The 72,089-nt window shown below is 37.6% G+C and overlaps 4 protein-coding genes across 5 annotated transcripts; 2 read left to right on the top strand and 2 right to left on the bottom strand.

Annotated features, from left to right (window-relative positions):
* Positions 1–17,973: 17,973 nt before the first annotated feature.
* Positions 17,974–19,296, top strand: LOC145128533 (CASP-like protein 5A1). Its single transcript, XM_079063326.1, has 3 exons — positions 17,974–18,691; positions 18,799–18,931; positions 19,012–19,296. Exons 1-3 carry the CDS (start codon positions 18,453–18,455, stop codon positions 19,201–19,203), a joined length of 564 nt encoding a protein of 187 aa, XP_078919452.1. The 5' UTR covers positions 17,974–18,452; the 3' UTR covers positions 19,204–19,296.
* Positions 19,297–21,815: 2,519 nt separating this feature from the next.
* LOC145130138 (uncharacterized) lies at positions 21,816–24,925 on the bottom strand. Its single transcript, XM_079064985.1, has 6 exons — positions 24,083–24,925; positions 23,709–24,006; positions 23,150–23,622; positions 22,502–23,068; positions 22,353–22,372; positions 21,816–21,822 (listed from the first exon to the last, which is right to left on the bottom strand). The coding sequence occupies exons 1-6, from the start codon at positions 24,923–24,925 to the stop codon at positions 21,816–21,818; spliced, it is 2,208 nt and encodes a 735-aa protein (XP_078921111.1).
* A 7,740-nt stretch (positions 24,926–32,665) lies between these two features.
* On the top strand, positions 32,666–35,163 carry LOC145133808 (FAD-binding protein). 2 transcript variants are annotated; one of them, XM_079068765.1, is made up of 9 exons: positions 32,666–32,924; positions 33,272–33,348; positions 33,418–33,485; positions 33,580–33,720; positions 33,813–33,854; positions 33,936–34,054; positions 34,138–34,239; positions 34,363–34,512; positions 34,741–35,163. In XM_079068765.1, the coding sequence occupies exons 2-8, from the start codon at positions 33,281–33,283 to the stop codon at positions 34,489–34,491; spliced, it is 669 nt and encodes a 222-aa protein (XP_078924891.1). In that variant the 5' UTR covers positions 32,666–32,924; positions 33,272–33,280; the 3' UTR covers positions 34,492–34,512; positions 34,741–35,163. The 2 variants fall into 2 exon arrangements, with proteins under 2 accessions (XP_078924891.1, XP_078924892.1); XM_079068766.1 differs by having other exon boundaries at positions 33,280–33,348.
* LOC145133807 (double-stranded RNA-binding protein 6-like) lies at positions 34,589–36,155 on the bottom strand. The gene is made up of 3 exons (XM_079068764.1): positions 35,597–36,155; positions 35,264–35,483; positions 34,589–35,172 (listed from the first exon to the last, which is right to left on the bottom strand). The coding sequence occupies exons 1-3, from the start codon at positions 35,840–35,842 to the stop codon at positions 34,691–34,693; spliced, it is 948 nt and encodes a 315-aa protein (XP_078924890.1). The 5' UTR covers positions 35,843–36,155; the 3' UTR covers positions 34,589–34,690.
* Positions 36,156–72,089: the final 35,934 nt, after the last annotated feature.

Below are 72,089 nucleotides of genomic sequence, written 5' to 3' on the forward strand. Positions count from 1 at the left end.
TGCCATATTTCATAATCATGAAATGCATCAATGGCTAACAGAACCCTAATAGACTTAATCTTGGCCACTGGTGAAAAGGTCTTATCATAATCAACTCCCGAAGTTTGAGAATAACCCTTTGCAACCAGTCGTGCATTATAAGTGTGTACATTACCATCCATGTCGGTCTTCTTCTTGAAGATCTATTTGCACCCAACTATCTTACGATCAGGTACATTGTCAACCAAGTTCCAAACTTGATTCTCATACATGGATTGTATCTCGCTATCTATAGCCTCTTTCCATTTAGCAGCCTCAGGGCCTGCCATGGCTTCCGTGTAGCTGTTAGGCTCATCCAGATTTACCAGTGTGTTATCACTGATAAGTGTCTCACCTTCTGCAGTAATATGAAAACCATAATAATGCTCAGGTGCATTCCTAACTCTAGTGGAACGCCTCAGAGGTATAGATTCTTCAGTCGGCTCAACAGGAGTTTCCTCCTCAGGTTGAGGGCTAGGGTTTGAGGTTCCTTCACCACTTGACTCTTGAATTTCCTCAAGGTCAATTTGCCTCCCACTGTCTCCTTGGCTCATGAATTCTCTCCCTCTCGAAAGAATCCTCTTCTTGCTACAAAGACCACATTATCATTGGGTCTGTAGAAGATGTAACCAAAGGATTTCTATGGGTAGCCGATGAAAATACACCTTTCGCTTCGGGGTTCGAGCTTATCGTGAGTCTCGCGTTTCACGAAAGCCTCGCAACCCCAAATCTTGATGTGGTCTAGATTGGGAACTTTTCCAGTCCACACCTCATGAGGTGTTTTGGCAACCTTCTTTGTAGGGACTAGATTAAGGATATGGGCGGCAGTCTCTAAGGCATACCCCCAAAATGAGATTGGTAGCGAAGCTCGACTCATCATGGAACGAACCATGTCCAACAAGGTCCGATTGCGCCTCTCAGCTACACCATTCAACCGTGGTGTCCTAGGAGGTGTCAATTATGAGACAATCTCACATTCCTTAAGATAGTCAAGGAACTCAGTACTAAGATACTCACCACCACGATCGGATCGAAGCATCTTAATGTTCCTGCCCAACTGATTCTCCACTTCTTGCTTAAACTCTTTGAATTTCTCAAAGGTTTCTGACTTATGCTTGATTAGGTAGACATATCCATATCTACTAAAATCATCAGTAAAAGTCACATAGAACCGATTAGCATCTCTTGTGGCGGTTCTGAAGGGTCCACACACATCCGTGTGTATGAGGTCCAACAAACCTTCACCCCTAGCACAAGTGCCAGTAAAAGGTGACTTTGTCATTTTACCAAGCAAACAAGATTCACAACTATAATCTGACTTTAGGTCAAATGACTCCAAGACTCCATCCTTTTGGAGTTGGCCTATGCGTTTCTTGCTTACATGTCCAAGACGACAATGCCATAAGGATGATTTATCTAAGTTAGTGGAAGAGTTAATACACAATACATTATTTCCTATATTATCTACAACAGATACAGTTTCATACACGCCATCACAAGGTAATGCTTTAAAATAAAGAACATTATTAAAGAAAGCATCAATACTACCATTATTATTATCAAAATAAAAGGTAAAACCTTGTTTATACAATGCATGAAAGGAAATAATATTTCTTGCCATTTCTGGCGAATAATAACATTTATTCAAATCTAATGTAAACCCATTATTTAGCACTAAGAATAAACTCTTATCTTGGTGACAGGTGAAGCTTTCCTGTTTCCCATGATCAAGTTTATCTTTCCTTGCTCCACATTCTCACTTCTTTTTAGTCCCTGCAAATCACAACATATGTGAATACCACAACCTGTATCAAGGACCCAAGACTTAGAATGAGGTGAGTTATTAGACAATATAGTGTATATACCTGCATGATTGGGTTTTACTTTCCCATCCTTCAAATCTTGCTGGTACTTTGGGCAGTTTCACTTCCAGTGCGACTTTTCATGGCAATAGAAGCATTCGGCCTCATTAGGGTTAGCAGAAGGAGTGACAAAACCTTTCTTGGTTTTGCTTGAAGAGGAGCCTTCAAGGGTCTTTCCCTTGGTACCCTTAGAAGGGTTCTTTCTCTTCTTCCCTTTGCCATGCCCGATTGCCAAGACATTGGCCGCAGTTGGAGTAGGAGTAGGAGTAGTAACAACCGACTTACCCTTTAGACCTCTTTCGGCGGTCTTCAAGAGTCCTTGAAGTTTGCTGAGGGTGACTTCTTCCTTGTTCATGTGATATGTCATGCGGAACTGATCATAACACGATGGCAAGGAGTGCAAAATGATGTCTATTGCTAACTCCTCAGGGAAGTTCACATTCAGCTTCAGTAAACGGTCCACATACCTTTGCATTTTCTGCATGTGGCCCGTGATGGGTTCACCATCCTTCATTCGGGTTGTTATCATGGAGGAGATTATTTCATATCGCTCTTGACGAACACTTTGATGGTAGCGGTCCATCAAGTCCTGGTGCATCTCAAAAGGATAATAGTCCTCATAGGACTTTTGGAGCTCGGCTGTCATGGTGGCCATCATGATGCATGCCACTTTTGTAGCATCTCTTTCATGTACCTCATATTCAACAAGCTCTTCAGGAGTAGCAGTTGGCTCGGGTACCTTCAGCTCCTTGTCGAGAACATATTCTTTGTTCTCATACGGAGTGACCATCCTGATGTTTCTGATCCAATCTGTAAAGTTGGACCCATCAAAGATGACTCTCCCACAAAGATTCATGAGAGAGAAGGATCTAGTAGGGTTTGAGCCATAAGCATTGTGTTGGAAGACATCTGAAAAAGAAGAGGGAATAGATTAGATTAGATATAGAGATAGTCCTTAACAAAACACCCAAATGTAATATTAAGGCTAGGACCCAACACAATATTTTATAACTTAGAAGTGGGATGCCGTAATCTAAGCTATAAGATATTTGAAGGTAGGTGAATGACGATTCACCAATTTCCACCATGAAAAACGAAATATTTAATTAGGTTTTAATTGGTTTAGAAACTCCTAGATTCTTTGAGATTCATTGAACTTTCTTCAATGACATGTTTCAATCTCGAGTGTGCCCTTCAAGTTTTGTGACTGGGATGCTGAGGATCACAAAACAAGGTGTGAAGTAACCATGCAAATTACTTGGTACCCTTAATGTATTACCCCTCAATCGATGTGTCGGTTAACCACACACGCTCCATCGATACTATGATAAACATTAAGTCACCCTTTACCTACCTTGTTAAGTTCAAGTTAGTGTGCCGGTTAACCACACACGCTCCACTAACGACTTAAACAAAGTGTAAAATGTAATTTCATGGATTAGCACCTTATTCACATTTTCCTAAAATAACTAAGATTGGGAATTCAATAAAGTTTAGTTACTTTAGTATTATCATTATACTTTTAATGAGAATTTATGAGTCATTGTCCTACCCGTTCGGCTAACGACCCTCCACCGATCAAGGAAGCGGTGGGTGAGAGTGGACACCCATTAAGTTGCCATTTTATAGGCAACAACCTTATACCCCCCTTATAGACCGGCTTCGTGAATGAGGCGTACTAGCGGTAAGACGACTTGATCTTATACATATATAAATATTATTAAACTTATAATATTATAAAGTATAAGGGTTGAATTTTAACTTTTAAAATTCTAGGGGTTGGAACTAAAGTTTTTAATATGACTTTACATGTTCCAAAACTTGAGGGAAAATTTTGTAAACTTTCAAAACTTTTCATTTCTCATAACTTATGAGTTAATGATTATTAAAAATGAAGACTCTTCATTTTTTGTAACCTATGTGTTCTTTTAATGGTTATTTATAAATGTGACTTTTGGTTATCCATAACTTAAGAACTAGTTATGGACTCCATTAAAACACATAAAGATCAAGAATTAATCTAATCAATTATTAGCACATAATTTCTATGATATTCTAAACTCATATGTTTATGAATGTTCATATCAAAAATTTCAAGAATCGTAAGTACATATACAAAACTTGAAATTTTGATACGAGCTTTTGAACAAAACTTCGATTTTCAAGTTTTTTTTTTTTTTTTTTTTTGCATCAAGTATCAAATAAACAAACCAGGCTCTGATACCACTGATGGGTTATTCAGCATTCTAACACTCCTATGGTGTACATGCAACCCTAGAAACCTTGGATCTATGTTTGACTAAGATACATGCAAATAATTATTTTTCCAAGGTTCTTATCCTAACTAGCATGGCATGGGGTACTTGAATCAAATAAAACTAGTAGAATTACTTACCTTGTAGTAGTAGTTGATTGCTTGGAGTTTGAGAGCCTAGCACCAATAATGTGGATGCCTCAAATGGAAGTCACAAATCACCACAAACTTGGAAACTTGAGAGAATAGTCACAAACTTCTTGAAATCGGCCCTCTTAGTTTACACACATCAACTAGTGCAATTTCAAGAACCAAAGCCTCATTTATATAGTGTGGTGGATTAGGGTTACATCCATGTAAACCCTAATACCCATGTCTTTTCATTTCCATGAGATCCATGGGTTAAAGCTCCATGGAGTATCCATGGACTTTCCATGCAAGCCTAGCCCATTCCAAATAAGCATTAACCCACACTATATAAATACTAAGAGCCCATATTTAATTAGTCATACTTTTGATCTCTAAATTAATTCTAAATTAATTATAGATCAACACTAATTAAATAATATGATTTTATATTAATATATTAGAACTTATAATATATTAATAAATCATAACTTAAATGGGCCAGTATCTTTTATGACCTTGTCACCCCTGAACCAAATGGTTCCGCTGTAGCTAGCAGCGAGGGTGTGGGATAGTCAGTCCCATATAGATCTATACACAATAGTCACGCTCTCCCTCCAAGAGATTCTGGTTATAAGTCGTAGTCCTCCACTCATGAATCCGGGGGAGTGTTACCGAGGACATGTCTCAAACTTAGCCTAACGAACTTACAAGTAAACATATTGAAAATCCTGTTTATGATTTGCGTGAATCCTTTATGAAATAATACTTATTATAATAAGGTTCACAAGTTCCTTGCTTTAGATTTGAAAACTGTTTCTACGAATTGATTTCTAAATCGAGTGGTAAAACGGTTTTCTGTGTTTGAAAGCATACTGAACATGTAATTATTTTAAACAAAATAATATATTTGAGCACAAGTTTCCTTGTACTTTTGCTTGTATTCCCCCCCTGAAAACATGAAAAACTCGGAAAAGTATAGGGGTATGAACTCACCGTTTATCGTAGGGTCCGAAAGCACAATTGGTTACGAGTGTTGAGTGTCAACCGATGTTTCGTACGCAAGTGGATCCTATTAACATGTGATAACATGTATGTGTGTTAGAATTAGGGTGTTTCATGACTAAACATGATGGGAAACCACCCTAAAGACTTGGAAATGCTTGTCGGGACCCTATATGATCAAATAAGGGAGGTGTACGGCCATTTGAGTGGGTGTGCGGCCAGGGTGTGCGGCCAGGCTGCGTGTGCGGTTGCACACAGGAGTGTGCAACCGTACAGAGGGTGTGTGCCGCCGTACATAGGAGTGTGTGGCCGTACACTCCTCGTTTGTGTCCGAAATGTCGATTTTGAGGTGTTTTCGAGGTGTTCTTGTGCTAATACCAAGTCCTATTAGTAAATGAAGGCCAAAACTCTTCACTTTGGAGAGTTTAGTGTGTGTGCGGCCACCTTATGAAGGTGTGCGGCCGTACACCTTCAAAGGATGAAGAACACGAAGAACACTATGAGTTTTAGGCTTAGATTCAGGTGTCTTACCACTATAACAAGCTGAATGATGGAGTAGTTCATGTTTTTGAGACCTTTTGAGTGTTCTTGGATGAAGTTTTTAGAGAGAGAAAGTAGTGAGAGAAAGTAGAGTGCAGCCAAAGGAAAGGAATGAGTGAAGGGGTCCCCTTATATATATATAAGGGTGTGTGCGGCTGGAGAGTGGGTGTGCGGCCGCACACCCATGTGTGCGGCCGTACACACCTCTTAGAAGGGTGTATGGCCCGGTTTTGCTTCTAAACGACGTGTTGACTCATTCCTAATCTCATTCCCAACTGTACTCAAGCTTAGAACACTTAAACGGACCCTTAAATAGCGTAAAATGGTGATAACAATCGAATTTAATTTGGATGTAAAGATCAATTGTACATGATAAAAGTTCCGGGTTGTCACATCATCCCCCCGTTAGAGGGAATTTCGTCCCAAAATTCGAATATAGAATACAAATCATGGATTAGAAAAGAGATGCGGATACTTCTGTTTCATCTGATCTTCGCGCTCCCAAGTGTATTCAGGTCCCCGCTTGGCATTCCAGCGAACCTTCACTATCGGGATGCGACTTTGTTTCGTCCGCTTGATCTCCCTATCCATGATTTCGATTGGTTCTTCCACAAAGTTTAGATTCTCGTTGATTTCAATCTCATCGAGAGGGATAGTAAGAGTCTCGTCGGATAAGCACTTCTTAAGGTTCGAGACATGGAAGACGGGATGAATGTTACTAAGTTCTTGAGGTAATCGGAGTTTGTAGGCTACAGGACCGATTCTGGCGAGGATCTCGAACGGTCCTATGTACCTCGGGTTTAGCTTTCCACGCTTTCCGAAGCGTATCATGCCTTTCCAGGGTGAGACTTTTAGCAGGACACGGTCTCCAACCTGGAATTCCAAGGGTTTTCGTCGTTTATCGGCGTAGCTCTTTTGTCTATCTCGAGAGGCCTTAAGTCGTTCTCGGATTTGTACGATCTTTTCTGTGGTTTCGCGGATGATTTCTGGACCAGTGAGAGTGCTGTCAGGGACTTGTCCCTTGGCTAGCTGCGTGTCGCCCACCTCAGCCCAGCACAGAGGGGATCTGCACTTGCGGCCATAGAGGGCTTCGAAAGGCGCAACCTTGATACTGGTATGGTAACTGTTGTTGTAGGAAAATTCAACCAAAGGAAGATGAATGTCCCATGACGCGCCGAAATCGATGACGCAGGCTCTCACCATGTCTTCCAAGGTTTGGATGGTTCTCTCACTCTGTCCATCTGTTTGAGGATGGTAAGTTGTGCTCATATCCAGCTTAGTTCCAAGAGCCTTCTGTAGTGACTGCCAGAACCTCGAAGTGAACCTGCTATCTCGATCGGAGATAATGGACACAGGTACACCGTGCAGTCAGACTATCTCTTGGATGTAGATTCGCGTGAGTTTCTCCATTTTGAAGTTTTCCCTGATCGGCAGGAAGTGAGCGGATTTAGTTAGTCGGTCAACTATTACCCAAATGGTGTTGTACCCACTCGGAGATTTGGGTAATTTGGTGATGAAATCCATAGTAATCCTCTCCCACTTCCATTCAGGTATTTCCGGTTGGTGGAGTAGACCTGAGGGCTTCTGATATTCGACCTTCACCTTGGCGCAAGTCAGACACTTGCCCACGAATGTAGTGATCTCCGCTTTCATGTTTGGCCACCAATATAACTTCTTGAGATCGAGGTACATCTTGTCCGAACCTGGGTGAACGGAGTATCTGGTCTTGTGAGCTTCGTTCATTACAACCTCTCTGTAACCACCGAACTTTGGGGTCCAGATCTGGTCCACGAAATAATAGACTCCGTCTCCCTTGATTTATAGGTTCTTTTCCATTCCCCTCAAGGCTTCACCCGACATGTTCTCTGGTTTTAAGGCTTCCAGCTGAGCCTCCTTGATTTGCGCGGATAAATGGGAATGGATAGTCATGGTCAGTACCTTCACTCTGCGACCTGAGTACTCTTTTCGGCTGAGGGCATCTGCCACCACATTGGCCTTGCCGGGATGGTAGCGGATTTCGCACTCGTAATCACTGAGTAGCTCGACCCAACGCCGTTGTCGCATGTTCAGCTCCTTCTGGTCGAAGATATGCTGCAGACTTTTATGGTCAGTGAAGATAGTGCACTTGGTTCCGTAGAGATAATGTCTCCATATCTTTAATACGAAGACCACTGCTCCCAACTCTAGGTCATGCGTTGTATAGTTAACTTCGTGTACTTTCAGCTGTCTTGAGGCATAAGCAATGACTTTTCCCCGTTGCATGAGCACACAGCCTAGGCCCTGATTGGATGCATCACAGTAGACAACGAAGTCCTCCGTCCCTTCGGGCAGGGACAAAATAGGTGCGCTGCATAGGGCCCGCTTCAACGTTTGGAACGCAGTGTCGTGCTTTTCACTCCAACAAAAGGGTACGCCTTTCTAAGTCAGAGTGGTTAAGGGTTTGGCAATTCTGGAGAAATTCTGGATAAATCTGCGATAGTAGCCAGCGAGACCCAAGAATTGGCGAATTTCTGTGGGTGTCTTCGGTGCTGACCAGTTCTCTATCGCTTTGATTTTGGAAGGGTCCACGTGAATGCCTTCCTCGCTTACCACGTGACCTAGGAAGGTTACTTTTTGAATCCAGAATTCGCACTTGGAGAACTTCGCGTAAAGCTTCTCCGTCCTTAGAGTTTCCAGCACCAATCTCAAGTGTTGTTTGTGATCTTCCCCGCTTCTGGAATAGACAAGTATATCGTCGATGAACACGATGACGAACTTGTCCAGGAAAGGACGGCACATCTGGTTCATCAGGTCCATGAACACTGCCGGTACGTTGGTTAGACCGAAGGGCATTACTACGAACTCGTAGTGACCATATCGAGTCCGAAATGCTGTCTTAGGAACATCACTCTCATGGACTCGCAGTTGATGGTACCCTGATCTTATATCTATTTTCAAGAAGTAGCTGGCTCCTTGAAGTTGGTCGAAGAGATCGTCGATTCGAGGAAGAGGGTAACGGTTTTTTACTGTGAGCTTGTTCAGCTCTCGATAGTCAATACACATTCGAAAGGATCCATCTTTCTTTTTCACAAATAAGATCGGGGCTCCCCAGGGTGAGGAACTCGGTCTGATGAATCCTTTGCTGAGCAGCTCATTGAGCTGGCTAGATAGCTCCTGCATTTCTGCGGGTGCTAGGCGATATGGAGATTTAGCTACGGGAGTAGTTCCGGGGACTAAGTCGATACGAAACTCGACTTGGCGTTCGGGAGGGATTCCCGGGAGATCTTCGGGAAAGACATCGGAAAAGTTGCAGACTTCGGGGATGCTCTCGAAGTCTTTAACTTCCTGCTTCTCGTTGATGACGTGGGCTAGGAATGCATAACACTCCTTTCGCAGGAGTTTCTGGGCTTTGATGCACGAAATGATGCGAAGGTTTGAACTAAGTTTATCGCCGTAGATTACAAGAGTTTCATCCGGGGAAAGGTTGAGACGGATAGATTTTTCGTAACAAAGAACATCAGCACGATTGGGGCTCAACCAATCCATGCCGATGATGACATCAAAGCTTTTAATAGAGACTGGCATAAGATCGATGGGAAATGAATGGTCGTTCAGAGTGAGGATACAACCCACGAATATGTCATTAGTGCTCTCTTTCTCACCGTTAGCCATTTCGACGGTAAATGTTTCGGTTAAAGGTCGGGATTTCTGTTTAAGAAAATGCTTGATTGCATGACTAACAAAACTCCTTTCAGTACCGGAATCGAAAAGAATGCATGCATAAGAGTTATCGAGGAGGAACGTACCCGTCACAACGGTAGGGTCAGCCACGGCTTCCTCTTGACCCATCGTTAGCACTCTCCCTGTGCCACCTGCTGTTGTTGCCTTGGGGCAGTTTCTCTTGAAATGCCCGACTTCCCTACAGCCATAACAGGCTTTACCGACACCTGCTCCAGGGGCCTGGTCGGTTGGTTGGACTGGTGTCTTGCAGCTTCGAGTCATGTGACCCTTCTTGCCACAGTTGTTGCAGAGCGTTTCACGGCATGGGCCGGGGATGCGGTGATGATAGTTGCATTTGCTGGACCAAGGGAGGGCACCAGTATGTCCACTGGTAGGTGCTTGAGTGGCAGGAGCAGCAGCAGGAGTAGTAGCAGCGTGGACTGCTACCGTGTGTTGCTTCTTTGAGGGTTCCTGCAAAGATTGGCCCTTTTTCTATCTCCAGAACTTTCTTTTCTCACCACTCCCTTTAGCCGGTTCGGGAGTGGCTGTCACTTCATCGAGATCGACTCCATGATCTATGAGGGTCTGTGCCAGACACTTAGCGCTGTCGAAGGTGTTTGGCCTAGCAGCCAGGACATTTCCTTTGGTCGGTTGGGTCAGCCCCCAAATGTATCTTTCAACCTTCTTGCTTTCCGGGGTGACCATTCCCGGGCAGAGAAAAGCTAGGTCTTCAAACCTAGATGTGTAGGCGGCAATGTCAGAACCCTTCATCTTTAGGTTCCAGAGTTCGTGCTCCAGTTTCTGGATTTCGCCCCGTGGGCAGTACTCAGCAAGCATGAGCTCTTTCAAGCTCTCCCAACCCATAGCATTTGCTATTGGCAGGGTTAGGGACTTGACCCGGCCATTCCACCAGGTCAATGCTTTGTTGGCGAAAGTGCAAGCGGCGAATTTCACCTTGTTAGCTTCGGAGCAAGAGCAGATTTCGAAGATGGACTCAATTTTCTCGATCCATTGAGTCAGGGCAATGACACCTCCAGTGTCGTCGAAGGATGTGGGTTTTGCGTTCATGAAGTCTTTATAGGAGCACTCCTTCTGGTGTCCCTGACCACCTTCATGATTTTGGGGATGAGTACCACCTCCCTGACCACCAGATCCGCCAGGATTCATCTGTGACATCGCGGCTGCCACAACAGCAGTAACAGCTGCTTGGAACATAACGGGATCAAACTGAGGGGGTGGTGGTGGCGGTGGAGTGTCGTCATTTCTTCTGATGGGTCTTCTTCGGGGAGGCATCTTGTTCTAAAAAGAATCAGGAAGAAGAGGGTGGTAAGTACTCTGAATCGAACCAAGAGATATGAAGCAAGAATATATATCTCATTACGATGGTTGGAGTGTTCTACTAAGCGATAAGCAAGGGAAAGTTACTAATGCCAATAAGTTATCGCTAAGAAACGAATAGGTAGCAACACTAGGAATGAATTTTTACAATGTATTTGGCTCTGACTAAAATACTCCTATAGTATTTTAAGTTGCACGGATACCGGGTAAGTTTTAGGCCTGTTGCAACACCAAAGTCACTCCCAAGCACATGTTGGTCATGTCTCGAATGAATATAGTTGATCAGGCTATATTGACCCTAGACACGATTACATAACTGCCCAAGTTTAATCGCAGTGTTCAACATCCATAATACTTTTGTTATGTTCTACTTAAGACACGGATTCTGGTACTATGATATACTTATATACTTTTCGTAAAAATACTTTATATTTTAAAAGTATACTTTTAGTTCAGAGCACTTCAGCCCCTTAGTGTTTATAGTTGTATACCATGTAAGGTTCGGTATACTTAGTTCACTATAAACAATAGCTCTGATACCAATCTGTCACACCCCGAAACCAATGGCGGAAACGTTCCGGGGCGGAGGACGTCATGCGTAGTATCACAACAGTTGTATCGTAGTAAGCGAAGTAAACACAACCATTACATTATAATATGAATATTTACATTGTTAAAAAAACATGATTGTACATAACGGTGTATAGCAAAAGCAAAAGATGTGACTTCAGGATGTTCCATCTTCTCCAAAAGTTGGCAAAAGTACCTGCCTATTGATGTCCTGAGAATACAAGCAGTTTTAAAATATCAGCATAAAGCTGGTGAGTTCATAAGCAGTTAATTCTGGTGAAAGAAATGTTTCCTTGATTCTTTGAAAAGTTGTTTCCCAATAAAATCCCATATTTTCTTATGAAAGAGGTTTGATTATCCATTAGTTCCACATTAAACAGACTGTTTATGAAAGATTAAGTTATCCCATAAAATCCCGTATTTTCTTATGAAAGAGGTTGATAGTTGATTATCCATACGCGAGTATCTACCATACTCGGACAACAGTTTTCTTTTCGAAACTCTGGTTACACCCAGAGGAGTATATTAGCCGTATTTTCGAAGCTCTGGTTACACCCAGAGGAGTACATTGGCCGTATTTTCGAAGCTCTGGTTACACCCAGAGGAGTACATTGGCCGTATTTTCGAAGCTCTGGTTACACCTAGAGGAGTAGTAAATTCTCCTTACCTAAGTTGTGAGTGCCATAACCGTACTGAGACTGGATAAGGCACGTAAATGGGCCAGTATCTTTTATGACCTTGTCACCCTTGAACCAAATGGTTCCGCTATAGCTAGTAGCGAGGGTGTGGGATAGTCAGTCCCATATAGATTTATACACAATAGTCACGCTCTCCCTCCAAGAGATTCTGGTTATAAGTCGTAGTCCTCCACTCACGAATCCGGGGGAGTGTTACCGAGGACATGTCTCAAACTTAGCCTAACGAACTTACAAGTAAACATATTGAAAATCCTGTTTATGATTTGCGTGAATCCTTTATGAAATAATACTTATTATAATAAGGTTCACAAGTTCCTTGCTTTAGATTTGAAAACTGTTTCTACGAATTGATTTATAAATCGAGTGGTAAAACGGTTTTCTGTGTTTGAAAGCATACTGAACATGTAATTATTTTAAACAAAATAATATATTTGAGCACAAGTTTCCTTATACTTTTGCTTGTATTCCCCCCCTGAAAACATGAAAAACTCGGAAAAGTATAGGGGTATGAACTCACCGTTTATCGTAGGGTCCGAAAGCACAATTGGTTACGAGTGTTGAGTGTCAACCGATGTTTCGTGCGCAAGTGGATCCTATTAACATGTGATAACACGTATGTGTGTTAGAATTAGGGTGTTTCATGACTAAACATGACGGGAAACCACCCTAAAGACTTGGAAAGGCTTGTCGGGACCCTATATGATCAAATAAGGGAGGTGTACGGCCATTTGAGTGGGTGTGCGGCCAGGGTGTGCGGCCAGGCTGCGTGTGCGGTTGCACACAGGAGTGTGCGGATGTACAGAGGGTGTGTGCGGCCGTACATAGGAGTGTGTGGCCGTACACTCCTCGTTTGTGTCCGAAATGTCGATTTTGAGGTGTTTTCGGGGTGTTCTTGTGCTAATACCAAGTCCTATTAGTAAATGAAGGCCAAAACTCTTCACTTTGGAGAGTTTAGTGTGTGTGCGGCCACCTTATGAAGGTGGGCGGCCGTACACCTTCAAAGGATGAAGAACACGAAGAACACTATGAGTTTTAGGCTTAGATTCAGGTGTCTTACCACTATAACAAGCTGAATGATGGAGTAGTTCATGTTTTTGAGGCCTTTTGAGTGTTCTTGGATGAAGTTTTTAGAGAGAGAAAGTAGTGAGAGAAAGTAGAGTGCAACCAAAGGAAAGGAATGAGTGAAGGGGTCCCCTTATATATATATATAAGGGTGTGTGCGGCTGGAGAGTGGGTGTGCGGCCGCACACCCATGTGTGCGGCCGTACACACCTCTTAGAAGGGTGTATGGCCCGGTTTTGCTTCTAAACGACGTGTTGACTCATTCCTAATCTCATTCCCAACTGTACTCAAGCTTAGAACACTTAAACGGACCCTTAAATAGCGTAAAATGGTGATAACAATCGAATTTAATTTGGTTGTAAAGATCAATTGTACAGGATAAAAGTTTCGGGTTGTCACAGTGAGTTCCCCAAAATACCACACACAAGTCATTAGCCACTATAGGCTATAACTCTGTAAGACCCTCCGGTCTATGTGTCTCAGTGGGACCCTCCAGTCCCACAGCTCGTTGGACCCACTGGTCCGGTCTAGGTGAGAACCCTCCGGTCTCACTGCTCGTTGGACCCTCCGGTCCGGTCTAAGTGAGGACCCTCATGTCTCATAATTCGTTGGACCCACTGATCCGGTCTAGGTGAGAACCCTCCGGTCTCACTGCTCGTTGGACCCTCCGGTCCGGTCTAAGTGAGGACCCTCCAGTCTCATAATTCCTTGGACCCACTGGTCCGGTCTAAATATCACATAATATAGCACACAACACATATCACATAGAAAATGTACAACTCAAGCAAGCACATAAGACCCTCTGGTCACACATAACTACCACTCTAGGTAAAGTATAGTGAGAAGACTCACCTCGGATGACGAACAGATCCTATAAATGCTGCTGCTACACTCCGGCTTCTATCACTGAGCCAAACCCACAAATAACCCCATTAGGATCTGAGACCAACCTTCACATATTATGTCTAAACATGGTCCACCAACCTGGCCCATAAATAACTCAAGTCCATTGGGCCAACCAAGGCCCAACCATGGCCCAACCATGGCCCGATTTTTCCAAATTGGGCCCAAACCCTCATATGGGCCTTACCCTAAAGCCCATCTAAATATTCTAGTCCATATGACTGCTCTTTGATGGCCCATCAATGGCCCAAACACCAAAGCCCAATAGGAAGGCCCAATTCAAGTCCCAAGCCAAAATTAGGGTTTTCACATAAAATGACGATTAGGGTTAAGTGTTTCTCACTTAACCCATTAAGGACTTAACCCATTAAGTCCATCACTCCACTAGGCCATTCATACAACGAAGTCGGATATAATTCACAATGTCAATCCAACAGTCTAACCGCGGGTCCCGGTAAAATCCAAACTGACAAACCCAAAAATTAGGGTTTTCCAAACCCTAATTAGGGTTTCTAGCCCAATCACCATCCAACTAGTCCAAATCACGCATTTGGGTCGATTAGGGTTCACTATGCCAAACATCACCCACTACCACCTCAGGCAGTGGTGGTCAGTGGCGGCTCACGGCGGCGGCCACCACGTCACGGCGGTGGTGGTCAAGATTTTAGGCCAAAAAATAATACAAAAGTACTTCAAACACCGATCCATATATATCCACAAACACACAGCCACCAGCGATGGTGGTTGGTGGCGGCAAGGAAGTGGCAGCCACCACCTCACGGTGGTGGTGGTGGTTTACCGGCCACACAATCACCAATATAGCCCCAAGATGGCCAAGGCAACAACTACTCTCAATTTCACGACCATACAAACACCAACAGCCACATCCCACGGTGGCTGGTGGTGGTGAAACACGGCATCAAGCAACAATAATAAAAGAAGGGCGGCAGCGAACCATATTGGACACCAAACCTGAGAAGAGGAACGAAGGAAAATGAGGTGTAGTGCCTTACCGAGAATCTTCCGATCACGCCGGACCCACGCAGTGACGAACGCGGCTGTAGCCGCCGGTCTCGGTGACTCCTCGGGTTCCCTTACGTCTCCGGCAGCAGTAAGGAGGTGGTGCTCGTCGGCGCTCAACGGTGAGGTAGCAGCGGCGGTCCTGGAGTTTCTCTCGGCGGCTGAAGAGAGTTTACGGGATGGTGGTGACGACTTCAGCTATTAGATTTAGGGTTATCTCAATAGAACAGGACGTGGGGAAGGGATACGGGTTAGTCCCGTATCTCAATTCAAACTTTGTACCAATTCTCCAAATTTGGTCCCTCCTCCTCAAAACATTTTCAACTTAGAGCCATATTTACCAATTAGCCCCCTATCTTTAATAATTCATTACAATGGAAGTCCCAACAATTACCAACCAGCCCTCGCCTCTAGAAATATTTACAAAGTGGCCCGGAAATTACACTTTAACCCTCGAAATCCATAATTATATCAATTTGCTCCCCAACGCCAACATCCCGCTCAATATTATTTAATTCAGAACTATTATCCATTTATAAATCTTTATCTACTTATTTAATCAATGAATGGGATGTTACACATATATATATATATATATATATATATATATACATGTAGAATATCCAGAATCCAAACTAAATAATCATTAGTTGAAACGAGTTCATTGCTTGAGTGTGATTCTTCAGCACCATCATTAATTTGACCTACAAAAAAAAAATTTCATTAATATTAATTATTGTATAAATATTTACAAAATTGTATTCTAAACTTAATTTTCTGAATATAGAAGGACGTATGAGTAATGTTTTTCAATTATTCTAATCAGAATAATATACTATTTACTATGTAATGTAATAAAAAATATGATGAAATTCGACCAAGTACCACTTCTGCTTCATGCTAAACTGGTCCAAATTCATCTTTTACTTCACATGCTACTGGCAAGGAGGATAGTAACTAACCTAAACCTTTCACTCATATAATCAAAATAATAAAAACAATGAGGAAACATTTTTCAAGCTTCAAGCATCAACATAGTTTGAGATTTCCCTACAATGATTACACCAATCTTTCATATATGCACCATTTAGTGTACTTGTCTAAATATGATGGAAAAAGAGCAACATTGATATCAACAAGAATATGATTTAATCATTTAGAGGCAAACCAATGATAAAACATGTTCCAAGCTCCAAGCATCAACATGGTCAAATATTTCCCTACGATGCAAGCACCAATCTTTCAAAATCTTTCAAACATGCATAAATATACATCATGATACTTAAAATAAAACATAAAACATACTATTATTCTAATCATAATAATATACAATTCTATCAAGATTTAAACAAAATTATGCTAAAATCAATCTCCAACCTTTTGTGTTTGAAAAAAAAAATCATATTTAAACAAAATTGTAGTGAAGCTAATATGAGAAGCAAACATTATATCATTTTTCACCAATTGTGACTCATATTTTGTAAGTATACACATATTCTTAAAGAGGATTTAAGTCGTAGGAAGGAGGGAGTGATACATCAGACTCATTATTCATTCAACACTTTCATCAAACAGGTAGAGTGCATTTTTAGTTTAAGAGAATTTGCTCAATAATAATAATTTTTTGTACATACCTCATTAATTTATAGAAAGAATGCATATTAGCTCAATGAGTCGTTGTTGTTGCTTGCTTTTCTTTACGTAATATGTGCTCGAATGTGCAGGAAAAAAATACATCTTGAAACAAATTATTAATAGCTGAAATCAAAGCCTCTAATTGAGAATGCATCTAAGATGATGATGAATTGTTGAAATCACAGATTTGATTGTAAAAAAATCAAATATTGAAAATTGTTAGAAATCGATATCAATTGATGATCGATTTGCTGATGATGATGATCTGATGAAAATCATTGAATAGACTAACAATCAAAACTTGAAGTTCTTGAATATCATACTTTTAGTTGCGATTTCATCAGGTGAAAGAGATAACTTTTTGTGGAGGATTTGATCGATTTGGTTGCGATTGAGAAACTCGTCAAATGAATGGGACGGCATCTTGTTACGTTAAATGATGAATAGGAGATAAAGCATGATTAGTTATTATGATTAGAATATTGACTAAACTGCCCCTAAAAACTTAATTAGGCACCTTAATCTGGGTTATTTTTTAGTCACAAGATCAGTTTTGATCAAAAGTTAAGATTTGATCCTCATGTCTCACAAAATATAGGTGGTCTCAAATGAACCTCTACCTATATATATATATATATATATATATATATATATATATATATATATATATATGTGTGTGTGTGTGTTAATTTAGTTACTATATCTTGTTTAAATCAGCAAATTTTATATTTTTTTATTTAAAAGTCGTAAAAGATTACCATTCATAATCGATCGTCTAAGGCTACTTTGAATAAAAATAAAAAGTAATAAATTTAATAATATTTTTCAATCTAAATAAAATTAGTATTTAAGTCATCTGGCATTCTGGTGTATTGGTGCGAGAAACTTCTTGGAATTAATAAAAACGAAGCTATAAAAAAATTAAATAAATGACCACAATCATATTTTTAAAATATAAAAAGATGTCAAAATCATAACTTGACTAAACTGCCAATCATTTAATTTTTAAATTATGAATAATAAAAAGTATTATATCAAAAAATTTTGAAGAAAATATAAATGATCAAGACAAAATATCTAATTTTAAAGAGAGTTTTGTTTTATATATATTATATTTACTTATATAATAATATATTTGATTTTAACATTTTTTTGATCTGAAAATAATAAAACGGAACGACTACTTAACAATCACAAATTCACAATACATTCAAAAAAATACTATATATTTATACGATATGTACATGCGAGGACAAACTTAGAGCTACAGAAAAATACTCCGGTTCGTATGCACGACGCCGTTGGCCAATTCTCACGACTATTTTTGTAGTAATTGCCGGCGACAACTTAACGGTCACCAACTACTACACCCCCGTTACTTTCCCAATTCACCTCCTCCAAAATTCCATACCATACATACCATTATACCAATACCCCTCTCTCTCTCTCTCTCCATAACCCCCATAAATATTACATATACTCTTTCTTAATCAGCAGCTTCAAAACCCTATCTACTATATCTGAGATCAAAAGTTCTTATTCAAGTCATCTATCGTCAATTTGTTGTGGGTATTCGAAGTGGACGTCTCCAATTCATACATACAGCTGAAACTTTGAACCGATTTTGAGTATCCGATTGTCAATTTTTGTGGGTTTCTAATTCGTCTGGGTTTAATGGATCGATGATGCTGAATTCTTGAAGTGAAAAGGACTGGTATAATCATGAGCAGTAGAAGCCGACCGTTGGTGCATCCGTTTGATGTTGAAGTTCCTCAATTGAGAGAAGAAGCCGCTGTTAATAATGGGGATCCGCATGAAGATACTGTGATAATGAAGGACGTTCAAGGGATGCCCGGAACACCCGTCGGCCTCGCCTTGCGTCTATTTCAATTCGCTTTCGCCGCCGTTTCAGTTGCCGTCATGGCCGCCACCAGTGACTTCCCTTCCGTCACCGCTTTCCGGTAACTGTTATAAAGATCAAAACCCTATTCTTAACCTCTACTTTTCATATCACTGTAGTGTGTAACATGCCGATTTCATGACGAATTGGGTTATTTTTTTCATCTAGGTACCTTGTTGCAGCTCTAAGCTTGCAATGCCTGTGGAGTCTGTCGCTTGCCATTGTTGATGTTTATGCTCTTTTAGTGAAGCGTTGTGTAAGAAATTCAAGAGTTCTTGGTTTCTTCACTATCGGAGATGGGGTAAAGATAGTTTAATTAGTATAATGTGGAACTTTAGCTCAAAAATCTTGATTTTGATTTTGTTTTGTTTGAAAATGCAGATTACATCTACGCTTACTTTTGCAGCAGCTTGTGCATCTGCAGGAATAACTGTTCTTATCAGTAGCGACTTCAACAATTGTGCAGAAAACCATTGCACAAGGTTTGAAACTTCAGCTGCAATGGCTTTTGTTAGCTGGTTTTTGGTTTTCCCTTCATTTTTCTTGAATTTTTGGTCTCTAGCATCGAGATAATAGCATCCAAATTGTGGCACTTTGCATGATTATAAATTGTTTTGGTGGAAATACTTGTGTATATATAGAATTTGACGATGAGTTTTTGATTTATTGGTGTTGGTTTTTTTGTGGTGGTGTATGAATATGATGGGTGAAAAGTAAGCAAACGTCGGATTGGATTCTTTACATGCATTTTGGAGAGAAAAAAAAAAAGAGTATGAGATGGAAGAATTTGTGTTCACGAGTTTGCAAGAAATAAAAAAGAAAATAGTTTGGTTTAATCTTTTTTGGAGTTAACAAAATAGAAAATAAGGCTTAAGAGTTTTTGAATTGTGCCCTTTTTTGTTACAAGAAGTCTATATAAAAATAGATTATGTTACGGACAATTTGGTCAATAGGAAAGTTATAAAACTTGTGCTTTTCTTTCTTTTTAAATATTTCCTTTGAAAGTTTTGGAGCATAAATTTTTCATTTGTTTTTTTCATATAAACTTGAGAATATGTTTTGGATTTCTCTTTTTTTCTTTCGATCTCTCAAAAAACAATTCAAGAACAAAAGGTATTATTTATAAGGAAAATATTTCTAAAGTACTTATATTTTATATTATGGGTTTATTTACGATAAAGTTATTTTATTTTTTTTAATAAGAATGGCACATAATCGAAGAATCTTTAGAAAAATTTATATATTCTAGGCTCATTTCGAAAACAAAAAGATTTTTAAGTGGCTTTTCGAAAATAAAATAAGTTTTCAATGTTTTTTTTTACTACTCAGATTGAAAAAAATATATGAAATTAATTTTAGGAAAATTATATATATATATATATATATATATATATATATATATATATATATATATATATATATAACAAATGTAACAAATTTATTAAAAATTATAACAAAATATGTGAATATCAATAACAATTATACATTTTTTATAAAAAAAGTCGAAATTTCTGAGTTTTCCGATTTTTTTTTTACCGATTATGACCGATTCTATTTTTTTTTTTTTCCGATTTTTACCAAATTAGAGCCAATTTTGACCGAGTTTGACCGATTACAAGTTTTTTGGCTGATTTCTAATTAGGCACTTCGGCCCCTACCTGGTTACGAACCGACCGTTTGGGTCGAATTTTGCAATACTGATTGCAGTATGAGAATATAATAAGATTAAAACTAAAATAGTTAAATATGCAATAAGATTAAAATAAGATAATAAAATAAAATAAAAATAAAGTACAAAAATCATAAGTTTTAGACAAAATTGCAAAAATGGTCCCTGTAGTTGGCAAATTTATGTGCTTTTGGTCCAAAACGAAACGTTGGTGCACCACTGGTCCAATTTTAGATACCTTGTGTGGTTTTGGTCCCTATGGTTGTATTTTCTTGTGTTTTTGGTACACATCACATCTAAAATGACTAATATGCCCCTTAATAATTATATTTTAATTTCTTTTATTTATTTTATTATTCTTATAATAAAATGAAAAACGAAAACAACAAACCCACCACACACACACATACACTCTCTCTCTCTCTCTCTCTCTCTCTCTAACCGGACCACCCTTTCTACCACCATACCACACAAACACAACTATTGGTGTTCTCCATCTTCTTCCCATCAACCCTTTTACAGATGGGTACAGTTGTGCCATAACCCAAAAACTGAAGAACACACATCCATTTCACAGTATACATATATGAAAACTCTTCATCTTCATCAGATTTTGACGTCAATGTGAACAAAATTTAAATTCTGGCAACCATTTTCAGAAGTCCTTGAAGAACAACAGCCAAATGAACGCCATAAACTCTGATCAACCAAAGTTTTTCGTTTCTCCACCATTCTTCTAAATCAATCCCTAAACATAGAAATGATATGAAATACACAGACAAAATTGAATTTTTAGAAATTGATTGTTCTTGAAAACCCATTACCCATAAGCATTTTTAGATTCCAAAATCGATTTCCAGTTCTAGAAACAAATCCAGAAATTCGATTATCTAGAAGAGACAACCCTGAAAATTGATTGTTCGTTTGTGTGTGTGTGTGTGTATGTGTTAAAGAGGAGTTGTATACTCATATGTGACCCCCACTACAAATCATCGATGGGTTAAGACATGACTTTGACTCATCGGTCGTCCATAAATCGTTCACCATCACTCATCGATACATTTAACCGGGATTTGGGTTGAGAAGGAGATGCAGGTGTAGATCAACAGAAGAGCCTACATCCAGATCTAAATTCGTCATCGGAGTTTGAATGTAGGTCTTGACCCAGTTTGGGTTTAAATTCCCTCACCGTCTTTGTTGATCCAGTTGGTCGCTACTTCGCCCGTGTACAAACAGATCGGTGGCGTCGTCTTTGTTGATCCAGTTGGTCGCTACTTCCCCGGTGTACAAACAGATCGGTGGTGTCTGAAGGTTATCGAGTGGCATCTAGCGGCGGACGGTGTAGGTGAATGGTGGTGGTAGTCGGGGTGTTCTTGAGAAAGTGAAAGAGATGTAATAGGGGTAGAAGAGATGAGAGGTACCACCTGTGATGAGAGAGAGAGAGAGAGAGAGAGTATATGTGTGTGTGTGTGAGTGAGAGAGAGTGACTGAGGGATAATGGGATATTCTATAATTTTTAATTACTAAAAATCATTAACATTAATAAAAAAAATAAAAAAAACAAAAAGAGGGGCATAATCGTCTTTTTTAAGTGGCTAGGGACCAAAACCGATAAAAAGATCTAATTTTGGACCAGTGGTGCACCAACGTTTCGTTTTGGACCAAAAACACATAAATTTGCCAACCACATGGACCATTTTTGCAATTTTGTCTTAGTTTTAAAAAAGGAAATATCCAAAAAAATCATAATATTTTACCCTTATTTACGAAAAAAGTTTCAAACTAAAATTTGTTTACGAAAAAACATGAATTATCGGTAAAAATGACGATTTGACTATTTTTTTCCCATTTTACCGGTTTCATTATTTATCCGGTTTCATAGTCTCATTATTTTATCATAATTTACTAATAAGTCCCAGAGTAAAATTAAGTGATGATTTGACCATTTTCTCCCTATAACATACATATTATCGGTTTCGTTGTTGACCAGAGCGTCTAGTCATTAAATGAGTCGATGAGATGGATATGTTGAGTTATATAATGTTATGTTTACCACTGTGGCAAGTCTAGAACCTAAAATCACATGGTTCACTATTTAAATTAAATAGACAAAAAAATATCAAAAAAAAATCTATTGCGGGTTCGGATCGGGTTGAGTTATATAAGTAATAAAAAAAAGATTTAAAGTTCTTACAATTGTACCCGACGAGGTCTTATAGCTTGATACAATTTCACAATCGTGTCATTACTAATACTTCCTAAAACATTTTTTTCAATATATGACACCAAACTATCACTTAAAAATTGATCACTCATTTTGTTGCGTACATCAGTCTTTACTAACTTCATTGCTGAAAATGCGCGTTCCACACTCGCTGTTGCAACGGGTAAGATCAATGCAAGTTTCAAGAGAATATAAACCTTAGGATATATTATATGCTTCTGTACTTCGACCATCTTTTTGGCAAGTTCTCCAATGTTCTTCAATTGATTAAATCTTTCATCTTCTCGCACATCCTTAATGTAATTTTTAAGTTCAACTTCAAGAATTTGAAGATCATATTCTGTTCGAAACTCTTCCTGGTAAACTGTAGCCATTTCCATTAGTTTATCCAAATCAAAGGCTTTGAAAGACTCACGTGGGCACAAACAATCTATGCAAAGAAGTAATTTCGTGTTGGCTTCATTAAAGCGATGGTTAAGATCTTGAAGTTGCATATCAATCACCGCCTTAAATACATCAACATGATAGTGGTGCAAGTTATTAACCTGAAAATAAAAAGAATCTTTAATATGCAAATGAGAAAACACAATAAATAAATCAAGTTTGTAATATCAAACGTTACTAACATGTGAACCTCTTCGACGACTGAATCCGTCATAATATTCATCTTCCATATCCACGATTCTAACATCGTGTTTATCACAAAATAAAGTAACATTCCCTAAAAGTGGTTCCCATCCTAAATCTCTAATTTCTTGAATTGCTTTTTTAGAGCTTCTTACTTGATTCATGACATTTATGATATCTTGATCTTTTCTTTGTAATGTTGTATTCAAATGATATGTGACTCCCAAGATATCAACCATCAAGTGTAGACAAAACACAAAATCAAAGGACTTTAATAACCTTAAGATGTGAATTGCTTCAGCTTGACGATCACGATCACTATTATCTTTACCAAGGTGTTCAAGTACTTCACAAATGGAAGAATATATGTTCTTAATATTCAATAAAGATGAAAAATGAGAACCCCATCGAGTATCAGATGGTCGTTTGATACCCACTTCTTGATTCAAACCGGTACCACTCTCAAGTTCATCTAAAATTTACCATATAAATAATTAATTAGCATAACATAAATACAAAGTATTTTAGCAATAAATTTAGTACAATTATAAAGCAAACCTTCAACCAATGCTTCCATAACTTTATCTGCTTGTTTTTTTCTTAAATTATCTCGTCGCTTGTAAGAAGATCCAATAATGTTTAACAACCGAGAAACCGCATCAAAGAAGTCATTAACCTTCGTGTGATTTTTTGCAACAAACACTAGGGCTAATTGTAATTGGTGAGCAAAACAATGAATAAAGTATGCAGATTTTGTTTCATTCATAATCAAAGTCTTCAATCCATTAAATGCACCACTCATGTTACTAGCACCATCATAGTCTTGCCCTCTAATGCTAGTAGGACTCAAATTCCACTTTGAGAGCATATCATAAATGGTAGCCTTTAGTGTCAAAGCTGAAGTGTCACTAACATGTCTAAGGCCAACAAACCTTTTCTACAACTTCCCCTTTTTTATTTACAAACCTCAATACTAATGCCAATTGTTCTTTACAAGAAACATCATGTGACTCCTCTACTAGAATTGCAAAAAAATCTTTTCCAAGATCTTCCATAGTAACATTCATAACTGCATCTGAACATGCCTGCACGATATCTTTTTGGATATCACTGCATTTCAATTGTGTATTTTTTGGAGCATTCTTTAACACAACACGATCTACCACATCACATCGATCAGCTAACCATTGTAAAAGTTCAAGAAAGTTACCTTTATTATCTGAGTCGTCCTTCTCGTCATGACCACGAAATGCTAATCCTTGACGTAATAGGAATCTAACACAATCAATTGAAGCATTCAAACGGGTACGGTATTCTTTTTCTTGTAAAGTGGTTTGTTTCTCAAAAGCAAATGTTATGGATTGCCTTTGGTTCATTAAATTTTGACACTTTTGGACAACAATATTATGTGGAGTTCCAACTTTATGATCATCTAGTCCTGATTTCCTATTCCAATCTTTGAATCCAGATTTCACAAAATGATCTGATCCACCTTGGTTTGGTATATCGGATATGAATAGATAACAACATAAGCAAAAGGCGGCGTTCTCTTTTATACTATATTCTAACCAATATTTGTTGCCATCAAACCAAGATATATTGAATCTTCGTTGTTTACCTCCAAAAGCATGTTGTGGAAACTTGTAGTTTTGAGGTTGGAAAGGACCTTTTTGCAAGTATGCCCTTCTAATTTCATCTATTTGATTCACATGATAGCATTCCATACCCGGTCGTTCTGCCGGATCAACAGGTAGTGAACTTAAATCAACTCTCATATGCTTATGTTGCTCATTATCGTCTTCAACTGTTTTTTATCATTCTTTTGAAAAAACTTGAATAAAGACATCATTGATTTTAATTTCTAAAAGAAACAACGATCAAATAATCAAACAAATTAACAACAATCAAATAATCATATCACATTAAGAGTATTAAGAGTATGAAACTATATATATTTAAAAAAAAGTAAACCTAAATTATATGCAATTGAACGCCCCAAGCAAATAAAGATTAATGGTTTTAGATGAAAAAGGAATTAGAAATACAATTCCTTCATATTTTATTGTTTAGAAAAAGATGAATATTACCTATTGTATTGTGTGGCTACGTAGGATACCCCAAAATCCCAATTCCCTGCTTGAATGAAAGAAAACCTCTTATGTGAATGTAATGCCGACGATGTTGACTCATAATTTTTTTTTAATTTAATTTGTATTAGATTATGTATATTAGAGTTTACCCTAAATAAAAATATTGGGCTATTAACTTATAGGATATGGGCTTTAAAATCTTATTCATATTTTTTTTTCTTTACCAAAAATAATAAGGTGGTTCATTTAATTTTTATATGGTAGGTCACTAAAAACTATTATATATAACTTGTTAAAAAAAAAGAAAAAAAAAGGTGGGTCAAGTGACCCACCATACTTGTATTTAAATTCGCCACTGGTTTACCATACAACTTGATATCCTGATATATTGTATTTTTTTGAAATATAGAATGCATCAAACGAAGATTGTAATAATTACATAAACTAGCAACAACTTCTTCATTTTTTAAGTTTATAAGAAATTTCAAATTGTTTGTCTAATCTTATATAACCCAATATATCTATCTTATCAACTCATTTCTCGCCCTTTTCCCTAGAAACGCACATCTTACCTGTTTTATTATTGACCTGGATACATAATCATAAATGACTCGATGAGATGGATATCAAATTTTTACGGTAAACGTAACATTATATAACCTGTCGCACCCCCAAACCAGAACGGCGGAAACGTTCGGGGGCGGAGGACTTTAGGTAAGTATCACAACACATGTAACATAGTAATCAAAGTACAAACAACCATTGCATTAATAAGTATAAGTTTTACATAAGCGTTTAAACATTACATATTCAAACACTAAAGTAGGTACAACAGAAGACAAGAGTCGCGGTCGCGGTACTAGGTAGTCTTCTCAAAAGCTTCGGGAGTGTACCTGTCTACTGGATTCCTGAGAATACAAGTTATTTGGAAAGAGTAGATCAGCATTTAAGCTGGTGAGTTCATAAGTATTTTACTTCTGTTAAGTATACCCTAAGTTCCTTGAATAAGTTCACTGGTTTCTTCAGGAAATCCTATATCTCCTGAGGTGATTAACTGATAACCTCAATAGTTTTCCCTCTGTAATTACCTAGTTTATACTGATTATACATAACACAATATCGAATGGACAGTTAAATGGGTGTATCTGCCCTAAGCCCACAACCAAACAAGGAACAGGAAGTAAGGCGGAAGTCACACATTTCACTGTCAATCGGACATTACTTATGTATAACTCTGATGTAATAACTAAGGAATTATAGAATTAACCACTAAAGGTCTTTTATTTTATTCTAGTTTACAAAGATTGAATGACTAAGTTTCATTTGATAAGTGGCTTAATTCCATAAACCGTTTCCTTTGTATAAGTGGTTTAATCCCATAAACCGTTTCATTTGTAAAAGTGGTTTAATCCCATAAACCGTTTTATTTGTAAAAGTGTTCTTAGTTATATCTGTTCTATCGTAAAAACCTTAGTATTAATCCTGAAGAGTATTGTATTATCCATAATACTGCCTTGTGGTTTTAAATGTTCAAAACCAGAAGTACAATACTTGATTTCATGATACGTAGCTCTTACTATAAGTAAAAGCTACTGAAGGTATATCTGGTCGGGATGTAATTAACTTTTCTTACTGTTATAAGAGAAGTATATTACTTTGTAATTCACTCGTTGTTTTATCCATGTGAGTCCTATCAACCATACTAATATGACGGAAATGCCTGCAGCGACGTTCTTCAGGCGTCGGAACGGTATGATATTTGACACCCTAGGCCTGCCGGCCAAACTGTAGCGAACAGTAGAGGTGCGGGATTGTCAGTCCCATATAGATGTATACACAAATTCACGCTCTCCCTACAAGAGATTCTGGCTAATAGTTCAGGACTTAAAAAGGTCGTACTCAGATAAGTACACCGTGAAGGGTCTCACAAATTTATTGTTTCAACGAGATTTACGATGTATTATTACCCCGTGATTGCTAACCCTGGTACTCTGTATCGTACCTTTGTTAATGAAAACCCGGTAAGATTTATTATTACCCCGTGATTGCTAACCCTGGTACTCTGTATCGTACCTTTGTTAATGCAAACCCGATATGATTTATTATTACCCCGTGATTGCTAATCCTGGTACTCTGTATCGTACCTTTGTTAATGCAAACCCGATAAGATGTATCTTTACTTCTTTAATATGTTGTTTGTATATTAAAGGTATTATACATATCTTGGTATAGTTGAATGAATTCTGGTAATTTCCTTGGAAAGTATACAGTTGTGAATCATACTTGTATCTTTAGTTTTGAATGATAAATTATACCTATTATAATTTATATGTTCTATCTGATTAGCATGGTTTCTCATGGATGAACAACTTTGCTCAGCCTGATACAAAGGTGATGATACCAAAAGGAGTAACCTTTTGTACTCATATATGTATAATATATATATAATATATATATAATTAAGAAGGAAACGACCTTCGGACAAACAATACAACCCTAATTCCACATCCAAACAAGGAAAAGGATATAGGATAATTCATTACTCCTAAGCCCTTCAAATCTTATTTATATATTTATACATATATACACATGATTTTGGCATATATAATTTGAAATAGTTTATAAAACATTTTTCAAAGAATTTAACGGAGTTTACATGACTTTTAAAATTTAATATGGCGTTAAGTTATTTTGGAAGTATTTGATAATTCTTAAAAGCATACGGAAATTTTCTGTGTGATTATTATCACATACAGTTATTAACACAATTTAATATTGTGTTAAACTTGTATTCCCCCCTAAAAAGCATATAAAACCATTTAAAAAGGTATATTAGAGGGTATGAACTCACTTTGATAAGCGGTGATCCGGACAACGTTTCGTTTCCCGTAAAGAGCTTATTTAACGAGAAACCGGCTCAAACCGGGCAGAGTTTCGACAGGAGAGAGGATGAATTCTCGATAATTCCGGGGCTCCGGGGCTTGCTTCGGGCTTTAGACACGATACCGGGGCCTTGGGGGTTGTTTGTGAAGTTATGGAAGTGAAAAGGGTGAAAAGGGAGCAAAAATGGTGAAAAAAAGGGTTAAGAACCGGAGGGTCTCGCACCCTTTATATAGGGCCGAAGCCTCGGTCCGAAGCTGCTTAGTCATCAGCAACGTGGCAGCGAAGGAAGCAGACGCGTGTCTCGGTTCGGACAGGTGGCGAGGGCTTGGTGAGGCGGTTCGCTGCTGGCCGCTTCGGATAGGACCAGCCTTCGGTCCAATGGGAGGGTGCCACGATGCGAAGGGGGGTGTCCGAGGGTGGTGCGCGAGGTGTCTCCTGCAAAGGTGGCCGAGAGGGATTGGACCGCGGACTTGGTCGAATCAGCAACTGCCACGCGAAGGTTCGAACCTATCAGCGGGTGACACATGGAAGCCTCGCATGTGAGGTGACGTGTCCGAAGTGTGACTCAGCGAAATTTCCCGGTTTTCAATATTTTCTTGATTTTTGTGCCAAAAACTTGCAAAAATCATAACTTTCGCATACGAGCTCCGTTTTTGACGTTCTTTATATGCACACGTAGGTAAAATCATGCTCTACGACTTTCGTTTAGACTTCGTTGGCTGATTTTGACTTTATTTTTAATATTATTATTTTAAACAGACCGGGACGGGAATCCGTTAAAAATTCATAACTTCTTCATCCGACGTCCGTTTTAGTCTGTCTTTTTACCGTTGTGCTACTTTTGACGAGACCTTTGATTCTCGTTTAAGTTGCGTCGGCTAAATCTCGATCGATTTATATTTCAAATTTTTAGCTGTCTACTGCTAAACCGAAACTTCGAAAAATCATAACTTCCTCATACGAAGTCGGATTTTTACGTTCTTTTTATGAATGTTCTCGGTTTAACATATTCTACAACTTTCATTTAGATTGTTAAGGCTACAAATCCTTTTATAGAAAATTCACTTTTTACACTGAACAGTGTTTTGCCGGTTTTACCGCGGATTTTCGATTGGTCATAACTTCTTCGTTATAACTCGGATCTCAGTGTTCTTTATGTTTTTGGAAACCTTGTTACAAACTCTACCACTTGGTTCATCCCAATTACGATTATTGATCAATTTATTTTTGACCAAAATTTGACTGGTGTCACATAACCCATCGTATCCATTTTATCAGCTCATTTAATGACGAGACATTTAAGTCATAAAACCGGTAAAATGTATGTTACATGAAGAAAATGTCCAAATCATAATTTGATTCTAGTTTGGGACTTATTCGTAAATGAACAAATTATTGAAATCGTCCTTGTGGTTGGTCAAATTTACGTGTTTGGTCTCTAACTTTTGTTTTGCACTCAGACCGTCCTTATAGTATGATTTTGTTGCGTGTTTCGTCCCTCCCCGAGATGAAAAGACTATATTGACATTTGTATTCTTTTTCATTTTTATTATTTTCTTTATTATTTATTAATTAAAGAAAAACAATTAATTGTTTATATACATGTGAGACCCACTCGTATCCCCATTTGCACCATAAACACCACATTCCCCCGACAACCACCACAGGCCACTGAAAACCACCACTGGCCACCAACAACTACCATCGACCACCGACAACCACCACCCACCGATTCCGACTCCACTACAAACCACATAATCGATTTCACCAGGTCATACCCCAAGATCAAATCCCAAAAATCAAACTTGAACACAAAAATCAAAACCATAACAATATCAAATTCTAAAATCAAAAACCTAACCAAAGTTAAATCCTAATATCCCAAAATCAGAACCTAAACTGAAATCAAAACCAAATATGGAAATCAAAACCCAAAACATAAAATCTAACCTGAAATTGATGATGAAATTAAAAAAAACTGATGAAATCCCAGAAACCAAATACGATTTCCAACAGAATGGGGGTTAAAGGGAGCGTGAAGGAGATGGTGGTGGTCGAAGGATTATTACGGACACGGTGCTCCAGCTACGACAAAGTAGTGAGAACCAAACTCGCCACTCCTAAACGCTTTATAGAACCGATGGCGGCGATGGCCACCTGCACCACTATCACATAGACGATTTTAAAAATCTATTTTGGTAGATGGCGAAGAGGGAGGAGCGAGGATGGAGTAGATGGGGGCGACATGAAGAAGAGAAGGGATTGATGATGCAGATTGATGGTGTCTGGTGGTTTCCTGGTGTTTTCCGATGACGTTTCCAGGTGGTTTCTCGATGAGCCTTCGTCGGTGATTATGGCTTTCGGTGAGAAAATGAGAGGATGACAATAAGAGAGTATTGTGAGAGAAATAAGGGTGATGAGTGATGACGGGGGACGAGATAATGGGGTGAGGGACCCACATTTTTTATTTCTAATAATATTATTTAATAGGTTAATGTTTAAAAAATAAAAAATAAATCAAAAAAGAAATGACCAAGGCTAATATAGTCTTTTCATGTCTGCAAGGGACGAAAAACGCAACAAAATGAAAAACCATAGACCGTCCACGTGCAAAACAAAAGTTAGGGACCAAAAAAGCAAATTTGACCAAACTACAAGGATGGTTTCAGTAATATATTCTTGTGAATTACGGTAAAATAATGAGATTTTAATAAACCGGATAAGTAATGAAACCGGTAAACCGGAAAAAATTAATCAAATTGTTATTTTTATCGGTAATTCATGTTTTTTCGTAAAGAAATTTTAATTTGAGATTTTCATAAATTAAGATAAAACATTAGGATTTTTTTTAAGATTTCCCTTTAAAATAAAGCCTTTAATTTTGATAATTATTTCGAATAAACCATTGTATTTTATTTGTAAAAACCCCGACTATTCGAGGTCAAAATCATGTTCATTTTTTTAAAAGTTAACAACGTTTTCTATTCAAAAAAATTAACATTTGGCTTTATGGTTAATAAGTCCTAACTATATGGATTTTTTATAAAGATTTTCCTAATTATAATGCATATTCGATGTCTTTTTTGTCAATGCTATTTTGTGTCCCCCCATATCTACATTTGAAATAGGAAATATCATAAAAAAACAACCTACTAAAAATTAATTAACGAAAAATCATCATATTACTGCTATTTTTTTTTCCATAATTTCAACACATATAGGAAACTTTTTCTTTAATATATAAAGACTTCCACTATTTTAGTACATATTACTTTTTTTTTCTACTCTATTCCTAAATTTCATTTATGTCCATAACGGAATTTGAACCCCCAACTTCAAAAAAAAAGGACAACATCGGATACTGTTGGACTAGAAACCATTTGATAGATACAAATGATTACTAGTTGCATCTCTATTGAGGTCAACAAAGTACTAGTTGCTTTATAATTCTTTTTTTTTATTTACTAAATACAACCCTTATTACTTATAGTACCCATTGATTATTTTTATTTGCTTTTTTATTATTATTATTATTATTATTATTATTATTATTATTATTATTGTTACTACTGTTGTTGTTGTTATTGTTATTATTATTAGACAAATTTTCAAAATTAATGTATATGGTTTAATTAAAACTCAACTTCAAGTCATTAGGAAGACAATAGCATATTTTGTGACAATAAAGATTATTCCAATATCACATACAAAAATAAAGTTTAATTTAAATTTTAAAGTCATTAAACAACTTATTCTTCATATACGCGATTATTTATTACATTAAAGTGTGTTCATAGTGAAGTTACTATTTCAATATGTGATGTTCGATGTTGATAATTTTACTACCTGACTTTTTATATTATCATATGACTTTTGAATTTTGTAATGGAACATAACTATAAATTTTTTCTCAATTATGAAAAGTATAGTTTATACAATCAAATTTCCATAACCACGTTTCATTTTCAGCTTCTATGTATATGTTTTTTTATACATATTCTAAAAACTTCCAATTATTTTTACATAGCACTCATACACAAATAAAAGCTTTAACTAACATGACCATAACATTAAAATAAAAAACCAGATCACCTAAACTTGTTCAAAGCCGGTTAAAAAAATTGGTTTGGTATGGATCGGTTCCAACACATGATGAAAACCTCTAATCGTTTATAGCTCTGATCCAAGCCAAAAGAAACCATGTATACTTTCCGTTTATGACTAGGGGTGTGCAAAAACTGGAAATTTAAAAACCGATTTGAAATTGAAAAACCGAACCCAAAGCAATAACACGTTGCATTAGTATTTTTCAATCAAAAAAAATTGGTTATGTTATGTCAATTTTAGTATTTATGCCAACTAACACAAACCGAACCGACCGATGGGTTTAATCAGACCAACAAAACCGGAAAACCCACCAAATGTATATATTTTATAATATTTTAATTTTATTATATTGTAAATATTTTTTATATTTATAATTTATCGTATATATATTATTTTTAGAAGAAAATTGAAAATACTCAATTTCAATTGAGCAATTCGCCGGTTCGCCAATTCCATTACTAATAGAAAAGAAAACCTGCGCAGCTATTCTTCTGCTGCTCGACACTCGTCAATTGCGTTCTCGTTTTCTCGACCTAATCGAGTAATCAATATCGACATCGCCTAGCGTCTTGAAGCCTTGGAAGCTTGGAGCCTGTCGGCTGAATCGACATTGGAGGTTGGAAGGTGGAGGGCCGGATGCTGTCGGGTTGAATCAGATTGGAGGCTATCGATCTTCTGAGTTCTTGACCTACCGGTAATTCTTTTGAATTGCTCAAGTCTTTACACTTCTGAGTTCTTTTACATTTTAGTCTTTACACTTCTGTGAGCCCAAGTGTGTATGTTTGCTGTTTGCTTTTCCTGTTGAACAAATCACTGAAATCTGTAGGTAGGAGAACGCTTTGATTTTATAATATTTTGATCAATATATTGTCCAATTTGGATGTGTTCTAATGACCAGAGCTTTAGGGCCCTAATTGGAGTTTTCTAAGATGCGAAGAATCCTTTTAGACCATTTTTAACAGAGTAAAATGCCTGTTTTTGAAACTTCCCAACCCTTGTATTGTTTGGTGTTCTCAATCTCACACTCGACCTTCCAATTAGTTTTGCAGAATGGAAACAACAGAAGAAACCAATATACAAGAGAAAGTTGTCCAGATTTTTTCACATTTCATGGAAAGGTTAGCATAGTGATTTCGTTCATAACAAAAGAATATTCTTAACACGTTTGTTTCATCACTTCATGGTAGGGTTGCCAAATATGAGGAGCAAGTAGCTGCAGGGAATAGATTTCTTGATATCTTCCGTCAAGCACTCGGTGAATTTCTTCAAAAAAAAAATTTCTTAAAGATAGTAAAAAAAAAAAAAAAAATTCAAGTTTCTCTGTTCTAAAATTACAAAATTTTATGCAGATTTCATTCGAAGACCCTCCATTGACAACACATCACAACTCTTTGAAAATGTCATTAAAGCTAACAATACTGATAGAATGCAATCTTACATTAAAGCTGGATGTACACACACTTCTGATAGAGCTGAAAATCTCAACAAGTGTAAGTCATTTTTTAAAGATTATAATGATTTTGAAATTTACTGAATTATGTTTCAATGACCATTTTTGTTGTTTGCGATATGCATACAAAAGTGCATAAAAACCATATCCAATTGTTGGATATTGCAAATAAAGGTATAACATTCATAATACCTAAAAAACCACTGCTATTTTTTTTCTAGTCTCTTTATAAATGGAATTAATTTTTTTCCACAGGAAATAGTATTATCAAAGAACTTGAATCCCTTGTTGAGGACTTAAATCTGGTAATAGAATCTGCAAATGAAACCTTACCACAAGATCTTACTCCTGATTTGGATGATATATTAAATGAGGTTAGTTCATGCCATTTTTTAAGTGGATTAATCTTTATAAAGAATTGCCCTATACAAATTTATAGGAATTTATTAATTTTCAGGAGCAAATAGTGTCATTTATCCCTGAGAAATCTAAGGTTATTGATTATGCAATCATTGTAGCTTTGGTATATAGCATGGTGAAAAAGGATTACCTTATGCAGGTAATTATTGACTTGTTTATTACTACATTTTTACTTTCAATATTTAATGAACAAATAAATTAAAGTACATTGCTATTTTTTTACATGATTGTAACAAACATTAGAATGTTGTTTTGTTTACAGGAAAAGATTGTTTCTACGCTTAATCTAAAGACATCATCAGGAGAACTAGAGACATATTGTTTGATGTGGTCGTTACGCCCTTTTGTGAATGATGAAATTATGCAAAAAGCTTGGAGACTAATTCCATAACTCGTTTTAAATCATTTCAATGTAATGAGAAAATCATGACGGTTTTGGCTTTTAATTCAAAGATTGTTTTTGGATAAAGTTAATTAATTAATCAAAATAAAAGTTAAAAAGCATCTCTAATTTCATTTGCAAATGCTACCTACACACCTAATTACTCTATCACAAAACATACAAATTTGTTTCAAATTTTGCACATCATTCAACTTCTCTCCTCTTCCTTTAATGGCTTCACAACATCTTCAATGACAGTTCGCCGGATAGTCACCGGAAAAAGCTGATTAGGCGGCGGTGGCGGTGGTGCAACACCCATTCGTGGCGGCAGAGCAGAGAAAACAGGAATCGTGTTACGTATAGTGACAGGTGGCGCGATCCTACAATGAGCCATGAAGTGGCCCACAGGAACATATGGTGGTGCTTCAGCTGCAGGGAACTTGTGGGGCCGGGTTGTGGTAGTTTTAGGGCATATTAAAGGAAGGATTTTTGAAGTTGTTGTAGACGATTGAGGTGATTGTGTAGTAGCTAGTTTTGGTTTTGGTGTTGGAAACCTGATTGGAAAGGGTATATTAGTCATTTTTGCCTTTAACCTAAACTTCTGTAAAGCACGAGCTACTGTGACATGTTCTTGCTCCTCAATCTCAATGTTACCCTTTTGTAATGAAAAAGTTTCTGATTGTTGGGCCACTAAACAACAGAGAAGATGATGATATCAATTATCAATTATCAAAGAATAACAATCACATTAATACAAACTACAAAGATCATGTAGACTTACAGAGTTTTAGAGATAACCAAGCAGACATGGCTGCGTTTTTTTCAGCTTGCTTCTTGTTCTTAGCTGCTTCACCTGTAAATATGCAACCAGCCAAATCTACAGTGCAGGTGAACACAGGGAAATGCCCAAGTCCCGATCTAGTGGTTGTGTATGTTGGCAATGACGATCCTACCCTTTGAGACACCTCTTGCAAAAGGTTCTTGTACACCCCTGTTTCATCCTGTATGCCATGGAAATTGGAGTATAAATGTATAATCATATGTGATTTATAAGTGAAGTATGAAGATCAAACGGTGGAATTGGAAAACGATGGAAAATGGAAAATCTACTCACCAGTATTTTAGCAGCTAAAGAATTAGAGGGGCCATGGGTAGCAAGCGAATTGAGAGCCACCTCAGCGGCGGAATGCTCCGCCTGTCTCAGCGTCGTGCAGTAGTTCCGGCACTCATATGTATCGCCGTTGAAGTTAACAGTGGCCTTGAAACGAGGCTCGTGATCTGGACCTTCTCTGATACACGTATACGACGGCAAGTTAAAGCAGCTCCTCTGAGCCAGCTCTTGAAGCTGGTTCTTATACATTTCTTTCTCTGAAATCGATCCCGAAGAAGAAAAAAGGCCCAAATCTCTCTTCTATTAACTTCAATCAAACCGTCTAGTAGTAATGCTGATCGTCGATTTGGATCCGAACATTCAAAGATCGTTATCTAGGGTTTGGATTTTACGGACAAAACTTGTATGTGTGTGCATATATACGTGTACCAACGTATCGATATAGACAGATAAAGCAGAGAGATTTTGCAGAAGTACGAAAACAACAAAGCGAGACTGTGAGAGAGAAAGAGAGAGAGAGAGAGAGAGGTTTGTCGGTACATGGGATGTATTTTGACATCCTTTCCATGGCACACAGCATGGCTTACCATTTTATATTAAGGGCGATCAAATTGGTAAAATTTTAGAAAAAAAAAAATAGAAATAGCTTTACCCTCTATCTCTCCTCGGCATTCCATTCCACACATTGGGGACGGTGTATATTAGGGGTGAGCATTTGGATTGGACCGGACCGAACCGACTCTTAGACCAGACCGGTTTCGGAGAATATTGTGGACCGTGAACCGGACCGGATGAGACTTATCGGGTCCAGGTCCGGGTTTTCCGGTTCTTGGACCTGTTTGGACCGACACAACTTTACATGCATACAGTACAACTTGTTAAAACGCGATTTTGGGTTTAATACACTTGTTAAAACGAATATGTTGTTTGGGTTGATACGTTACAACTCGTTAAAATGAATATTTTTTAGGTTTGATACGATATAACTCAGAAAAAATAGAAATAACTTTACCCTCTATCTCTCCTCAGCATTCCACCCGTCGGGGACGGTGTATATTAGGGGTGAGCATTTGGATCGGACCGGATCGAACCAGCTCTTGGACCAGACCAGTTTCGGAGAACATTGTGGACCGCGAATCGGACCGGGTCTAGGTCCATGTCCAGGTTTTCTGGTTCTTGGACCTGTTTGGACCGGTACAACTTTACATACATACGGTACAACTTGTTAAAACACGATTTTGGGTTTAATACAACTTGTTAAAACGGATATGTTGCTAGGTTTGATACGGTACAACTCGTAAAAATGAATATGTTTTCATTTCTTGTGTCATTTGGACCGGTCAAACTTTGATTATTTATACTATATATCATTTGTTTGAAGCATTGTAACTCATTGAATATAACATCAAAACAACAAAATTATAGTCTAAACTCATCTACAAACTCTAAATTATACGTTGGAAAAAACCAAATGTCAATTCGCCTTAAAACAAATAAGATATGCTTGTTTAAAGAATTTCACAAAATACAAAAGATTAAATTTCTTACTGAAAATCTGAAATATTTCAGCTTTTATATCTCATCTTTGAAGGATTGTAACTGATAGAATATAACATCAACAACAAAATTATAGTCTAAAATCATCTACAAACTCTAAATTACACGTTGGAGAAAACCGCATGTCAATCCGACTTAAAATGAATGAGATATGATTGTTTAAAGAATTTCATATAATACATTTTCTTTTAAAAATAAGTCGGTCCAAAACTGGTTATTACCCGGAACCGGCCGGACCGGACCGATAAAAAAACCGGACTGGTTTTTCTCAAATCCTAGAACCAAGAACCGGTCTGGGGGTCCAAAAAAAGGGTCTGGTTCGGTCCGGTCCACACGTCCAAATACTCACCCCTAGTGTATATCATGGACGACGAGCACTTGCTGAGGAGATTGCCGAGCCATTCTTCCAGTCTAATAAGGCTGTTATTTTTCTTTTTTAAAATGGACAAAATCAAATATATTCAAACAAATAAACACGTAATTTTTTTTTTGAATATTATATCTTGAAATACCAAAAGTTATATCAAAATACTTCTATTCTAATGGTATCAGATGTTTGCAAAAAATATCCATCCACTATAGATTAAGAATTCAAGAAACGAAAGATATAATTTAGAAGAAAAATAAAAATGTTAGTATTAAGTGTTAAAATAAATGTTGATCAAAATTTTTTATTTTGGGGAAAAAAGGGTCTCTCTTAATGTAATGTCTCATTTTCACAAGCAAAATTTTCATTTTTAAATAAGGTAAAATCACCATTTACATAAACCCAAGTTATGAAAACCCATTTGTTCCAAATTACAGTTGTTTGAAAATATAGTAATATAAATAATGCGGAATCTCCATGGCTATTGAAGATTGTGTATAATCACGTCTTCGTCTTCCCACGATCACCAGTGGTACCTGAAAAACATTTAATTTACAACTGTAAGCCAAAGCTTAGTGAGTTCCCTCAAAATACCACACACCACAATATACATACAATGCATGCATACATGAGCCTTCAGTCATTCTGGAACGCCTCACAAGGCCTACAACACGCCTGGACCGCTCTTTTGATCCTATAGTCTGACTGGACCGCCTCGCAAGGCCTACAGTACACCTAGACCGCTCTCTCTCTCAACATACAACTGATCCACACCTGGCCTACAGCACATCGCTGGCCCGCCCAAATATCTTGACCTACAACACAAAGCAGGACAACCTCAACCCACCACCCAATATGTCAGCATATGTAACAGATAAGAAATCAAGTAAACACATAAACACAAACAACTATCTATACTAGTCTACCTGTCTAACAGCTCACTATCACATACCAAACATCATACAGTAGGGAAAAGTGAATATACATTACAGCCTCACCTAAGCTTAGGTACCAAACCTCATGAAACCACGTCGTAGCTAAGGATTTTATTGGACAAAAATACTACGTGATTTCCTAACAAATCGTATTCTTCCTAAAACACTATGTGATTTTATGAAACAATTTTTTTTTCAAAAGATTTTCTTCTAATTATTCATTATTGCATAAAGAGTGAAGTAATAAACGATAATGGAGGAAAGAAAATGGGGATGGTTAAAAGATAATGGAGGAAAGAAATGCTATGGGGGATGGTATATTTATCAAGTGAAAACTGATCTGAGTATATTTACTAAGTTAAAATGGAACAATTTAGAGGCTTAGTACCTAAGCTTAGGAGGGGTTGTAATGTATATTCTTTATCCCCATATACACTATGCCACTACTGACAGATCTCAAAGGAATGCATAGTTATATGTAACCAAACAAGGAATAGTCAAGAAAGCCTAGATCAATAGTTCATAGGCTAACCGACGTGACTACATACAACCCCTAGGGCACTCCACTAGAAGATTACCCACCTACTGGTACTCTAACCAGCATATCACTACTACTATATCCTGACACACAAGGATATACACAACAATACATAGTATAGTGAGGAAACTCACCTGAAATGCAGACCCGGAAACACAACAACGCCCTCACTCCCTGCACCGACCACCTCCGCGAACCAACCAACACCAAATACAGATAAATCCCTAATCAAGAACCCAAGTCCTTCAAGTTTGACCCAAAGTCAAACTGGTCAAAAGTCAATGGTCAACCAAGTCAACACGGCGTAGGGACCTCTTGGCCACGTCATGGGAATACCAAGACAAGATAGTCACGAAGCAGAGAACCACCACATGTGACAAGCTCATTGCCACGTCATGGGAACTGGCAGATTGCCATATTCTTCATTAAGTGCTTAATCCTTACAGATCTAAGCCCAAAACTTCAAATCTACTTCTTTTCAATGACTTAATGGATAAAGTTTCCAACTTTATCCATTAGGGCTCCATTCTAAGGCTAGATCTACAACCCTAAGTCCATTAAGTCCTTAATGGGGGCCAAATCTTATGCATGGGACCAAGAATCATCCAATTTAAGGCCTTTTTTTCACTTAACAGAACCGATGGGCCATTGGCCCATTACTGAGCCATAGTAAGCTCTGGAGTTCCTCAAACTACAAGAACATTCATGAAAAGAACCAAAACCACCCAAAAATGACCTTAAACTTAAATCTAGAAGAATAGGGGTCAAGGTGAGAACTTTATGATGGGTTTTGAGCAAAACAAACAATCTCTATGTGTGCATTCAACCCTAATTGTTGGATCTATGTTTTCTCTAATTGAACATACAAGTATTAAACACAAAAGGAGAAACCCTAGGAGGCATCTAGTAATTTTGAAATTCATAACAAGGGATAGTAAACTAACCTTTGAATGTTATATAGTAATAACAAACAATTCCTTGTTGTTGTAGAAGCTTGAGAGGTAGTGTCACAAGTGTAACACCTCTAATGGCTCACAAACACACTTAGCAAAAGAATGATATGAGAGAGGAGAAAGAAGCTTCAAATTTTGGCTATCCTTCTTAGGGTTGGAGTCTTGGCCGAAATCAAGAGGGGGTAGCTCCCTTATATAGTTGTGGTTGCTTAGAGCCAAAGCTAGGGTTTAAGGGAGGAAACCCTAATTCCTCAGCTTAAGGCCTAAGCAGCCCAAGAACTCCATCTAAGAGGCCCTTGGACGAAATTTCTAGGGCATTCCTAGAAGATTTCGTCCAACCCATCTAGGAGGGTTCTAAAGCCCAAATCCACAACTATCAATAAATACCTAAATAGCCCCTGCACTTTTAGTTAATTCTTTTAATCCCAAAATTAATTCCAAATTAATTTCTGATTAAATACTAATTAAATAATATGATTTCTAATTAATATTATAGTTCGATAATACATTAATAAATCAATCATCTCAATTTATTATTCAAATAATAAATTCAACCTCTTTCTCGAAAAGTCATCCTGTATAGTTGTTAGTGTGAAGGCAACCCAAAAGGACCGTGCTACTATAAATTTAAGTACATACCAGTTATAGTTATGGGCTTAGACACCTAATCTAACACTTTATACCCCAAGTAACTTAGAAAACTGAAGAGAATTATGGATCCAAATCAGCTCCCTGCTTCTTTGCTTCCTTGTGAACTTTCTTCTTCTCAAGCTTCACCAAATCCAAGGAATAAGCTTCAAATCATGAGAACAAGCTTTCTAATCTTCATGGAGGCTAGGGTTTTACTGATGAGGGGTTGGAGGCTGAAGATGATTCCCTAATCCTTGAGATTAGGTGCTTAAATATGGAGAAAACCCTAAAAATGATGGGTTTGGGCTGCATCAGTTGCCACGTCGTGGCCTTCCGCTTGTCACGTCGTGCTGAACATCCAAACGCGCATTCCTGCATTAGACATGCCACGTCGTGGTGCTCCATTCACCATGTCGTGGAACTAGATTTTTCCTAAAAATCTTACCACTGAACCTTTTAAGCCCTCATCTGATCCATTCTGGAAAACGGGTGTTACACTTAACAAGGCTGTTAAATAAAAAAAAACAATTTTGTCCTTTACCACATCAACATAAAAACACACTACATGGATTATTTATGTAAAAAATTAAATTTTTAAAAAACACACTACGATGTATAATTTTGCTAAGATCTCCCACCATTTAGAATCCTAAGATTTCTCTAAAAGATCTAGTATGCTCAAGAATCATATTAAAATGATATTGCTAATTAACATATGATACTAATGGGTCACACTAACAACAACTTGATACAATTGATTTTTATTAGAAATTGATTTTAATAAATATTCAATAAACTCTTATAATTAATTTGAAATTATTTATTTCATGGAAATATTAGTTTTCATTAGCAAGTAACATAATATATCATATGGTATGATTTATTAAGCCATATACATTATTTTGGACTAGAAAGACTCTTTTGTTTTTTCGCTAAAAGTTAAAGTTTATATCTTATAAAGAGTTTTAAGAATTTTATAACCTTCTCTTCTCTTTTTATATAAAAAAAAATGTGAGCTAGTTTCTAGGAAAAAAACATAATCTTTTGAATATAATAAGGGAAAGTAAGCATGGCTTAAGAGGCATGGGAGACATGTAGGATTTAGGGTATGGAGTTCTTAAAGTGTTAAGAACGCTTGGGTAATAATTTAGCTTTATTAAGGCTTTCATTCATTCATGTTTCACTTACCAAAACCGTAGCTCCCTTATACTCTCTCATATTCTCTCTTGCAAAAGAGTTTTAGAAGATTACTCGCTTGCATTTTGCTCTCTTTAAGTCATATTTGGATATGGACGTAAAGCTTAAGAGTTTTGACTAGCATCTACATCAAGTTGGCTTCATGTTGGTGTCTCAAAGGTTCTACATTCTCCATCAAATTCCAAACCTCCCAAGAGGACCCAAAGAACTATAAAGGTTGTTACTTCTTCTTTGGTGTTTGTTTTCTTTCAAAATTTTGCAAGAAGATCAATGGTTGGTTATAAACTTGTTTTATGTTATTCAAAATCAAAGTCTTCCATTGCTAAATCTTATGTTTTTGAAACTAATTTTTGAATAAAAACCCAACAACTGGTATCAAGAGACACCTTGCAAGTTTGGTTAGATTTTATGATTATTAGAAATCTTAGTTTTTGGAAAATCTGGATAGCTTGTTTTTGTAAGAAAAAGAGTTTATATATATATATATATATATATATATATATATATATATATATATATATTTTCTATGACAACTTTATAATTGTTATTTAAAGTTGTCTTAGAAAAACAAATGTTGTTTTTATGTGTATGTTGATATGTATGATGTGCAAAAACTAGCTAATGACTTTTGTGTTGTTATGTTTATTGTTTTTTGTTATAAAAATGGTTGTAATTGTAACACTCGGGTCAGGTGTACATTATTATTATTATTATTATTATTATTATTATTATTATTATTATTATTATTATTATTATTATTGAGTTAAAATTTTCAATTTTGGCCCTTCTCACGACGTGAGGAATATTGGTCACGTCGTAAGGAGTAATTTGGACCCGCATATCATTTTGAGGCTCACGACGTAAGCAATCCAATGCTCACGACGTGAGAGCAGTCTGAGGACCAAAAACCCTAATTTTCAGTATTTAAAGGAAAAAAGGGGGTAGAGTTGTTCACCCTCTACCTCCCTCTCACTCTAAGCCCCAAAGAACCCTGGGTTTTATCATCCTTGAAGTTCTTAGCCAATTTGGTGCCATTTCTAGCTTGAAGAAGGAGAGAAGAAGAGGAAAGGAGTAATATAGTGGTGGAGTGGGCAAAGTAGAAACATTATCATCACCTCTTTTTGATGTTGGACCTTTGTAAGTATCAAAGATCCAAACTTTATTACATTTCATGGATAGATCTAGGATTTTGTCCACTTTTCTTCATGTTTAGCATGCTTGAGTGAAGTAAATCCATAAAGTTAGCAACTTTATGGATTCTAAGAGTTCCTTGATCATCATATTGGTCAGATCTGGAAGTTGGTGAGGTATAAGAAGCATGCATGAGAGTTTGAAGCACATTTCTTCACTTTTGACCTAGAATGGGTCGGATCATGCATGGTGCAAGCATGGCCATAAAGGAACATTATTATGGACTTTATGAGTCCCCTTTAACTTTTGGATGAAATGGATTCGAGGACTTAATGGAACAAGGACTTAAAATGGTGACTTTTAGCTTCAGACGGTGCTCACGACGTGAGACATAAGATCTCATGATGTGAGATTTGAATAACCCTGTTTTCTGTTAAGATCGTTGGAGCTCACGACGTGAGAGTGAGTGCTCACGTCGTGATGTTAACTCAGGTGATTTCTTTGACTGATTTGGCTAGGTTGGGTCAAGTCGAGTTGGAATCGGACCGAGTGGACTACCACGACGTGACCAAGAAGGCAATAAATGAAGATGTTGGAGCCATTTTTTGAAGATAAGAAGGCAATTTTTGCAACTTTGAAGTGTGTAAGGGCAAAAGCAACCTTTCTGCAAACTGTTGCAAAAGGTGTTGCTGTTGGCAGCTTCCCTTGGAGATGTTGGACCTAATGCAACCTTTATAGCAGCCTTTTCTGAAAAGTGTTGCTTGTTGCTGAATTTTTACCTCTAATAAGCATTTTCAATATTTTGCAAGCAATGAATGTTTTTTCAAGTGGGAGCTTCTACAACAACATTATAAGAAGATTTTTTGGTCCTTTTAAATGTCCCTTTAGGAATGGACTTGGCATCTTTTGTGTTGGCTCACAAAAATGTCATTAGTTGGTTATGTTTATGCACATATATTTTATCCATGTTTGTATTGTTTATTTTATGCAATTATTATGTGTGGTTGATAAATTAGTTTTTCACATGCTAAAATAATTTTGGACAAAATAAACATCACATGGAGTTTGGTTTTTCAAAGTTTATAATGTGGACATAAGATGTAACAAGTTATTGTTTTAAAATAAAAGTCAGTTTTATAAACACGTTAATAACGGCAAAATTTGAAATACTCAATTAAAAGTTTTAAAATGGTGATTTTGTAACTTATACAAACTCCAAATATATAAGTACTAAAATGAAGTTTTATTAAAGATATAAAAAGGTTCAAATGCACTCAAACTTAATACCAATTATTAAATTGAATCGCGTCAAATTATATAAAACTAGCCTTTTATATAGAACTTTCAAAAGTGATTTCTTTTTGAAAATTGGTATCATGGCTTATTATATGCTTGTAATAACCATGATATCATATGTTTTTAAAACTAGAATTATAAAACATATAACAGATCTCTTACAAACCTCAAATCTATGCAATTCAGTTTAAAGAACACTCGCACATCTCTTGTATGCACTAGTAAGATAAATGATATCTAACCACTTAGTGTTATCTGTTGATGGCCGGGGTGTATTCACGATTTCTATAACCAAGTTATAGGCCGATTACACAGGTTTTTCAAATTGGATGATTTGATTAGAAATCTTTTGTGATAAAGGATACCTAAGCAAAAGAAATCTGAGGCATAGATGAGATCAAACATGTCTACTTAAATTTGTTATTGGCGATCCTATAAATCTAGGAATTATATAGTAAGATATAATTGATAATCGATATCTACCGGGTTGGATTCAAATGGATGGGATAAAGGATACCTAACCATTTATTTATTTTGCAACTTGGATCCTAGACTTTGATAATTAATGTTTTTGGAAACTAAAAGGGTATTAATTATTAAAGAGTTTAAATATTGAAAATACTAAATGAATTTTGTTAAAATTTTGTAGACAAATAATCCATTATCATAACCATTAATTGTCATTTTCTTTATTGACTTAATGAAACAACAACATTAAATAGATACAAATTCAATGGATATGTTCACTTGAGAGACAATCTCGTGAGAGATATGAAATTGTATACACTTAAAGGTCGTAGTCCTAAACAACTTGCTTTGAGCATAGCCAACTTACTTATAAAGTGAGCTAGTTTATAGGAAATAAGAATTTTATAAACTTCTCTTCTCTTTTTATATATATAAAAAATATGGGCTAGTTTATAGGAATAAGAAATGGTCTTTTGGATATAATAAGGGAAAGTAAGTGTGACTTAAGAGGCATGGGAGACATGTAGGCTTTAGGGTATGGAGTGCTTAAAGTGTTAAGAACTCTAGGGTAATGATTTAGGTTTATCATGATTTTATTCATTCATTTTTCACTTACCAAAATCGTAGCCCCCTCATATCTCTCATATTCTCTCTTGCAAAGAAGTTTTAGAAGATTACTTGCTTGAATTTTACTCTCTTTAGGTTGTATTTGGATATGGAATTAAAGCTTAAGCGTTTTGATTAGAATCTACATCAAGTTGGATTCATGTTGGTGTCTTAAAGGTTCCACATTCTCCATCAATTCCCAAACCTCCCAAGAAGACCCAAAGAACTACAAAGGTTGTTATTTCTTCATCTTCTTCTTTGATGCTTGTTTTCTTTCCAAACTTTGCAAGAAGATCCATGGTTGGTTATAAACTTGTTTTATGTTATTCAAAAATCAAAGTCTTCCATCGCTATATCTTATGTTTCTGAAACTAGTTTTTGAATAAAAACCCAACATTATCATTACCTAAAAATTGCATTAATGAACATTTTCAAGTACATGTACAAATTACAATGTTAGTAGGATTCAAAAAGACTAATACATCTAAACGAGACAACACTATATATACATAAATAATAGCAACATATAACTCTAGAAATAAATCAAGTAACTAGCTAGGACTTAAATGTCATTCCATTGATAATACATATCCATATTACAAAGATACACATAGGCTTAATATTTACAAATAACTTGGATGTAATTTACACATCATATTAAGCTTATATAACCACCATTACATCTTTGTCTAGAGAAGCTTCATCATCATTTGATTTTGCAACTTGTGAATAGAAATAACCTTTTGACATTTCCAATTTCATATAGAGTTTAAAATTTAAAAATAACTTGGATGCAATTTACACAGCACATTAAGCTTATATACCAACCTAATTTAATGGAGTAACCAATTGATTGTCATATGTTACTACAAGAATCTCACACATGACACAAATATATAAATTTATGGTATTAACCTCAGAGTAAGATTATAAAAATCTCAAACACCACCACCAAATAAAATTACACATATAGATGCATTTATCAATTCAGGAGTACAATAAACTTACCCTTTTTGGTGTTTAACCTCTTGATTTTGTCAACTTGAAAAAGTGTGTATGATAAAGAATGTAATATTTATGTGTCATATTTTGAGATTAACCTCTTGTAACATAGTTATACCTAAGTGATAACAGTCCCATAGCATGCCTAATTAAACCGTCCCACTCAACATTTTTTAGTTTAAAAAGGCAAAATATGCCTTGAAGATCCTTAGAAACTTACTGTTGGTTAAGCCATTCAAGTTATGTCATTGAACTGGATAATATCATGAGAAAATCCCCAAACTTAAATGGTATGTAACATGATAAACATAATGAGTTAAGTACTAGAAGAGAAAGATTAGATGGCCTTTTGATGAGACATAGAGATAGATTGTCCATGGGACTAGTGTTATGTGATGAGTCATATAACAAAGATAAAGTTAAAGAGATAGAGGTTTCTTCAGGGACAACAGTAAGGTTCCTATGGGAACAAGAGTATGGTTCCTTCGGGAACAAGAGTAAGGTTCCTACGAGAACAAGATATGGTTCATTCATGAATAAGAGATAGATGGTTCCTATGGGGACAAGAGTAAGGTTCCTACGTGAATAAGAATATGGTTCCTTAATGAAGAAGAGTATGGTTCCTACGGGAACAAGATTATGGTTCCTTCGGGGACAAAAGTATGGTTCCTATAGGGAAAAGAGATAGAGATTCTTTCGGTAATATGAGTATGGTTCATACGGGTACAAGAGTAAGATTCATTCAGGATTAAGAGTAAAGTTCATTCGAAACGATAGTAAGGCTCCTTCGTGGACGAGATTAAGTTCCTTCGGGGACAAGAGTATGGTCCTTCGAGGACAAAGAGTATGATTCCTTCAAGAATGAGATTATATCCCCGACGGGAAAGAGATGATGATTCCCTTTGGAAATGTAGATAAACGATTCTTATGAGAATCCCGAGTATGTATGGTTAGAGAAGAAAGAAAAAGGTTCCTTGAGAGGAACAAGATAAGAGAATTCTTTGTAAGAACTTAGATGTAACCCATGAGGGTTTAAGTGTAAGGAATACATGAAGGATTCAAGAGTAATAAGAAATATTAAGGAGCCACGAGGGTTATAAAAGAGAGAAGTAAGACTGGGTAAGCGTGCCCAGTAATGAAAGTGAGATATTGTTCCCTTAGAGTAGAGTACGAGATGATACCATTGGGTCTAGATGAGAACAAGGTGCCGAGACACTAGAGAAGAGAAAGAGTAGAGTAAAGAAATAACATAGAAGATATAGAGATAAAGATGGAGTTAGAGTATGTACAAAGTATGAGAAGAACCTATTAAGAGGCTAAAATAAGAGTATAAGAAGAGGTTGTTAAGAGGCTTAAGAGAAAGAGTAGAAAGAAAGAATAGAGCATAGTAGAAGTGATAGATGAAAGAAGAAAGTATAGCATTGTATGTGATGAAAGAAAGAGACTAGATGACAGAGAATGAGATAGAGAAGAAAGATGAAAGGTAAGAAAAGAAAGAAGAATAACTTACCGGACACATTGTAACGACGTAATTTTTCAAAAGAATTTTTCATTTTTAAATCATACTTTCAATCACACGATAATCATAAAACATAATGTATTCACTGTGTCATAACAAAACATGTCCCAGAATCTCAATAACATAAACTCCGTAAGTATGTACGAATCATGTCGGCGCCTTCCCGCGATCCTCGCTAGTACCTGAAACACATATCATAACAACTGTAAGCATCAATGCTTAGTGAGTTCCCCAAAATACCACATACCACACATACGCCTTTCCAGGCCATAACTCTGTAGGATCTTCCGATCCATGTGTCTCAGGGACTTCCGTCCCAAATCCCGGTAGACCTTCCGTTCCTACCCGTATCGACCTTCCGGTCCGTAACCTCTTGACCTTCCGGTCCATACCATACATAACATTCATAGCACATACATATCACATAACCGCATATAGCACATACATCTCATAGCATACAAGACCTTCCGGTCACACATAAGTACCCTTCCAAGTACAGTATAGTTAGAAGACTCACCTCGGGTAACTCGGTAATCTCGAACTCGGTAAAAACTGCTCTAGCCTCCGCCTAATCACATGGAATAAGCACTCTAATCAATATAACTCTCAAGGCTAGACTGTTCCCTCTCTTAGCACTCTCAGAAGGGTAAAAGACCATTTTACCCCTCTCATGGCTCAAAGACCCAAATGTTGACCAAACCCTAAAAGTCAACAAAAGTCAACTCTCCGGGTTACGCTGCGCGTACCGAACCTGTACGCTGGGCGTACCCGGCGACCTCACAGAAACGGGGTGCGCGACCCCTTACGCCGCGCGTACTGGGATTACGCCCCGCGTAACTCCCAGTTTCAGACTCTAAGCTCTTGAGGTCTTAAACAGTTAAGTCCCACGTCCAACTTCTAGATCTGACCATTTCTAAACCTCTTAATCCATAAAGTTGGCGACTTTAAGCCTGTGCATGGCTGGACAAGTCACTAACACCCATAACATTCCATTTCCCAACTCTAGAAAACTCATAATTCAAGCATGACCTCATAACAACGACCAAGATGGAATTTTTATGGATCTATAACACAAATATCACTGAAATGGGACAGATCTAGGTCCATGGAGTACATTACACTCATAAAGTCTCCACCTTTGGGACTTTTAACCCTAGAAATGGTCCATGCAACATTAAACCAAATAAAGAGGAAAGTTTTGAACTTTATACCTCTAGATGAAGCTCCTTTCTCTGAAGATCTCAGATCCAAACTTGCACTTCAAGCCCTAGCCTCCACAAGCTCTTCTCCTTCTTCTTCACTAACACACCAAGACACTTTTAGCTCCAAAATACACACACTCAAGCTAAGGACGATGGAAGGCTCTCTCTTAGGGTTTCACTCTCTGATATGGAGGCTGAGAAATGAGCCTTAGCATCCTTTAAATAGTGCACAAGCCAAACATTTAGGGTTTGCATCTGGAGCCGTTACGCCCAGCGTAACCCTGGGTACGCCCAGCGTACCCAGGCGAGTCCGCGTCCAAATTAAGCGCATGAGTACGCGCAGCGTACTCCCCAGTACGCCCAGCGTACTCATTTGCTACAAGAACTCTCTTAAGGGACCAATCTTGACAACTTGACAAAATGGAAGGGTTAAATAGCTTACCTGAATTTCGGGATGTTACAATTCTCCCCCACTAGAACCAGACTTCGCCCTCGAAGTCTCATGCCGAAAACAACTCCGGATGCTGCTCCCGCATCTCTGACTCCGTCTCCCAAGTCAGCTCGGACCCCCTCCGATGCTGCCACTGGACCTGAACCAGAGGCACCTCCTTGTTCCTCAGAACCTTGATCTTCCGATCCCGGATCGCGATTGGTCTCTCAGCATAATTCAGGCTCGCATCCACCTGAATATCCTCCAGCGGTACCACCGCCTACTCGTCGGCTATACACTTCCTCAACTGAGACACGTGGAAGCTATCATGAATCTGACTCAACTCCGTAGGTAGCTCCAACCGATATGCTACCTTGCCCACCCTCGCGGTCATCCTGAACGAACCGATGTACCGGGGCCCCAGCTTGCCCCTCTTCCTGAATCAGATCACTCCTTTCCAAGGGGACACTTTCAGGAGTACGAAGTTCCCCACCTGGAACTCCAGCTCAGATCGTCGCCGATCCGCATAACTCTTCTGACAACTCTGAGCCGTCAGTAACCTCTGTCTAACCTGCTGTATCTGCTCTGTCGTCTGCAACACTATCTCAGTGCTACCCATCACACGCTGTCCTACCTCTCCCCAGCAAATGGGAGTCCGACACCTCCTCCCATACAACAACTCGAAGGGAGGCATATCAATACTAGAATGGTGGCTGTTGTTGTAGGAAAACTCAGCCAACGGTAAGTACGTGTCCCAACTTCCTCCGAAGTCCAACACACATGCTCGAAGCATGTCCTCGAGCGTTTGAATCGTCCGCTCACTCTGTCCGTCCGTCTGGGGGTGGTAAGCGGTACTGAAGTGCAATCTCGTGCCCAACTCCTCGTGGAACTTTTTCCAGAACCTGGAAGTGAAACGAACATCTCGATCTGACACAATCGAGATCGGTACTCCATGACGCGATACCACCTCCCTCACATACAACTCTGCCAACCTCTCAGCAGAAAAGCTCTCACTGATAGCAAGAAAATGCGCGCTCTTCGTCAGCCGGTCGACGATCACCCAAATTGCATCGACACCCCTCGCGGTCCTCGGCAATTTGGTGATGAAATCCATGGAAATCTGTTCCCACTTCCACTGGGGAACCTCAAGCGGCTGCAACTTGCCATGCGGACGCTGGTGCTCGGCCTTAACCTTGCGACAGGTCAAGCACCTCTCGACAAACCACGCGACATCCCTCTTCATACAGGGCCACCAATAATCTTTCTTCAGGCCCAAAAACATCTTCGTGGCCCCGGGATGGATCGAGAACCTCGATCTATGCGCCTCCTCCATCAGAATGGTACGTGCCCCGCCTGCATGCGACACCCAAATCCGACCCTGAAAGGTCATCAGTCCTCGACTATCGGTAACGAACTCGGACACCTGCCCGATCAGCCGCTCCCTCTTGTGGTTCTCCGGTATCACGGCCTCTGCCTGGGCCTCCCGTATGGTGTCCAACACCGGGGTCATCACTGTCAATCTCCTACAAGTGCCTCGAATCGGGGCACTCTCCGCCCTACGGCTCAGCGCATCAGCTACAACATTAGCTTTGCCCGGGTGGTACAGGATCTCACAATCGTAATCCTTTACCACATCCAACCATCTCGTCTGGCGCATATTCAGGTTGGGTTGATCCATCAGATACTTCAAACTCTTATGGTCCGTGTATATGGTACACCGAACCCCGTACAAATAGTGACGCCAGATCTTGAGGGCGAACACCACTGCCCCCAACTCCAGATCGTGGGTGGGGTACCTCATCTCATGAGGCTTCAGCTGCCTCGATGCATACGCTATCACAAGCCAAACATTTAGGATTTGCATCTGGACCCGTTACGCCCAGCGTACCCAGGCGAGTCCGAGTCCAAATTAAGTGCATGAGTACGCGCAGCGTACTCCCCAGTACGCCCAGCGTACTCATTTGCTACAAGAACTCTCTCAAGGGACCAATCTTGACAACTTGACAAAATGGAAGGGTTAAATAGCTTACCTGAATTTCGGGATGTTACACACATTGTGTTTGATATTGCATATATTTTATGTTTTGTAGGTTCAGGTTTTAGCAGCCACTGTATCAGAAGAGAAGGCAGGAGCACAAGGAATAAATAGATAGTAAGATGCTATTGTTGTATTCCTTGTTGTTCATTATATATATGTAAAGATTTTATTGTAAACCCATGATTATTCATGGGAAGTAAAAGGTTTTAATTAGAGTAGAATTCCGCATTGGAAGAAAAACTCTGATATTTCCCTTATATCAGATGTATAGAAAATCCGGGTCGTTACAAAATCTAGGAGGCGATCTTAATGAAAATCGTCATTTCCTATTTGTTCTTCCTCTCCAATCGATTAAAGATCCGAAATGATAAGAGATTGTGTTTTTATTTTCCAATTTTACAACTCCTACCCTTTAATTTCGCATTTTGGCAAAAATGGCCAAATGTTCCGATATGTGTTAATTTACTTTGAGAATGAACATCCTAAGTCCCTCTCCACCATACATGTAACTTATGAAGTCTAAAATCATCCAAGTGGGTTAAAAACCTTGGTCAAACCCAACTTTGTCAGTTTGACACTTTTAATTTATCACCTAATAACACAAAGTCTTCAAAATCTTATTTATGTTAATCCAATGCGTTAACCTTTATTGTTTTAAATTATTTTACTTATTAAATTATTTATTACTCATGTCGCTCTAACTTATTACGTTATTTACTTACTTATTTATTTATTAATTTTTCTCCATAAAAATTTAAATTTATTCAAATATTCTAGCCCCAAAAACCGAGTGTTACAATATTATACGAGTTGATTAATAAAAAGTTAAAAATAAATGTGTAAATATTAAGCATTTTTAAAGTAAAATTTTGAAATAAATACAAACATATGATGAATAAGTAAGTAATTTAATTTATACAAATAAAAAGTATCGACATATTTAAATAATATTGTTAAATCATTAATGATGATTTGTAAAAAAAAAGCTTTCAAAATTAATAAATTAATCGTAGTAATGTGATAAATAATGATATATATATATATATATATATATATATATATATATATATATATATATATATATATATATATATATAATAACATTAATTTTGGATGATCTCATGAATAGTATACTTTATGTTATTCACATTTGGCCACATTAATTTATTGAGGTTATCAATTTTAGTGTCTGCCTATATATATATATATATATATATATATATATATATATATATATATATATATATATATAAATTTAGCACATCTTTATGAACAATTAGCTTTCTATAACTCAAGATTTGGCCACAATGTTTTATGGAGGTTGACAGTTATAGTCTCTGCTCTTCCCAAGAATCTGAATCATCGGCTTGCAAGATATATGTTTTCCTCCACCGCTTCTACTTGTTTCACTGTCTTCCTCTCTTTAACCAACATGGAAGACACTTGCTTCTCTGATTCACCGATGTTTCCTTTTTGCTCAGACCTCGTCTAGCATGCTTCACTTCCGTTGCTTGATTCCTCCTTGGTTTTCCCTAGACTGAAAATCTTTTTTGACTTCTGATGTTACGTTCCCTATCGTCTCCCCCTCTATTCGATTAGGGCTCGACTTCCTCTATCTTCATGCTTTCCAACGTTTTCCATCCATCAATAGATATTCCACCTCCGATTCTTGATTGGATTCCGACTACCGCTTCCTCTCCTTCTACGATTTTCCTGTTGTACAGTCATTGACCATCGTATTTTCTACTTCTCTCAATACTTGATTGTTTCCTTTCACCACCACCATCGCTATCGGCATCAATTTCTATGGCGCTTCAAGAATGGGGTTATCCTCTTCTAATGTAGGGTTTTCAACCCTTTTTTTCTCGATTTCAATTCTGTTCCCGATCGACATCTCACTCCAGAAGGTAATCATGATTTTCTGTTCTATTCACAAATTTTATCATCCAATTTTGCTCATGAATCGTCACTTTTTTCAAGAGGGATCATCCAATTACCTGTGTCGCTTGAATCTTTACCTATAGAAAAAAGAACGACAAAAAATATAATTTGTATTAAAGTTGAAGAGAACACATCAATGATGGGGGAGGGGGGGTTAACTTTGTCTGTTCATATCATGAGTTTTGGTAAATTTGAGAGAAATATTCCACCCATTCTCCAAAAAAAGCACATATCGATGATTGAGGTTCAAACACAAAATTAGTTATTAATCTGCTTAGCTCTATTTTCATAATTTCTTTTTATGTACTCATTTTATGCAGTTGCTGATGCGTTTTTGTTATAGAGGAACAACAAAACTCAGGAAAGTCCAAATTATGTGCAAGTTGATTCTTCACTGTACACCATAAAGAAAACATATGTTACTCTTTTACCAAAAGTTTCATAGGTTTCTCTTAAATTCTTCCCTTAAATTTTAATTTCTCCTTCATCTTCATTTCTCAAAATAAGGGGTTTTATAGAGAACGTAATATTCTTTCATTTCTTGCCTTACTGCAACGCTGTCATAACAACTACAAGGTGCAACAGAGAGTGTGCTGAAGAAAACTAGGTTAGTAAACAATTTTCTTTTAAAATTAAGGATTACAAGTGTCGATGAGGTAACTTTATAATTTATTGTAACTTTATTAATTAGTGATAATGTCATAAAAAGCCTTAAGTTTTGCAAAAATTGTCGGTTTTACCCTTCGACATATTTTTGGTTCGTTTATGCCGCAAACTTGTCATTTTTTTGTCGGTTTTGCCCTTTTTACCTGTAATAGCAGGTTTCCTGGATACCATGAATTAGTTTTTGTGAAAAAAACCCTTAAGTTTCCAAAATTTTTGCAAAATAACCCTTAAGATTATAAACATATAAAATATAAATATATATTCAAAATTTGATAAAACTAAACAGTTTTTAAAAATTTAAATGTCAAAAGTTTATATCAAACTAATATAAGTTTTAATGTACTTACATTCTGAAACCAAAACTGTAACGCCCCATTCCTGGTATGTAATTTAAATATTGAATTTCCTTTCTTAGGGTTACTCGACGAGTCAGTAGCCCCGACTCGTCGAGTAGAAGCGGGAATGCACGTGGACTTAGTGGAGCGACTCGACGAGTCCATTCCCGACTCGGCGAGTCTGCCAGTCTGGATGAAACCCTAATTCTTAGGGTTTGTACCCTATTTAAACGTCCTTATAGCCCCCATCCCAGCCTCCTTCACCTCTCAGAGACTTATTCCCGAAACCCTAGCCTCCTTGAAGTGTGTGTGAGTGATTTTTGCCCTTGTGAAGGAATCTTGGTGCATTGTTGAGCAAGAAGAAGAAGGAGAAGGTAGAAGAACTCAAGGAAGAAGAAGTAGATCCAGATTATTCTCCTCTTTGGCCATCCTTTCTGGTAATAAAGCTTTCATCTTGGTTACTGTATTGCTAGATCTAGTTTGTCCCAAAATTGATGGTTTTGAGCTCAAAAACCCCAAATCCCTAGTGATGAAGCCTTGTAATCAAGCCATATCTCGGATCTAGCCTCTCTTGAGTTCCAGGAGCTCAAGAAGGCCACGTTTTGGCAGCCATGACCTTGTTCTAGACAAGTAACCCCCATTATAGCCAAGTTTGAGTGTTATTGCTTCATTACATCATAGATACACGTAAAGTTAGCAACTTTACGTGTTCAGATTGTCCGAGAAACCCAGATCTATGAATTGGATGCACTGAAACTGAGTAGAATCGACTGAATAGAAATTGCATGCAAAGGACTCGGCGAGTCGTTCTTCGGACTCGGCGAGTCCGGTCGTGAGTCTTAGATTCCCTGTTCAGTAGTAGCGAGTCCGTTAGTGAGTGAAGTAAAGACTCAGTGAGTTAAGACATGGATCTGAGTGTAGAGGGACTCGACGAGTCTACGCCCTGACTCGGCGAGTCCAAGGCAATCTCCTTACCCGTAAGAACAGACTCGACGAGTTGTTCATACAACTCGGCGAGTCGGATGAAGGTTGGAAGGATATCAGTAAAGAAGGAGAACTCGTCGAGTTTTGGTTAAACTCGACGGGTAGAGTCGGGAAGGGGAGTAGAAGGAAAGATAGGGACTCGACGAGTTGGCGGCCGAACTCGGCGAGTCAGGTCAACGGATCGTTGACTTTGACCAAGGGGTAAAATAGTCATTTTACCCTAAGATTAGCTATCAGTGTCTGATTAAGTGTCTTTTGGGAATTGTAGTCGGGGAGTTACCGGAACAGCAGTCAGACAGTTCCCGAGCAGCATTTCAGCAGCCAACCTTTCGAGGTGAGTTTCCTTCCAGTAGGAACGGGTCTACGGCCACAATGCCGACCCATTTAGTTAGCAGTAGTTCCAGACTACAGTCCGATGCAGTAGTTCAGTATGCTTGGTGTCTTTGTGATACATGCATGGTATGTGTTATGTGTTCCGGCTTATGGTCCGATGCAATATGCAGCATATGTGTTCATATTATATGCTATGATTATGTTATGCTATGTTCGGTCAGTTCCAGACTTCGGTCCGATGCAGTTCCGGACTTCGGTCCGATGCAGTGGGCAAGGCCCTAGTCAGTTCCGGACTTCGGTCCGATGCAGTTCCGGACTTCGGTCCGATGCAGTGGGCAAGGCCCTAGTTAGTTCCGGACTTCGATCTGATGCAGTGGGCAAGGCCCTAGTAGTTCCGGACTTCGGTCTGATGCAGTGAGCAAGGCCTTAGTCAATTCCGGACTTCGGTCCGATGCAGTGGGCAAGGCCCTAGTCAGTTCCAGACTTCGGTCTGATGCAGTGGGCGAGGCCCAGTATATGCTTTATATGTTATTGTATGGTATGTGGTAGTTTGGGGGAGCTCACTATGCTTCGTGCTTACAGTTTCAGTTTTAGTTTCAGGTACTTCAACTAACAAAGGGAAGGGCTCGGGATGATGGCATGACACACACCACAGCTTTAGCCTGGTAGTTAGACTCTGATATTTTGATATGATCTTGACACTAGTTTCGATTTGATAAATTTATTATGACATGGTTTTATCTTTTAATATTTGATATTATGGTTTAGTAAAGTTTTCAAACAAAAATTTTTGGGTGTATTTTTGGGATGTTACAAAAACTGAAACATATTTTTAGCTTTATATACGGTAAATTTTATATTGGTTCGATATAAATTTTTTATATTTAAATTTTAAAAAAGTTACATAGTTTTATCAAAATTTGAATATATTATTTAATTAATACTTAAAATTTTCAATGTAAAATTAAAAAAAATGTCTGTTAGCTAATAATTAACTACGCTAAAATAGTTAAACATATGAATAATATGACATTAATTAAATTCAGTTAATTTTTTTAAAGAGAAAATAAAAATATTTATATGTTTGAAATATTTGTATTATAGAAATAATAATGTATCATATTTTTTGAATTCGTTGTATATATTCATGGCTCATAAACAATTTTGGAGGTGATCATAGTCACTATATTGTGACATTATTTCCATGTAATTATTTCTTTTAAAGGAAAATAAAAATATTTTTTGTGTTTAAAATGTTTGTATTTCTGAAATAATAATATTATCATATTTTTTTTTTATAAAATGAATATATTTGTATAAGTTGTTATTTCTAAAACACAAACATAAACATTTTAAACATACAAAATATAAATATATTTGTCTAATTTATTATATAAATATATTTATTTTTATGAAAAATATGATACCTTATTATTTCTGAAATACAAACCTTTTAAACATATAAATATTTTTATTTTCCTTTTTTAAAAATTAATTGAATTTAATCAATGTCATATTATTCATACGTTTAACTATTTTAGCATAGTTAATTAGTACGTTTTTTTTATTTGCTTTGAAAAGTTTAAGTATTAATTAAGGAATATACTCAAATTTTGATAAAACTAGGTAACTTTTTTTAAAATTTAAATATAAAAAGTTTATATCGAACCAATATAAAATTTACCGTACGTAAAGCTAAAAATATGTTTCAGTTTTGGTTTCATAATATAGGTACAATAAAACTTATATTAGTTTGATATAAACTTTTGACATTTAAATTTTTATAAACTATTTAGTTTTTTCAAATTTTGAATATATATTTAGATTTTATATGTTTATAATCTTAAGGGTTTTTTAGCAAAATATTTGGAAACGTGAGGGTTTTTTCGCAAAAAATAATTCATGGTAACCTGGAAACCTACTATTACAGGTAAAAAGGGCAAAACTGACAAAAAAAATGACAAATTTGCGGTATAAACGAACCCAAAATCTGTCAAAGGGTAAAACCGACATTTTCTGTCAAACTTAAGGCTTTTTATGGCATCATCGCTTATTAATTATAATCAAACATAAGTTTTTTTTACTTATTTTAAGTATGTTTAAACACTTTTTTTTTAACAAAAACAGGAATGATTTCTAGAAATCATTTATGAGTATCTCATATCTTCTTCAGGATCAGGAGAAGCCATTGTTTTCTACTACAAGCTGTGACATCACATTTTTTTAATTAACTTTATGATATATTTTCTATATTTCAGTCTCTTATTAGTGTTTTTATAGAATAGGATTTGAGTGGTGTTCCATTTTTATTGTTTGACCTTTGGATCAAGTTAACTTCATTTGATTTGGATTGGGTTGTAGGTATGGTATCCATTTCATACACTTCCTTCAATTTCGAAGTTCAAACACAAAATTAATTATTGATTCAATGTTTTTATCCTCTTTTGAATCAACCTCTACATTTTGTCCAACAATAATTTGACTTGCGGACAGAGGCATAACTGAAAATTTGAAGGTAAACTTCTGTTCCTTTTTCTATTTACAACTGAATCCATAAAAATTATAGTTTTCTTTTATAATTGTTGTGAGACGATTCGCTATAGATTTTACATATTCAGAAACTAATGTTGTTAGATTATATATTAATTATTCTTATTTATTTTTTTTACATTTCTTAGGAATTCTAGCAGTCATCAAAAGTAACATTCACATTCTACAAATTTTGGATATTTATTCTGATTTGTTGTTCTTACTTTTTGGTTATAGGGTGGTGCATTGGGATCACACAGTAAGGTACATGGACTCCCACATGAGCCACTTTGGCCCCTAAGCACCTTGCTCCTTCTAAGGTATCTTCCATTTCTACTAAACTTGAATCCGTTTCTGATTAGTGTATTGTATGCCGTCACCTATTTTTTTCCTTATTTTGACAATGTATTTTGAAAATCTACCCAAATATATCATTTCACTTTCATGTTTTTTTAGAGTCTACACAAATATAGTAGTGTGTATTTTCATTTTCTTTTTTGAAAGTCCACCAACATATACCATTGTACTATCAACTTTTTTAAAAACTTGGAGATAGAGTATTGCGTTTTATTTTTATGGAAAATCTACCCAAATATAGCATGTTACTTTTATTTTTATAAACTACCATGATATAACATTGTATTTTCGGTCTTTTATTAAAATTAACCCAAATATAGCATTATACTTTCATTTCTTTTAAAACTACATTGATGTAGCATTGCTTTTCATCTTTTTCTGAAAATCTACCAAAATATTTCATTGAACTTTCATGTTTTTTTCTTGAAAAACTACCCGAATGTAACAATGCATTTTCATCGCTTTTTTTTTTTTCAAATCTACCCAAATATATAATTATACTTTTTTTTAATACCACGATATAAATGAGTCACTTCATCTTTTAGAGCTCATATTAATGTTTTATGTACCATTTTTATTGTAATTTAAGTTAGAGAGATGGGTATATATCTTAGTACTCCTAAAATAGAAAAGTTATCTGAAGATGGTGAGAATGAGAGGTTCAAATATGGTTTATCGTCGATGCAAAGGTGGCATAATTGTGAAACGTGATATACTCTTGATCCATGTGTAACATGTGCCCCCTTTCTAGTTGAAATTGAATTTTGGAAAGGAATTGTAAGACTTAAAAATGCTAGCAATCGGGTGATTGATAGCGACTCCTATTGAAATTGATATAAGCAACATTAAGATATTTTTGAAAAAGATAGAGGAGTACGTTAATTTTGAATTCCAAAATCAAATGGATGCATGTTAAGGGCGTGTTCGGCACGGAGCGTTTGAGAGCTTTAAGCTTATAGCGTTTAACAAAACGCTACTTTTTGAACAAAAAGCCTCGTTCGGCACTACAAGCTTCTAGTGTTTAGTTTAAACAAAACGCTTCAAATCCAAATGCTACTTCATGCAGCGTTTGACAAAACGCTACAAGCTACCCGCTACCAGCTAATTTTGCCGAGGACACCCTAAGAGTTGTAAGATTGGACGTTATCTATGATTTTGTCCTTAGGATTATGATTTAGAATAAGGAAGGGATAAACACAATTTACTATCACATTAATTATATGAAATATATTATATATATAAATAGAAGTATTGTGTGACTTTTAATTTTAAAAAACGAAAAAAAAAACTAAAAGTTGACAGATCAATATCATTTATTTAAAAAATATTAAAATTAATGAAGATTGACATATAGCAGAATAAATATTGATTTAAGAGTGAGGTTGGCTAAAAAGACACTCCTTTTTACCATTTAGACAACCCTAATTAATTATGAAGTATTTTTATTGGTTGAAATTGCATTGTTTTCCGAAAAAACTAATTACAAATAGTTTATTATATGTTGCCTTTTTATAAAAATGATGAGAGGGTGTCTAAGGGGTGTCTTATTAGCAGCACGCTTTAAGAGTAGATATCATATCAAACAAAATAAAATAAAATAAAAATAAAACAGATTTGTTTCATTAGATTTTCATACAACTCGGATAAATCATATATCTGACTCTTCCGTTATGTTAATAATTGTTGGTTGATTCAACCATACTATCTTTAATTAATGAAAGAGATAACTTGCATTCAGAAATTATAATTGATATCGACATTAATACTCTTTAATGTTTGCCGAAAGGAAATTCTGAAATCTATAAAGATGAAAATTGCAGTCAAATTAATTTGGTTTTCAAGCACAATTGAATGAAAAAAGCATTATTGCCTACTTGCATAGGGCAACCCCACACTCATGAATATTTACTTTCCTACCATTAGTTTGCAGGGATATGTATGAATATTATAAGATTCCCAGCCCCTTCAAAATGTAGCAAATAATAAAATCCATTATCAAATAAAATCTCATTTTAAATAGTTAAGAAAAAACATTTTACCTTGCACTGTTATTTGGAGTTTTATATTGTATATCATTTTTAATAGATAGTTAAAATCTCATTTTGAATGCTATAGCCTATAGGAGGGTATAAATTTTTTGTTATTTATTTGTTTATTTATTTTTATCGACCATTCACTAATAATTTTATATTTAATATTTTTATATTTTATATGTCTAACCTTATCATTTAATCATATTTTATTCTACTCTTTTATTATATTTTAATTTTAAATAAGTTTTTTTATTTACAAACTAATTAGTTCTATAAATATTTAATGGCATTCCATTTATAAAATATAAAAATTATAACAACTATATAATATTTTTAAGGTTTTTTATTTTTATTTTTATAATTATAACGTAATAATTTTCCATATTATTTGTAAAATAAATAAATATCTGATATAATTATATTTATATTTTTGTATTAAAATATGATTTATGTAAAAGTCAACTAATTAAATGAATGAGTTTTATAAAATATTTTAGATAAATGATAGCAAACTAGTTAAATACATAAAAAAAATTTATAAAAAATGTTAACTATTATAAAATTCATTTAATTAGATATAAAAATTAATATCAATAATTATAAATCATAATATAAATCAACCAATATTTTGATTATTGAGTTTTTTACAAAATATTCACCTATTGTTTTAACTTTAACTAGTAAAAAGCCCGGCTACGTCCAGAATCGAGTTCCTTTTTCCCAATTAGGACATTGTACTTTGATAGAATAGTCCTTGCATAACATATGCAAATAAAATAAGTGGAATAGATTTTCATAATATAATACGTTCGTAAAATACATTAAGTCTTTATATAAGAAAAATTTCAAAGTACAATCACATAATTAGATAGGATTTTCATAGGAACATATGTTAATAAGAAAAAAAAGTGAAAGTGTTGTGATTGACGTATGCTATTTCTTAATTGCATTTGAAAAATTACAACAAACTGCCAAACCTTGGATTCTATCTTTTTACATGATCATACATCCACGTCTCATGCTGTTATTATTAACCAGAGTCCCAACAGAAATCTATCATTAGCTTAAGATTTGTGAATCTGTTAACAAAGAACCAAATTTAGGTCATTGGTAAATTTTTTTACTTGTTTAAAGAAATACAACTTGATGCCCATAATCTGGTGTCCATTTTTTATTTGATGTAGAAAGGAGTTGATAGCGGAAGCACCTCCGGTAAATGAAGTTGGTAACAGTTTGAAACATCCAAAATTTATGACCCAAAAATTTTATTTTTGATTTAAGTAAAAACAGTATTCCAAAACATTGTTCATTCATCCCAATAGAATAAATATGTCAAACATCATCAAAATCAGAGTATGTCCCATAAACATAATACATATGGTGTGTGTGATGCAGTCAACCCGAGCTCTTCCCCTTGGAACCGGAAGTACCTAAAACATAAACTAAAAACCATAAGCATAAAGCTTAGTGAGTTTCCCAAAATACCACATACCATACATACAATAACATATAATGGGCCCCGCCCGACATCGGATCCCGTCCGACACCAGGCCCCGCCCGACATCGAGCCCCACTCGGTAATAGATCGGGCCCCACCCAGTATACATATAACATATATTAAGTAATCTCACACATGCAATAATCACAAAGATACATAGCATATAGATGGTCATCGGGCTCCGCCCGGCATCGGGCCCTAACCTGGTAAGCATATAACACATAACACATGCAAGAGTCACGAAGATAACTAGCATACTAACATAACATAAACATAGCCCGACTTTGGTGCCTTCGACCCACTAAACCCAGTGAGGAAGACTCACCTCGAAAATTCGAATGAAACGAATGATCCCTGACTGCTGGTCCTACAGCTCCCCGAGCTCAAACTTCTTGCGAAATGGATAGAGGTTCTGGATCCAAGACCTCCTCTTCAGGCTAAGCAACTTCTAACTTCTTCAACTCCTTCAAAATGCACAAAAATGAACTCCAAAAGCTCACACACTCAACAATGGAAGATAAGACTCGATTTTAGGGTTTCTGGACAGAAGAGGCTGATAGCGATGCTAACACTTGGGACTTAATGACATTATATAGGGCTTGCACCCTAAAATTAGGGTTTTGGGGTCTGACCACGTACGCTGCGCGTATGTGCATGCCTCTGCGATCCTTTTGATTCCTCTACACCCAGCGTACGACCTCAGCAAAGCCCACTCATGAAGGCCCAATTTCTCTAAGCCCAACAATAACTTACATGATTAAAATAATTAAATAAATGATTAAAATGAATCATACCTTGGAACCATCGGGCGTTACAATTCTCCCCCACTTGGATCAAACTTCATCCTCGAAGTCCGTTGTCTCGAACAACTCTGGATAGTGCTCCCTCATATCCTCATCGGGCTCCCAAGTCCACTCTGACCCCTTGCGGTGCAGCCACTGCACCTTTACCAGCTCCACAACCTTGTTCCTCAAGGTTTTCGTCTTCCGATCTAAAATTGCCACCGGTCTCTCAATATAATTAAGGCGGTCATCCACCTGAATATCCTCCAAAGGTACAAATGAGGAATCATCCACTAAACACTTCCGCAGCTGAGAGACATGAAATGTGCTATGAATCTGACTGAGCTCGGTTGGATGATTAAGACGATATGCAACCCGGCCCACCCGCGCCAAAATCTTGAAGGGACCAATATATCTGGGGCCTAGCTTGCCCCGCTTCTTGAACCGGATGACACCTTTCCAATGTGACACCTTCAGGAGAACCATACCTCCCACCTGAAACTCCAAGTCTGACTGGCGCATGTCGGCATAGCTCTTCTGTCGACTCTGAGATGTCTGGAGCCTGCGCCGAACCTGCTCAATCAGCTTCGTGGTCTTGAGCACCACCTCGGTACTACCCAAAACCCGATGACCGACCTCACCCCAACAAATTGGGGTCCTGCATTTCCTCCCGTAGAGCAACTCAAAAGGAGGTCGATCAATGTTGGCGTGATAATTGTTGTTATACGAAAATTCCGCTCATTCTGACCATCGGTCTGCAGATGAAATGTTTTACTGAAATGGAGACGAGTGCCCATCTCGTCATGAAACCGCTTCCAAAATATGGAAGTAAAGCGAACATCCCGATCTGAAACCACTGATACTAACACCCCATGACGTGCCACCACCTCCTGGACATAAATCTCGGCCAACTTCTCTGCAAAAATACTCTCCTGGATCGGAATGAAATGCAGACTCTTGGTCAATCGGTCCACGATGACCCAGATAGAATCCACTCCTCGCACATTACTGGGAAGCTTCGTGATAAAATCCAGAATGATGTCTTCCCATTTCCATACAGGAATCTCCAATGGCTGCATCTTTCCGTGAGGTCGCTGATGCTCGGCCTTGACTTTCCTACAAGTCAAGCATCGCTCCACGTACCATGCTACATCCCGCTTCATGCAGGGCCACCAATAATCAGGACGAAGATCCCTATACATCTTCGTCGCCCCGGGATGAATGGAGAATCTAGACTTGTGAGCCTCTTCTATTAGAACTTGGTGTGCACCGCCCCAATACGGAACCCATACTCTCTGATGCAGAGTCAACAATCCACGACTATTATAATTAAAGGAAGCCACCTGACCCACAATCCGCTCGCTTTCCGGTGCTCTTCCTTCATAGCCTCAACCCGTGCCTCACGGATCCGCTCCATCAATGGAGTGATCGCGGTCATCCTCAAACATAGGCCTCTGATTAGAGCCGCGACCGCCTTGCGGCTGAGAGCATTGACCACCACATTGGCCTTCCCCGGGTGGTACATGATCTCATAATCATAATCCTTCACCACATCCAACCATCGACGTTGCCTCATATTCAGATTCGGCTGATCCATCAAGTACCTCAGGCTCTTGTGATCCGTGTAGATGGTACACTGGACCCCATAATGGTAATGCCGCCAAATCTTGAGGGTGAAAACCACAACCCCCAGCTTCAAATCATGCGTCGGATAATTCGCCTCATGAGGCTTCAGCTGCCTCGAAGCGTAAGTGATCAGGTGACCCCGATGCATCAACACTGCCCCTAAACCTGTGATTGATGCCTCACAATAAACCACGAAGTCATCAACACCCTCCGACAGGGTCAGAATCGGCACCTCACACAACCGTTGCCTAAGAGTCTCAAAAGTTGCCTGCTGCTCAGGCACCCAACGAAAAGTCTCCGACTTCTTGGTCAGTCGGGTCAAGGGAACAACAATCTTGGAGAAATCTTGAATGAATCTACGATAATATCCAGCCAATCAAAGGAAACTCCGAATCTCAGATGGATACCTCGGAACCTCCCACTTCATCACAGCCTCGACCTTGGCTGGATCGACCAGATTACCCTTCTGGTTGACAAGGTGGCCCAGAAACTGCACCTAGCGCAACCAGAAATCACACTTGGAGAGCTTTGCAAAAAGTCTCTCCCTCCTTAGTATCTCCAGCACCTCCTTCGGGTGCACCTCGTGCTGCTCCTGAATCTTGGAATAAACCAAGATATCATCAATGAATACTATCACAAATCAATCCAACATTGGTCTGCACACATGGTTAATGAGATCCATGAATGCGGTTGGAGCATTAGTGAGCGCAAAAGGCATCACCACGAACTCGTAATGACCATATCGATTCTGGAAAGCCGTCTTCTGTACATCCTCATCCTAGACCCGCATCTGATGATAACCCGATCGCAAATCAATCTTGGAGAACCTAGATGCACCCCGAAGCTAGTCGAAAAGATCATCAACCCTCGGGAGGGAGTAACGGTTCTTCACCATTACCTTATTCAACTCCCGGTAGTCGATACACATCCGATGAGATCCGTCCTTCTTCTTCACAAACAGAATCGGGGCTCCCCAATGCAAACTGCCCGACCTAATAAATCCCTTGTCTAACAGCTCCTACAGCTGTGTAGACACTTCTGCATCTCAGGAGGTACCCCTGGAAAATCCTCCGGGAACACATCCGGATAATCCCGCATGATCGGCACATCATCCACGGTCGCATTACCCTTATCCCGGGTATCCATGATATAGGCGACAAAACCAGAACACCCTAATGAAGATATCGTCTGGCCCTCGCTGCAGAACACATAATCGACCCACACTGCGGTCTCTCACCCTGAATCACCAACTCTCCCCCACTTGGGGTCCGAACCCGAACTAACTGCTGCTCACAGTCGATCATTTCCCCATTAGGGCTCAACCAATCAATGCCCACAATAACCTTGTTTCCACATAGAGGAATGGGAACCAGATCAACCAGATACTGCTCGGTAAATAACTAGAGAGTACAACCTTAATGAACCCTCGCAACCCGAATAGACCTATCATCAGCAATCTCAACATCTAGAGGACAATATAGCTCCCCCGGAGCTCCAACAAATCTCTTGCTAAGCTCAAGAGATATAAATGATTGGGTAGCCCCCAAATCAAATAATACCAAAGTAGAGTTACCGTTCACAAGGAACGATCCTTAAATAAAACACATAAATAAAAGCAAACAATTCAATATAAATAAAGAGATAAAGAGAAGATACATACCCGTCACAACATCGGGAGCTGCACGTGCCTCCTCTGCCGTCAGCTGGAAAGCCCTGTTTTTTGCCTCAGGCGCATCTTCCCGGCCCTGGCGGCCGTCAGTGATCCGAAGAGTCACAGCAGCTGGTGCTGACACTAGTCCTGCTGCAGCCAAACTCGGACAATGGGCCTTCTTGAGGCCCCTCTGATTACATTGAAAGCAAATCGGATCAGATACATGAGTGGTGGTGGTGGAAGCAGTAGAATCCCTGCTGATATGACCAGTCCGTCCGCACTTGACGCACCCAGAACCACCCACTCTGCACGTCCCCTCGTGCACCTTTCCGCAGTTGCCAAAACAGCTATGGCCATGCTGGCCTCTCAATCTCGAATCAGATACCTTGGTCCTCTTGCCCGAACCCTCAACACTCGACACAAAATATGGCTTCCTCTTCTTCTCCATCTCCAAGTCAATCTCCCTCTCTCTAGCCCTCACTATCATGTCTTCCAGCATCTTGCAGCTGGATCGGCTAACAAACTGCCGAATATCAGTCCTTAGCATCTCATGGTACCAGGCCTTCTTCATCTCCTCGTCCTCCACATACTGTGGAACCAGAAGCGCACTCTCCCTGAACATATCGGTGATCTCAGTCACTGTCTCAGTAGTCTGGCGGAGATCCTGGAACTCTCGCGCCAGCTGCTGCACCTCAATCACTGGTGCAAACTCGGATCAGAACATGGTCTAGAAATTACTCCAGGTCATCGAATCAATAGCATCATCATCTCCTATAGCACGCCCTACCTCCTCCCACCAAGCACGTTTCGTATCCTTAAAGAGTCAGGAATAGTCTGACCTTATCCCCCTCGGGACATCGGCTGGTACGGAAGGCGTTAGCAACATCTGCTAACCACCTGTTGCTCACAATGGGGTCCCTTGCCCCATGATAATCTGGCGCTCCACATGCCCGAAACTCCCTGAAAGTCAGAGAACGCATCCCGATCAACGCCACAATCTCAGCGCGAAAGGCGCTCAACCGCTCATCAAGAATCTCCAGAATACCCTCCCTGATTGTGCCAAAGATCACAGGAGTCTGCTCAAGGATACTGCATGTAATCTCAAACGAGATGAAGTCCCTCGTCTGGTCATCAAGCTGCCCGACTCCAGAATCTGAGCCTGAACCCTCCCCAGCATCGAAACTGCCCACTGGTCTGCCTCGCAATACCACCATATTGAAAATAGACCATACAAACCATCAAAATACGCATCGAAAAATATACACATTAGGGAAGTCACGACTCCACAAGCTTCCTGGCTTCATCGCAACCCTCATTGGATCGAGTACGGATCCTCTACTTCCAATAGTACGGGCTCATACTTCCTTCCACATCTATCCATACTTTCCTAAAGAAGTACCTAAACTTAGCCAAGTTACTTTATATCCAACAATTCCCTCATAGATAAGGCTCCCAACACTAAATCTCATCCTAGGTTTTCCTATGGAAACTTAACACCACTATCCGCCATCAGTTGTAGAAGGAACTCCTGCTAACTTCCTCTAACTAGCCCACAAATACAATTGCATATTACAAAAAACTAGATAATTCTTCGAATGAGAGGTCTCACGCTACAACGGTTGGACTCAAACAAGAGCTGCGCAATAGAGTTAAAAACTATCCTTCTAAAATTATTTAGTTTCCAAAATATGTAACTTAACATATTCGTTTACTAGTTAGCTGAAACTAGTTAGAACTTCTAAAAGCACAAAGCAAGTAGCATTCGAGCATCAAGTAATCGGAACCAAGCATAACCTAATCACACCCCTTTTTTAAAAAACTCTTTAGGAAATCTTTTTCTTTTTACCAATTCCTCAGTTTGAGTTTAGACACACCCGAGAGTGTGCCTGAATCCCTCAAACCAAGGCTTTGATACCAACTTGTAACATCCCAAAAATAATAAATAACTTTTTTTTGTTTCAAATCAACCAAAACCATCAAGAATTCATTTCATAACCACCAAAGTATCTCAATGTAGAAAAAAGTTATAAGAGTACTATATAAAATCATAAAATGCAGAACATGGGTGGATGTTGTGCCATTATGTCGGGCCTTTCCCCTTTGAACCAGAAGTACCTAAAAACATTGTAAACATAAACGTTAAGCACAAAGCTTAGTGAGTTCCCCAAATTACCACATACCATACATACAACGAGCCCCACCCGGTATAAATCTGTCAGTAACATGTGATGGGCCCTGCCCAACACATTCATCAGGCCCCGCCTGGTATACATACAAACACATACAATACATGCACGAGTCACACAAACAACTAGAATCCTATAAAGATAAATCAATAGGCTAAAATTGATGCCTTCGACCCGTATATGTTGTGAGGAGACTCACCTCAAACTAAATATATCTGAATCACATGCACACTACTGCTACAAAAGCTCCTCACACTGAACATATCCAAAACCAACCTTAAATATTAATTAGGGTAATAACGCATAATAAAAGGTACACTTGATAATGTCTCTCACTAAGGTAAAAGTCCATTTATTCTTTCCAAGCCACCCAGTCATGGCCCAAGGCCCAAAAATAGCCTAAAAACACTTTTGGGAGTAGGCCATGCGTTCTGTTTCCTTATGTCATGTGTACTCCTTCCTTACGCATGGCTTCATAGAGCCCAAAACCAAAACCTAAGTCCATAATAGTATTTAATAACCTCAAACTCTTGCATGAGTGAGAAATAGCAACAAAGACTTCATTTTTATGACACAAGATCCTCAAAAACAACATAAAGTGACAAAATTGAGCTCTAGAGTAGTTTTTTTTTCACAAGAACCAAACCATGGAACCAAAAGCATGCAAATCTCAAAGCTAGTCTAGATCTAAGCCATAAAACCATAAAGGTAAGAGATTTACACCTCCAGAAGCTTGCAAAGGTGATGAAGGCATTGGATCTTCAAGCTCTAGCCACAACAATCCTCAAGGAAAAACTTCTAATCCTCCACTATGCACCGATAACATGTAAAAGCGTGACATCCCCAATTTCATGGCCAGAAAAGACCAATTTTGTTTATGCTTTATAAAAATCAGAGTACCCTCTTAATAAAAATGTTGCGGAATTTGTTCCCAGAAAAACATGATAAATATATTATCAAAGCATTTCCGAAGAAATGTATTTTGTTCATATTAAAACTTTGGGATGTCATCGTCAGTACTGAAACATCAGCATAAACAGACTTTACATTTATTTACACTAGTGATCTACATCTCCTTTAAATCTCTCAGTGTATAGTAGCTTCGTATCGACACCTATGATACAAATAAACTGAGTGGGTCAGGTTGGGAAACCTAGTGAGTACATAGGGTTTTCAACCCACAATAATATAATTATTATATTTAATCATCAAACAATCAACCCAATTACCCATCCCCATTATCTTCTTTAATCTTAAAGATCTACCCTAAGAATCATCTATCCTTCATTCCTAAGGATTGACCTAAGGAATAGGCACGAAGTCCATCTCTGCCCGAGGTTTATACTACAAGCACTAACGAACGTCGATCACCACGTACTGATCCTATACAATGATCTTACAAGATCTAGCCTAAAGGATCGATATGAACAACAAACTGACGAAGCTGCTTCGGAAATTCCCTAGCAGCAAACGAGGATCGATAAAGACATCAAATGAGGGGAATGGAATAAGTTTCACCACGAACCTTCGTTCGTAAAAGAAAGAACCACAAGACAATTAATTCAGGGGTACTTATCTAGATAACAATGCCTAGCCGTGGTACGAATATCATGAGGTATTTTACCCCCAGACTCACCCTATCCAACATCGAACTTTGCCTAGCAGTGGTCTGAATATCGTGAGGTATTTTACCCCCAGACTCACCCTATTCGGCATTGAACTTTGCCTAGCAGTGGTCTGAATATCGTGAGGTATTTTACCCCCAGACTCACCCTATCCGGCATCGAACTTTGCCTAGCAGTGGTCTGAATATCGTGAACGGAAACGCTGACACATGAAGCTCGTCCGATCACTTCATAAAAGAAACGAAGACTCCAAAGCTCTTCAAAATCAAAAGTATAGGGAAAATACTAATAAAGTACTCCCATACGCTCCCGTACCCCGACACGTAATAGTGTCAAAAAGAAGAACTATCAGATGAACACATAGTTCAAAAATACCTAATCCATACTCCCGGATTAATAACAAATAACTATGTCTATACTCTGCTAGATGACTAGACCATCTTAAACATCGATACCTCTCATCAATTTTTATTTCATCACACATCATCTAATTCATCTACCCATGTTTTACCCAACATATTTGTAGATATAAAATACATATACAGTTTAAATCAATTAAAACATGTATAAAATTGTTCATCCATCATAGATAGCAAGTATACAGATAATATGCACACATAGCACGTAATTTATATAAAATACTTCATATTTATGTGTAAGATGAAAATAATATGCACTCACCTTAATAGCGTGAGTTAACAGAATCTAACTAAAAACGGTCAGCGCTTCGTGATCGTCGGGCTCGGGAAGCGGAAACGGCTTCAGCAAACGAGAGAGAAAGAAAGTAGAAGGTGTAAGGAATGAAAGGGTCTTGATCGCTATTTATAGGCTGTTCTGGGCCCATTCACTTCGTGAACATGATAGGTTCACGTCGTGAACTTCTATGAGTCATCCCGTAGCTTTAACGCGTGTTTTCTAGCCTCGATTAGTGTCTCTGACACGTTTCACGTCGTGAACTTCATGTTCACGTCGTGACTTAAGGCGGCTAGGGTTTCTGCCACGTCTCATGCCCTTAGACAGCTACATCTTCGGAAGGCCATAACTTTTGCATGCGAGCTCCGTTTTTGACGTTCTTTATATCCACACAGGTGGAGACGTACTCTACAACTTTCTTTTAGAAACCTAAGGCTAAAAAGTAGTCTATCATAAACTCATTTTTTACGATTCCCGGTGTCGTGCCGGTTTTGTCGCGAAACTTCGACAGGTCATAACTTCTTCGTTATAACTCGGATTTCGACGTTCTTTATATGTACGGAAACCTTGTGACATATACTACAACTTAGTTAAGATTATTTATTCTAAATAATTCTCTATTAAAAAGTCATTTTTGACGCTTATCGTCTCTAAATTGACTAGCCCGAATCTGCGGGCGTTACAATTATCTCCTCCTTAGGATGATTACGTCCCGGAATCATCAACAAAATAGGGCTTGTATAATGACTCAATGCGTTGTCTCTTTATCCTAGGTAATAACCGTACCTTCTATGTTCCTTCGAATGAGTTTCTAACTCTTGGACTTCTTGGCTGCATGCGATGCTCAATCTTGCACCCGCTCTTTATCCTATATTCGACTTTCAATCGTAACCTTCGAGTTACAAGATCGATCCTTATTGGAGAATCTTACTTCTTCTTAAACATACTTAACTTAAGAGAAGTTCTTTACTTCGATTATCATAACAGACCGATGGGTCATTTTCTAATGACCTCTCATCGTATGATGCAACGCTTAGACTCATGTCTCTTAGAGTCAAATTCCAGAATAGAATATACCTTTCTTCATGTTCTAATGTGATATAATCACATTTTAGCATGTATCATTTCTAGCTATAGGCTTCTTACTTTAACAATGGTCACAATACTTCTATTGATAACTACGATTAAATTTCACTTCAATCTTCTGGCTTAATTTGGATGCTACATCGAACTTGGTTCTCTAAACCATGTAGAATACATATCCTAGTCGGACTCGATTCGATATGACCACTAGGGTCGGAATAACAATCATCTTCTTAGTCATTAACGAAACAATGGTAATGACATACTTGAATAAAACGGAATCAATTACTAGCTTGTTGGTAACC

This window comes from Lactuca virosa, chromosome 8 (genome assembly GCF_052849685.1).
Source record: "Lactuca virosa cultivar CGN04683 chromosome 8, Lactuca_virosa_CGN04683_v6, whole genome shotgun sequence".
Lineage (NCBI taxonomy): Eukaryota > Viridiplantae > Streptophyta > Magnoliopsida > Asterales > Asteraceae > Lactuca > Lactuca virosa.

Excerpts from the sequence above, each read along its gene's own strand:
- LOC145128533 (XM_079063326.1), top strand. The coding sequence starts at position 18,453 with ATGAGCAGTAGAAGCCGACCGTTGGTGCATCCGTTTGATGTTGAAGTT. Across the intron at positions 18,692-18,798 it reads CCTTCCGTCACCGCTTTCCG|GTACCTTGTTGCAGCTCTAA; the intron begins GTAACTGTTATA and ends TTTTTCATCTAG. Across the intron at positions 18,932-19,011 it reads TCTTCACTATCGGAGATGGG|ATTACATCTACGCTTACTTT; the intron begins GTAAAGATAGTT and ends TTGAAAATGCAG.
- LOC145130138 (XM_079064985.1), bottom strand. The coding sequence starts at position 24,925 with ATGAGAGTTGATTTAAGTTCACTACCTGTTGATCCGGCAGAACGACCG. Across the intron at positions 24,007-24,082 it reads AAGGGGAAGTTGTAGAAAAG|TGGAATTTGAGTCCTACTAG; the intron begins GTTTGTTGGCCT and ends ATGCTCTCAAAG. Across the intron at positions 23,623-23,708 it reads TATGGAAGCATTGGTTGAAG|ATGAACTTGAGAGTGGTACC; the intron begins GTTTGCTTTATA and ends GGTAAATTTTAG.
- LOC145133808 (XM_079068765.1), top strand. The coding sequence starts at position 33,281 with ATGGAAACAACAGAAGAAACCAATATACAAGAGAAAGTTGTCCAGATT. Across the intron at positions 33,349-33,417 it reads TTTTCACATTTCATGGAAAG|GGTTGCCAAATATGAGGAGC; the intron begins GTTAGCATAGTG and ends ACTTCATGGTAG. Across the intron at positions 33,855-33,935 it reads GTTGGATATTGCAAATAAAG|GAAATAGTATTATCAAAGAA; the intron begins GTATAACATTCA and ends TTTTTTCCACAG.
- LOC145133807 (XM_079068764.1), bottom strand. The coding sequence starts at position 35,842 with ATGTATAAGAACCAGCTTCAAGAGCTGGCTCAGAGGAGCTGCTTTAAC. Across the intron at positions 35,484-35,596 it reads CTTTAGCTGCTAAAATACTG|GATGAAACAGGGGTGTACAA; the intron begins GTGAGTAGATTT and ends CATGGCATACAG. Across the intron at positions 35,173-35,263 it reads TTGGTTATCTCTAAAACTCT|TGGCCCAACAATCAGAAACT; the intron begins GTAAGTCTACAT and ends TCTGTTGTTTAG.